Raw genomic sequence first — 69,369 nt, forward strand, 5'->3', positions numbered from 1 at the left:
GCCATTTTTGTGCCTGGCGCGGTTCCCAGTGGGAAAGGGTGGTTTTGAGGCTGAAGGCAGCAGGAAAGCCCGCAGCCCCCAGGTCTGTGGGGCTACGCAAGCGGTTCCCAAAGAGCTTTAGAACAAGGCATATTTTTCCCTGATGGCTCCTTGGGCAGGTAACCCATCTCCAGCCGTATGGCCATTTTTGTGCCTGGCGCGGCACCAAGTGGGAAAGGGTGGTGTCGAGGCTGAAGGCAGCAGGAAGGCCCGCAGCCCCCAGGTCTGTGGGGCTACGCAAGTAGTTACCAAAGAGCTTTAGAACAAGGCATAATTTTCCCTGATGGCTGTTTTGGCAGGGGACCCATCTCCAGCCGTATGGCCATTATTGTGCCTGGCGCGGCGCCAAGTGGGAAAGGGTGTTGTCGAGGCTGAACGCAGCAGGAAAGCCCGCAGCCCCCTGGTCTGAGGGGCTACGCAAGCGATTCCCAAAGAGCTTTAGAACAAGGCATAGTTTTCCCTGCTGGCTCCTTGTGCAGGGGCCCATCTCCAGCCGTATGGCCATTTTTGTGCCTGGCGCAGCGCCAAGTGGGAAAGGTTGGTTTTGAGGCCGAAGGCAGCAGGAAAGCCCGCAGCCCCCAGGTCTGTGGGGCTACGCAAGCGGTTCCCAAAGAGCTTTAGAACAAGGCATAATTTTCCCTGCTGGCGCTTTGGGCGGGAGTACCATCTCCAGCCGTATGGCCATTTTTGTGCCTGGCGCGGCGCCAAATGGGAAAGGGTGTTGTCGAGGCTGAAGGCAGCAGGAAAGCCTGCAGCCCCCAGGTCTGTGCGGCTACGCAAGCGGTTCCCAAAGAGCTTTAGAACAAGGCATGGTTTTCCCTGCTGGCTCTTTGGGCGGGGGACCCATCTCCAGCCATAGGCCATTTTTGTGCCTGGCGCAGCGCCAAGTGGGAAAGGGTGGCTTTGAGGCTGAAGGCAGCAGGAAAGCCCGCAGCCCTCAGGTCTGTGGGGCTACGCAAGCGGTTCCCAAAGAGCTTTAGAACAAGGCATACTTTTCCCTGCTGGCTCCTTGGGTAGGGGACCCATCTCCAGCTGTATGGCCATTTTTGTGCCTAGCGCGGCGCCAAGTGGGAAAGGGTGGTTTTGATGCTGAAGGCAGCAGCAAAGCGCACAGCCCCCAGGTCTGTGGAGCTATGCAAGCGGTTCCCAAAGAGCTTTAGAACAAGGCATAGTTTTCCCTGCTGGCTCTTTGGGCGGGGGACCCATCTCCAGCCGTATGGCCATTTTTGAGCCTGGCCCGGTGCCCAGAGGGAAATGGTGGTTTTCGAGGCTGAAGGCAGCAGGAAAGCCCGCAGCCCCCAGGTCTGTGGGGCTACGCAAGCGGTTCCCAAAGAGCTTTAGAACAAGGCATAATTTTCCCTGCTGGCTCTTTGGGCGGGGGACTCATCTCCAGCCGTATGGCCATTTTTGTGCCTGGCGCGGCGCCAAGTGGGAAAGGGTGGTGTCGAGGCTGAAGGCAGCAGCAAAGCCCGCAGCCCCCAGGTCTGTGGGGCCAAGCAAGCGGTTCCCAAAGAGCTTTAGAACAAGGCATAGTTTTCCCTGATGGCTCTTTGGGCATGGGACCCATCTCCAGCCATAGGCCATTTTTGTGCCTGGCGCGGCGCCAAGTGGGAAAGGGTGGTTTTGAGGCTGAAGGCAGCAGGAAAGGCTGCAGCCCCCAGGTCTGTGGGGCTACGCAAGCGGTTCCCAAAGAGCTTTAGAACAAGGCATAGTTTTCCTTGCTGGCTCTTTGGGCATGGGACCCATCTCCAGCCGTATGGCCATTTTTGTGCCTAGCGCGGCGCCAAGTGGGAAAGGGTGGTTTTGAGGCTGAAGGCAGCAGCAAACCCTGCAGCCCCCAGGTCTGTGGGGCCAAGCAAGCGGTTCCCAAAGAGCTTTAGAACAAGGCATAGTTTTCCCTGCTGGCTCTTTGGGCGGGGGACCCAGGTCCAGCCATATGGCCTTTTTTGTGCCTGGCGCGGCGCCCAGAGGGAAAGGGTGGTGTCGAGGCTGAAGGCAGCAGGAATGCCCGCAGCCCCCCAGGTCTGTGCGGCTACGCAAGCGGTTCCCAAAGAGCTTTAGAACAAGGCATAGTTTTCCCTGCTGGCTCTTTGGGCGGGGGACCCATCTCCAGCCGAATGGCCATTTTTGAGCCTGGCCCGGTGCCCAGAGGGAAATGGTGGTTTTCGAGGCTGAATGCAGCAGGAAAGCCCGCAGCCCCCAGGTCTGTGGGTCTACGCAAGCGGTTCCCAAAGAGCTTTAGAACAAGGCATAGTTTTCCCTGCTGGCTCTTTGGGCGGGTGACCCATCTCCAGCCATAGGCCATTTTTGTGCCTGGCCCGGCGCCAAGTGGGAAAGGGTGGTGTCGAGGCTGAAGGCAGCAGGAAAGCCCGCAGCCCCCAGGTCTGTGGGGCTCCGAAGTGGTTCCCAAAGAGCTTTAGAACAAGGCATAGTTTTCCCTGATGGCTCTTTGGGCGGGGGACCGATCTCTAGCCATAGGCCATTTTTGTGCCTGGTGCGGCGCCAAGTGGGAAAGGGTGGTGTCGAGGCTGAAGGCAGCAGGAAAGCCCGCAGCCCCCAGGTCTGTGGGGCTACGCAAGCGGTTCCCAAAGAGCTTTAGAACAAGGCATAATTTTCCCTGCTGGCTCGTTCGGCGGGGGACCCATCTCCAGCAATATGGACATTTTTGTGTCTGGCGCGGCGCCAAGTGGGAAAGGGTGGTTTTTGAGGCTGAAGGCAGCAGCAAAGCCCGCAGCTCCCAGGTCTGTGGGGCTACGCAAATGGTTCCTAAAGAGCTTTAGTACAAGGCATAGTTTTCCCTGCTGGCTCGTTCGGCGGGGGACCCATCTCCAGCCGTATGGCCATTTTTGTGCCTGGCGCGGCGCCAAATGGGAAAGGGTGGTTTTGAGGCTGAAGGCAGCAGGAAAGCCCGCAACCCGCAGGTCTGTGGGGCTACGCAAGCGGTTCCCAAAGAGCTTTAGAAGAAGGCATAGTTTTCCCTGCAGGCTCTTTGGGCGGGAGACTTATCTCCAGCCATAGGCCATTTTTGTGCCTGGCGCGACGCCAAGTCGGAAAGGGTGGCTTTGAGGCTGAAGGCAGCAGGAAAGCCTGCAGCCCCCAGGTCTGTGGGGCTACGCGAGCGGTTCCCAAAGAGCTTTAGAACAAGGCATAGCTTTCCCTGCTGGCTCTTTGGGTGGGGAACCCATCTCCAGCCGTATGGCCATTTTTGAGCCTGGCCCGGTGCCCAGAGGGAAATGGTGGTTTTCGAGGCTGAAGGCAGCAGGAAAGCCTGCAGCCCCCAGGTCTGTGGGGCTACGCAAGCGGTTCCCAAAGAGCTTTAGAACAAGGCATAGTTTTCCCTGCTGGCTCTTTGGGCGGGGGACTCATCTCCAGCCGTATGGCCATTTTTGTGCCTGGCGCGGTGCCAAGTGGGAAAGGGTACTGTCGAGGCTGAAGGCAGGAGGAAAGCCTGCAGCCCCCAGGTCTGTGCGGCTATGCAAGCGGTTCCCAAAGAGCTTTAGAACAAGGCATAGTTTTCCCTGCTGTCTCTTTGGGCATGGGACCGATCTCCAGATGTATGGCCATTTTTGAGCCTGGCCCGGTGCCCAGAGGGAAATGGTGGTTTTCGAGGCTGAAGGCAGCAGGAAAGCCCGCAGCCCCCAGGTCTGTGGGGCTACGCAAGCGGTTCCCAAAGAGCTTTAGAACAAGGCATAATTTTCCCTGCTGGCTCTTTGGGCGGGGGACTCATCTCCAGCCGTATGGCCATTTTTGTGCCTGGCGCGGCGCCAAGTGGGAAAGGGTGGTGTCGAGGCTGAAGGCAGCAGCAAAGCCCGCAGCCCCCAGGTCTGTGGGGCCAAGCAAGCGGTTCCCAAAGAGCTTTAGAACAAGGCATAGTTTTCCCTGATGGCTCTTTGGGCATGGGACCCATCTCCAGCCATAGGCCATTTTTGTGCCTGGCGCGGCGCCAAGTGGGAAAGGGTGGTTTTGAGGCTGAAGGCAGCAGGAAAGGCTGCAGCCCCCAGGTCTGTGGGGCTACGCAAGCGGTTCCCAAAGAGCTTTAGAACAAGGCATAGTTTTCCTTGCTGGCTCTTTGGGCATGGGACCCATCTCCAGCCGTATGGCCATTTTTGTGCCTAGCGCGGCGCCAAGTGGGAAAGGGTGGTTTTGAGGCTGAAGGCAGCAGCAAACCCTGCAGCCCCCAGGTCTGTGGGGCCAAGCAAGCGGTTCCCAAAGAGCTTTAGAACAAGGCATAGTTTTCCCTGCTGGCTCTTTGGGCGGGGGACCCATCTCCAGCCATAGGCCATTTTTGTGCCTGGCGCGACGCCAAGTGGGAAAGGGTGGTGTCGAGGCTGAAGGCAGCAGGAAAGCCTGCAGCCCCCACGTCTGTGGGGCTACGCAAGCGGTTCCCAAAGAGCTTTAGAACAAGGCATAGTTTTCCCTGCTGGCTCTTTGGGCGGGGGACCCATCTCCAGCCGTATGGCCATTTTTGAGCCTGGCCCGGTGCCCAGAGGGAAATGGTGTTTTTCGAGGCTGAAGGCAGCAGGAAAGCCTGCAGCCCCCAGGTCTGTGTGGCTACGCAAGCGGTTCCCAAAGAGCTTTAGAACAAGGCATAGTTTTCCCTGCTGGCTCTTTGGGCGGGGGACCCAGGTTCAGCCATATGGCCTTTTTTGTGCCTGGCGCGGCGCCCAGAGGGAAAGGGTGGTGTCGAGGCTGAAGGCAGCAGGAATGCCCGCAGCCCCCCAGGTCTGTGCGGCTACGCAAGCGGTTCCCAAAGGGCTTTAGAACAAGGCATAGTTTTCCCTGCTGGCTCTTTGGGCGGGTGACCCATCTCCAGCCGAATGGCCATTTTTGAGCCTGGCCCGGTGCCCAGAGGGAAATGGTGGTTTTCGAGGCTGAAGGCAGCAGGAAAGCCCGCAGCCCCCAGGTCTGTGGGGCTACGCAAGCGGTTCCCAAAGAGCTTTAGAACAAGGCATAGTTTTCTCTGCTGGCTCTTTGGGCGGGTGACCCATCTCCAGCCATAGGCCATTTTTGTGCCTGGCCCGGTGCCAAGTGGGAAAGGGTGGTGTCGAGGCTGAAGGCAGCAGGAAAGCCCGCAGCCCCCAGGTCTGTGGGGCTCCGAAGTGGTTCCCAAAGAGCTTTAGAACAAGGCATAGTTTTCCCTGCTGGCTCTTTGGGCGGGGGACCGATCTCTAGCCATAGGCCATTTTTGTGCCTGGTGCGGCGCCAAGTGGGAAAGGGTGGTGTCGAGGCTGAAGGCAGCAGGAAAGCCCGCAGCCCCCAGGTCTGTGGGGCTACGCAAGCGGTTCCCAAAGAGCTTTAGAACAAGGCATAGTTTTCCCTGCTGGCTCGTTCGGCGGGGGACCCATCTCCAGCAATATGGACATTTTTGTGTCTGGCGCGGCGCCAAGTGGGAAAGGGTGGTTTTTGAGGCTGAAGGCAGCAGCAAAGCCCGCAGCTCCCAGGTCTGTGGGGCTACGCAAATGGTTCCTAAAGAGCTTTAGTACAAGGCATAGTTTTCCCTGCTGGCTCGTTCGGCGGGGGACCCATCTCCAGCCGTATGGCCATTTTTGTGCCTGGCACGGCGCCAAATGGGAAAGGGTGGTTTTGAGGCTGAAGGCAGCAGGAAAGCCCGCAGCCCGCAGGTCTGTGGGGCTACGCAAGCGGTTCCCAAAGAGCTTTAGAAGAAGGCATAGTTTTCCCTGCAGGCTCTTTGGGCGGGAGACTTATCTCCAGCCATAGGCCATTTTTGTGCCTGGCGCGACGCCAAGTCGGAAAGGGTGGCTTTGAGGCTGAAGGCAGCAGGAAAGCCTGCAGCCCCCAGGTCTGTGGGGCTACGCGAGCGGTTCCCAAAGAGCTTTAGAACAAGGCATAGTTTTCCCTGCTGGCTCTTTGGGCGGGGGACCCATCTCCAGACATATGGCCATTTTTGTGCCTGGCGCGGCGCCAAGTGGGAAAGGGTGGTGTCGAGGCTGAAGGCAGCGGGAAAGCCTGCAGCCCCCAGGTCTGTGGGGCTACGCAAGCGGTTCCCAAAGAGCTTTAGAACAAGGCATAGCTTTCCCTGCTGGCTCTTTGGGTGGGGAACCCATCTCCAGCCGTATGGCCATTTTTGAGCCTGGCCCGGTGCCCAGAGGGAAATGGTGGTTTTCGAGGCTGAAGGCAGCAGGAAAGCCTGCAGCCCGCAGGTCTGTGGGGCTACGCAAGCGGTTCCCAAAGAGCTTTAGAACAAGGCATAGTTTTCCCTGCTGGCTCTTTGGGCGGGGGACTCATCTCCAGCCGTATGGCCATTTTTGTGCCTGGCGCGGTGCCAAGTGGGAAAGGGTACTGTCGAGGCTGAAGGCAGGAGGAAAGCCTGCAGCCCCCAGGTCTGTGCGGCTATGCAAGCGGTTCCCAAAGAGCTTTAGAACAAGGCATAGTTTTCCCTGCTGGCTCTTTGGGCGGGGCACCCATCTCCAGATATATGGCCATTTTTGTGCCTGGCGCGGCACCAAGTGAGAAAGGGTGGCTTTGAGGCTGAAGGCAGCAGGAAAGCCCGCAGCCCCCAGGTCTGTGGGGCTACGCAAGCGGTTCCCAAAGAGCTTTAGAACAAGGCATAGTTTTCCTTGCTGGCTCTTTGGGCATGGGACCCATCTCCAGCCATAGGCCATTTTTGTGCCTGATGTGGCGCCAAGTGGTAAAGGGTGGTGTCGAGGCTGAAGGCAGCAGGAAAGCCTGCAGCCCCCAGGTCTGTGGGGCTACGCAAGCGGTTCCCAAAGAGCTTTAGAACAAGGTATAGTTTTCCCTGCTGGCTCTTTGGGCATGGGACCCATCTCCAGCCATAGGCCATTTTTGTGCCTGATGCGGCGCCAAGTGGGAAAGGGTGGTGTCGAGGCTGAAGGCAGCAGGAAAGCCTGCAGCCCCCAGGTCTGTGGGGCTACGCAAGCGGTTCCCAAAGAGCTTTAGAACAAGGCATAGTTTTCCTTGCTGGCTCTTTGGGCAGGGGACCCATCTCCAGCCATAGGCCATTTTTGTGCCTGATGCGGCGCCAAGTGGGAAAGGGTGGCTTTGAGGCTGAAGGCAGCAGGAAAGCCCTCAGCTCCCATGTCTGTGGGGCTACGCAAGCGGTTCCCAAAGAGCTTTAGAACAAGGCATAGTTTTTCCTACTGGCGCCTTGGGCAGGGGACCCATCTCCAGCAGTATGGCCATTTTTGTGCCTAGCGCGGCGCCAAGTGAGAAAGGGTGGTGTCGAGGCTGAAGGCAGCCGCAAAGCCCGCAGCCCCCAGGTCTGTGGGGCTACGCAAGCGGTTCCCAAAGAGCTTTAGAACAAGGCATAGTTTTCCCTGCTGGCTCCTACGGCAGGGGACCCATCTCCAGCTGTATGGCCATTTTTGTGCCTGGCGCGGTTCCAAGTGGGAAAGGGTGGTGTCGAGTCTGAAGGCAGCAGGAAAGCCCGCAGCCCCCAGGTCTGTGGGGCTACGCAAGCGGTTCCCAAAGAGCTTTAAAACAAGGCATAGTTTTCCCTGCTGGCTCTTTGGGCGCGGGACCCATCTCCAGCCGTATGGCCATTTTTGTGCCTGGCGCGGCGCCAAGTGGGAAAGGGTGGTGTTGAGGCTGAAGGCGCCACGAAAGCCTGCCGCCCGGGGTTTTCTTAATGGCTTTTCTTAATGATGTCTCCACAGTGTGAAGTTTTGCAGGATTTGAAAAAGTAATAGACACAGTGAAATTGAGTCTGTTGGAAACTTCCATACCTTTCCCTCCATCTAAATCTCTGCTGTCCTGTAGTATCCACTGCCTGCAGCTGCTGTTGCAGGAGCAGACAGAGTGGTATCAGATTTAGAAAAAAGGGACATCATTAAGAGGACTCACTCGCCTTATTTTTCACCGGTGTGGCCAGTAAAGAAATCAACAAGGCAATGGCGTTTCACAGTAGATTACGGAAAATTAAACGCCAACACTGCACCCCTGACCGCTGCGGTTCCGACTATCGCGGAAATTGTGACAATGATACAAGGAGCTGCCCATGCTTGGAGGGTTGCCTTAGATGTTAAAGACATATTTTTTTATGATTCCCCTCCTTGAGCGGGACAAAGCGCAGTTTGCATTCACATGGAAAGGAGTCCAATATACCTTTAACCGCTTTCCGCAAGGATACAAACATTCCCCCACTATTGCCCATAATGCTTTAGCTAAAGTGCTATCAGAGATTCCTGTTTCACAGGGATGTACAGTATACCAATATATTATTGATGACATCTTAATAGGGGAGAGAACCAAGAAAGTGTAAAAGACATGATGGAAAACATCCGAAAAACATTATCAGATTTGGGATTGGAAATTCCCGACTCAAAGTGTCAGGGACCCGCACAGGAAGTTAAATTCCTGGGGGTCTGGTGGATTAAGGGAGCTGCTTCTGTCCCTCAGGATACCCTGGAAAAAATAGAGCATGGCCAGAATCCATCCAGCGTGAAGGAGTTACAGCAAGTCCTGGGAATTTAAGTTATTGGCGTAAACACGTCCCTGGCTTTTCCATCATTGCTCGCCCCCTTCATAGCTTGCCAAAAAAGGGTAAATCCTGGGTGTGGACTGAACAACACACTAATGCTCTGCAATTACTAATAAAGGAGCTAAGGTTATTCCAACAGCTTGGCCCCATACATCCAACTGACCCTGTCCATGTAGAATGGGGGTTCAGTGAACATGGTTCCCGTTGTAATTTATGGCAGAAGGGACCAGCAGGACCGGAGAGACCATTAGAATTTTGCTCCCACTCCTTCAATGATACTGAGAGCAGATATTCAGACCTGGAGAAGGGTTTACTGTCCCTGGTGCGAGCATTGCAACGAGCAGAGCAGATAAGGAGAGAACAGAGCGTGATTGTTCGGGGCCCTTTTCGACTCCTAGATGTGGTCCGTAAAGGGACAGCACCGCCAGCCGGCATTGCCCAGAAACCCACAGTTCGAAAGTGGTATGCTTATTTAGAAGGCATTAATGATATCATGCCAGTCTCTGAAGGTAGTATCAAAGTATCCATGCTCCAGAAGGATATAGATGGTGCCCTATTGTTCCAATCCCCACCAAAAAGACCATCTCCAATCCAAGAAGCATCTCCTCTGAAAGAAGGCAGTGATCTTACAGGAGTGTGGTTTACTGGTGCGTCATCTCACCGTGAGAACAGCAAGTGGAAATACAAGGCCGTAGCACTGGAAGTAGCAACGGGGGAAAGAGCAATTGAAACAGGAGAAGGTAGGGCACAAGTAGGGGAACTCAGAGCCGTCCTACTAGCTGCACAACATGGAGCTACTTACATTTACACTGACTCATATGCTGTTTTTAAAGGAGCCACTGAATGGATAGGACACTGGGCAGCCTACGATTGGCAGGTGAACAGAGTCCCAATCTGGGAGACAGACAGTTGGAAGCAACTGTTGGAAATAGGAGGACAGAGACCATTGCACATTGCTTGGGTAAAAGGCCACGATCGTTCAAACTCGATCACTGCTCAGTTCAACCAACAGGTAGATAGCCTCACGCGGCTACAACAAATTGACATTGTAGATGAAGGTCGGGAATGGGAACGCTTACTCGAATGGTTACATATTAAGCCTGGCCATACAGGCCGTGCTGATCTGTATCAGGAAGGTCTAGCCCGGGGGTGGCCTGTGTCGGTTAAGCTGTGCGAACAAGTAGTAACTGCCTGGTCACAATGTCGCCTACGACTCAGCAAAGATCATCCGAGTAAGGCGCCTCCCTTACACATGCGGGACAAGAAAGCGTTGTGGCATTCATGGCAGATTGATTATATTGAGCCCTTGAGATCATCAGGTGGGAAAAGATATGTCCTGGTAGGAGTGGAGATTATCTCCAGCCTCAGTATGGCCAGCAGTTTCAAACCAGCTACCAGGGACAACACAGTGAAAGGCCTAAAAGAGTGGCTCAGCACACTTCCCCTTCCCGAGGAAATCCAGAGTGATAACGTTTCACACTTTACGGCTTCGGTGGTACAAGATTGGGCCAAAGAAGAAGGGATTCGATGGGTATTTCATACTCCCTATTATCCCCAGGCTAATGGCATTGTTGAACGCACCAATAGATTGGTTAAGCGTTTTGCAAAAAGTCATGAACCAGGTTGGCATTTGCGATTGGATGATGCCATCTATCAACTAAATAACAGATGGAGTGGAGACGGCTGTCCTAAAATGAAAGCTTTCTGTGTACCTGCCAATATTATCTCTCCAAAGGCTGCCAATGAACCGGGAAAATACCCCGGAAGATTTCACCCTGGACTACCTGTGCTAGTGAAAATGCCTCAAAATGGGACGGTGCCAATGGCGCTAGCTACTCCCAAAAATCCCTATGCATGGGAAGCCAAGGATTGTTCAGGGAAGATACACCGGATCAGCACCCGGTGGATCGCACCTTCTTTTTAACCCCGTCGGTCGAATAAGACCGAGCAGATTTTCTTTTCCTTTATGTCTTACAGGAACCTTGGATGAGCTGTACAGACGGATTGGCCTACGCTACCTTTGAATGTCTCCAGGGAATCCTGACATTGATCCTGGCAATAATACTACTTTTATGATGTATGGCTACCTGGAGGCCCAAATTCTAAAATGACGAATTGGCAGATGGAATTGATGCTATTCAGTTTTACCTTTTTATTCCCTGTTGTTTGTAGTCAAAGAGACCCAGAGTGGCCATGGTCTCAAGCCTTTGTCGTCTGTAATACAAGACTACAGGGAGACCTCATGCTAACGCACCCTTTCCCAATCTAGACAAGCACAGTCTCTGGGGTTTCATCGGGATGTGTCTCAAAGTGACAAACATTCTGGTTGGTGTCAAGACAAAGGTCTTGTGCTTTGAGAGTATTACTCTCACAAATGAATCCTTGTTGGTCTCGTGAAACGCATGCGTCAACATCAGCAGTTTGCCATTTAGTCTCATTTTGTCGTGCCCAACCTCTGTGCTGTGTTGGATAGAGTAGAGCTCCTTGGTGATTCAACGCCAGTGCGATGATTGGGTATATGGTGTACACTGAGGCATTGCGTATCGTTAAGACAAAAGCTGTGGCTTTGCTCTCAGTGGGATCGTAGGTGAAATTAACCAGATACCACCTGGACTGAAATCTTTTCTCAAATTCAATTGCATTATCCCATATTACTTTTCGAATTTCGGTGGGCAAGGTGCCTTCTTCACCTTCCCTTATGATTTATCAGTTTTTGCAAAACGCTTAACCAATCCGTTGGTGCATTCAACAATGCCATTAGCCTGAGGATAATAGGGAGTATGAAATACCCATCGAATCCCTTCTTCTTTGGCCCAATCTTGTACCACTGTAGCGGTAAAGTGTGAACCGTTATCACTTTGGATTTCCTCGGGGAGGGGAAGTGTGCTGAACCACCCTTTTAGGCCTTTCACTGTGTTGTCCCCAGCAGCTGATTTGAAGCCGGTGGCCATACTGAGGCTGGAGATAATCTCCACTCCGACTAGGACATATCTTTTCTCACCTGATGATCTCAAGGGCCCAATATAATCAAGCTGCTATGAATGCCACAACGCTTTCTTGTCCCGCATGTGTAAGGGAGGCGCCTTACTCAGATGATCTTTGCTGAGTCGTAGGCGACATTGTGACCAGGCAGTTACTATTTGTTCGCACAGCTTAACCGACACAGGCCACCCCCGGGCTAGACCTTCCTGATACAGATCAGCACGGCCTGTATGGCCAGGCTTAATATGTAACCATTCGAGTAAGCGTTCCCATTCCCGACCATCATCTACAATGTCAATTTGTTGTAGCCGCGTGAGGCTATCTACCTGTTGGTTGAACTGAGCAGTGATCGAGTTTGAACGATCGTGGCCTTTTACCCAAGCAATGTGCAATGGTCTCTGTCCTCCTATTTCCAACAGTTGCTTCCACTGTCTGTCTCCCAGATTGGGACTCTATTCACCTGCCAATCGTAGGCTGCCCAGTGTCCTATCCATTCAGTGGCTCCTTTAAAAACAGCATATGAGTCAGTGTAAATGTAAGTAGCCCCATGTTGTGCAGCTAGTAGGACGGCTCTGAGTTCCCCTACTTGTGCCCTACCTTATCCTGTTTCAATTGCTCTTTCCCCCGTTGCTACTTCCAGTGCTACGGCCTTGTATTTCCACTTGCTGTTCTCACGGTGAGATGACGCACCAGTAAACCACACTCCTGTAAGATCACTGCCTTCTTTCAGAGGAGATGCTTCTTGGATTGGAGATGGTCTTTTTGGTGGGGATTGGAACAATAGGGCACCATCTATATCCTTCTGGAGCATGGATACTTTGATACTACCTTCAGAGACTGGCATGATATCATTAATGCCTTCTAAATAAGCATACCACTTTCGAACTGTGGGTTTCTGGGCAATGCCGGCTGGCGGTGCTGTCCCTTTACGGACCACATCTAGGAGTCGAAAAGGGCCCCGAACAATCACGCTCTGTTCTCTCCTTATCTGCTCTGCTCGTTGCAATGCTCGCACCAGGGACAGTAAACCCTTCTCCAGGTCTGAATATCTGCTCTCAGTATCATTAAAGGCGTGAGAGCTAAATTCTAATGGTCTCTCCGGTCCTGCTGGTCCCTTCTGCCATAAATTACAACGGGAACCATGTTCACTGAACCCCCATTCTACATGGACAGGGTCAGTTGGATGTATGGGGCCAAGCTGTTGGAATAACCTTAGCTCCTTTATTAGTAATTGCAGAGCATTAGTGTGTTGTTCAGTCCACACCCAGGATTTACCCTTTTTTGGCAAGCTATGAAGGGGGCGAGCAATGATGGAAAAGCCAGGGACGTGTTTACGCCAATAACTTAAATTCCCAGGACTTGCTGTAACTCCTTCACGCTGGATGGATTCTGGCCATGCTCTATTTTTTCCAGGGTATCCTGAGGGACAGAAGCAGCTCCCTTAATCCACCAGACCCCAGGAATTTAACTTCCTGTGCGGGTCCCTGACACTTTGAGTCGGGAATTTCCAATCCCAAATCTGATAATGTTTTTCGGATGTTTTCCATCATGTCTTGTACACTTTCTTGGCTCTCTCCCTCTATTAAGATGTCGTCAATATATTGGTATACCGTACATCCCTGTGAAACAGGAATCTCTGATAGCACTTTAGCTAAAGCATTATGGGCAATAGTGGGGGAATGTTTGTATCCTTGCGGAAAGCGATTAAAGGTATATTGGACTCCTTTCCATGTGAATGCAAAATACGCCTTGTCCTGCTCAAGGAGGAGAATCATAAAAAAAAAATATGTCTTTAACATCTAAGGCAGCCACCCAAGCATGGGCAGCTCCTTTTATCATTGCTACAATTTCCGCGATAGTCGGAACCGCAGCGGTCAGGGGTGCAGTGTTGGCGTTTAATTTTCCGTAATCTACTGTGAAACGCCATTGCCTTGTTGGTTTCTTTACTGGCCACACCGGTGAATTATAAGGCGCGTGAGTCCTCTTAATGATGTTTCTTTTTTCTAAATCTGATACCACCCCGTCTGCTCCTGCAAGTGCAGCTGCAGGCAGTGGGTACTCTCGGACGTTGGTAATTTTAGAAGGAGGCAAAAGTATAGATGTTTCTAATAGCCCCAATTTAACTGTGTCTAATCCTTTTTTGCGTCCTGCAAAACTCCACACAGTTCCATCTCCATCTGGGAGTTTCCACATTCGCCCACGCAGTACGTCAAATCCTAGGAGGTTAGTACGTGAGGCACCCACTAACACTTCTGCCCTAGTCATTCGCTGCTCTCCCGGCAACCAGAAGTTAATTTTTGCAGTGGGGCATGTTTTTACCACACCATCAATTCCTGTGAAGTTGACTCTGCGTCGGGTGGGATTTATACCTAGAAGTTGTGCTGTTTCGTTAGTGATTGCAGACATTTGGGCTCCGGTATCAATAATAAAATTTACCAATATCTTCCGGGGGTCCAACAGGAATGACAATAACGGGTTCGGAGTCTTTATGAGAGCGCCATTGGATTGCTAGTACCTGCCGGACAGGGTGGCTCACTGCCCTCCCCGGGGATAGGAGTGTTTTGGCTGGGACTCTGTCAAATCAATCAAGTTACGTTCCGGTGCAGAAGGCACAATTTTCTCACGGCTTGGGGATTCTCTGGTTAGACTTTTCTCCCCAGCCGCATTATTCTTTCTAGGTAGAGATTGGACTAGCGTACGGAGATCTCCCGTAGGGTCACCGCGCAAGAATTGTCGGGGCACCCCTAATTGTAGGGCTTTACGCCACAACTCATTTCGGTCCTTATCAGGCTTAAACCTTCCCTCTGATTTAGGGTTTTGAGTGTGAGTTTGGACTTGGCGAACCTTTCGCGGGTGTTCGGAGGATTTCTCACTAGTTTGGCTGGCCCAGCCCATTCGGCGCCCATATTGATCTATTTCCTGTACATTCCAGGTGGGCATGTAGTGACGACGGCCCCGCCCATGAGCACCCCGAGCATCCCGTATACGATCTTGAGTGCGAACAAGGAACGGTTTCAGGCAATCGGGAAGACCACGGATGAGAGGGGCTAATCGATCCGGGTCGATAGGGGCTGACATTGGGGATTTCCGAAATTCCTCTCTGTCATACATGGCTTGCAGACAAGCTGCTTTCCGTACAGCCGCAAACAGATCAGAGTAGCCTGTAGCTCTAATCTCGAAGGGCTCCCCCCTCTCTCGCGGATCCATACCCCTTGCCCAATAGGCTGCTCGAGCGGTTAGGGAATAATTATGATCCCCAGGCATAGTGGTTAAAAACACTCCTGGTCCCCAAGAGTCTCCTGCTTCTTCCTCACTCAGCATAATTCTGTGCCCCCCTTCAGAAGAAACTCGCCACACGTACTCAACAGCCGACTCTTCTGGTCGCCTCGAATATTTCTCCCTTATTTTTGTTAACTCGGTTGTTGTCCATGGAACGGTACGCACAGTGGTGTGAATTTCATCACCATCATCAACTGCAGTTTCAGTTTTAACCAGAGGACGTAAAGGAAAAACTTGGGATTTCAAAGTAAAAGTCCTTTCCTCCTCATCTTCTTCGTCATCCTCACTATTAGACAAAAAAATCTCCGGTCTGGGTTCCGGAATTTGGATAACACAGTAACTTACGAATCTGTTGGACCTGGGTCGAGGGCTGCATTTTATCTAAGAGCCCGGTCACCCTTTCAATAACATTTTAAGTTGGCGATTTTTCACTCCCAAGTTGAGCATTCCGGTTTCCTAAACATTCATTCTCACTCACAAGCTTATCGACTTGAGTTCTTAATTTTTCTCCTGTCTCCTTTTGCAAGGCTAATGATGACTTCAGCACCTCATTCTCCGATTTCAGGGTTGCATATTCTACAGCTGAAATCAGATTAGGAGCGGGGGTTTCTCTAGCTTCTTGTTGTGCACAAGATAAACAGGCGCCTAACACAGCACAAATCACACCCTTGCCTTTCCCCGCTCTGAGCTTCTGTGAAACCCGACGCTCTTCAATACGTTCCACCACTTTCTCTTCATCCTTCCAAAATTTTTGGGCCCACTCCTTCCCAGCCTGGGAAGGGGCACAATCATATTTTTGCAGCAGTTTATCCATGGCAATCCTGCCGACTACGCCAAATTCTGTTGCGTGAAACGGGGCCAAGCGGTTTTAGCAGAAGATAAACCCCCTTGCGTTCTAACACTCCTCACCGAGGTGGGAGGCCAGGTGCGGCTGGGTTTCAATTCTGAGTGATGCCCAATTCAGCACTATCAGGCCAATCGCGTTTAATATGTGTTAAACTATTACGATTTGGAGACACTAATAGCGGGCTGCACCTTCAGTCTAGTCGTGCTCCTGAACCAGCACGGCCTCTCTCAAGTTTTGGTCGCGTTCAGTGAGAAAGCGAAACGACTAGCTACTGAAACAGTGCAGTTTATTTAAACAACAGATATACAGGTTCTTTAGGATTGCCGGTGATAAATACACTGTCTGCAAAGCACGTGCAAATAAAGACATTGTTAAATATACAAACGCGCGACAAAATTATAAACGATACAGCCTGGCTCTAAATGTAGGGTAGAGATTCTCTAGAGAAATTTCTAGAGTCCCCGAGAAAGCACTCGGTGTAATCAAAGTCTTACCCAAAGGCGTCCCTATGGGGGGGAAGAAAGGCTCAGCCCGTCGACTGATCCCAGAAAACAGCCGTGGGATTCTTCGCGATGGTGTCTTCCCAGACATCCCCCCTCTCTTGGGCTATTTTTATATTATTTTTTTAACTTCAAAGTGGAGTTTGAGTGACTTTAGTCATATGTACTTTTATTATGATTAATGTACTCAAGGAGGAGTGTTCACACCTCGGGGGCGGATAGCCTCCGGGATGGAGGTGTGTTTTGGTACATTGTGGTGAGCAAAGTTCGCACAAAAGGACAGCATTTCATCAACATTTGACGAAATGTTGGCTCGGGTAGCGTGTAGGCCGCTTATCAGTTCCGTAGTACCATCTCGTCCCCATATCTGCTATTCGTCACAACAAACAAGCGCGTTCCGTTCCATCCCTCGTGTAGTTTCGCAAACAACCTTGTACAGGGAATCACAGCTGTTGCATTCTTCGTGTGCTAGCTGCGGCTGTATTCTACCTCAGAAGCCTCTTGATTTTATGACTTTCCTTAATGTGTGAACAATGCTGTATTTTTGTATTCTTGGCCAATTTAGTAATTATTCCACAAGAACACACATTGGTTGCCGATTTATCAACGGGTCTAATCACCACAGGCCAACTGGAATTAAAACCACCTATGTAGACTCTACCAAAGCGGACAAATACAACACTGATTGTTACAAAATTATGGCGCCAAATTCAGATTGCTGGCACAATTTCACTTTCATCAAACCTACAGTAGTGTACTGTATTTGGGGCTACAAGGGCACAGAATTGTTATTTGAATTTATGATTGACTCAAATACACCTGAACTTGCTGAAATGAATCCAGAATCTACACCCCACAAACTCTCAAAGGCTCTCTCTTCTAAGAGAAAAAAAACCACCTCTCTCTTTTCTAAGCTCTCCATTAGACTAACTCCTTACATTTTCAACCTTGGCCCTTACGTTATTAAACACACACAGGTCAACAACAGGTACTGTTTAATCCCACATATTCCCTCAAACGAGCAGAATTGTCAATGCAGATTAAAATCTCTGCGATCAAACCCACCTGCTTACCATTCCTGAGTACATCTTATGCAGAATGGTCAGCATGGTTACGCAAACGAACTCTTGCCACTTCACACGGACGGAAGAGGGATGCGACTGGTATCTTAGGAACAGGCCTGGGAGTCTTGAATAGTATAGATGCTGAGATACTTGCCAACAAACTAGTCACAACCACTACTGATCTGGACAAATTAAGACATCCCCTACGGTCCTCTCTATTAGCATTGGGAAACCACCAACGGCTTTTATCGAATATATTGCCTCAATGGGAAGAAACGGGTGAAAAAGACCATCAGCTGATCACAGATGCACTTGGTACAACCCAAACCAATGTTTCCTTGGCTCTTAGTTGTATCCAAGCCCAATTGTGGATGCAATCTATGACAGCCGCAATCATAAGGGAAGGTGAAGAAGGCACCTTGCCCACCGAAATTCGAAAAGTAATATGGGATAACGCAATTGAATTTGAGAAAAGATTTCAGTCCAGGTGGTATCTGGTTAATTTCACCTACGATCCCACTGAGAGCAAAGCCACAGCTTTTGTCTTAACGATACGCAATGCCTCAGTATACACCATATACCCAATCATCGCACTGGGGTTGAATCACCAAGGAGCTCTACTCTATCCAACACAGCACAGAGGTTGGGCACGACAAAATGAGACTAAATGGCAAACTGCTGATGTTGACGCATGCGTTTCACGAGACCAACAAGGATTCATTTGTGAGAGTAATACTCTCAAAGCACAAGACCTTTGTCTTGACACCAACCAGAATGTTTGTCACTTTGAGACACATCCCGATGAAACCCCAGAGACTGTGCTTGTCTAGATTGGGAAAGGGTGCGTTAGCATGAGGTCTCCCTGTAGTCTTGTATTCAGAGATGACATAGTAATCACTCAAATCTTTGTGTTTGAACTTTACTAACACAAAGTTACGGGATGCGACTTCAATTATTAAGCTCCTGTTATGTCTTTTCAATTGCTACAACCTAATTATACGTTGATTCGAGATTGTTGCCTACCCCTATCGGAATGAATCTCTCCCTGGTGAAGAAGCTGCCCAAACACAATGAATTGAAGCGACTCTTGAAAGAAGCCCAAGAAAACAGACAGACAACTTTGATTACCGTCCATCATCAGGTTGAAGAAATACACCAAGCGTTGGAAAGAGTGAAGAGAGGCGGAGGACATAGATGGGGAGATACTCTTTTTGGATGGTCACCGACAGTTACAGGACTTTATAACAAGATGCTTCACTCTGTTGTTGTTTTACTAATACTCACTGTACTGTGCTTTGCTTAGACAATTGTTTTGCATGTTAGACTTTGGATTATGATGAAAAGTTTAAATCCCTTGATCACTCCGCGAGAAGGATTTCCACTTGATATCCCTCACCACAAGAACACCAGTGATCTTTCTTATCAGTGTTGAGTACGTCGACCTTGACTGACTGTAGACAAAGTTTTCCCTGCTGGCTCTTTGGGCGGGGGACCCATCTCCAGCCGTATGACCATTTTTGTGCCTGGCGCGGCGCCAAGTGGGAAAGGGTGGTTTTGAGGCAGAAGGCAGCAGGAAAGCCCGCAGCTCCCAGGTCTGTGGGGCTACGCAAGAGGTTCCCAAAGAGCTTTAGAACAAGGCATATTTTTCCCTGATGGCTCTTTTGGCAGGGGACCCATCTCCAGCCGTATGGCCATTATTGTGCCTGGCGCAGCGCCAAGTGGGAAAGGGTGTTGTCGAGGCTGAAGGCAGCAGGAAAGCCCGCAGCCGCTAGGTCTGTGGGGCTACGCAAGTGCTTCCAAAAGACCTTTAGAACAAGGCATAGTTTTCCCTGCTGGCTCTTTGGGCGGGGGACCCATCTCCAGCCATACGCCATTTTTGTGACTGGCGCGGCGCCCAGATGGAAAGGGTGGTGTCGAGGCTGAAGGCAGCAGGAAAGCCCGCAGCCCCCAGGTCTGTGGGGCTACGCAAGCGATTTCCAAAGAGCTTTAGAACAAGGCATAGTTTTCCCTGCTGGCTCCTTGGGCAGGGGACCCATCTCCAGCCGTATGGCCATTTTGGGGCCTGGCGCGGCGCCCAGAGGGAAAGGTTGGTTTTGAGGCTGAAGGCAGCAGGAAAGCCCGCAGCCCCCAGGTCTGTGGGGCTACGCAAGCGGTTCCCAAAGAGCTTTAGAACAAGGCATAGTTTTCCCTGCTGGCTCCTTGGGCAGGGGACCCATCTCCAGCCGTATGGCCATTTTTGTGCCTGGCGCGGCACCAAGTGGGAAAGGGTGGTGTCGAGGCTGAAGGCAGCAGGAAGGCCCGCAGCCCCCAGGTCTGTGGGGCTACGCAAGTAGTTACCAAAGAGCTTTAGAACAAGGCATAGTTTTCCCTGCTGGCTCCTTGGGCAGGGGACCCATCTCCAACCATATGGCCATTTTTGTGCCTGGCGCGGCGCCAAGTGGGAAAGGGTGGTTTTGAGTGAGAAGTTAGCAGGAAAGCCCTTATCTCCCAGGTCTGTGGGGTTACGCAAGTGGTTCCCAAAGAGCTTTAGAACAAGGCATAATTTTCCCTGATGGCTGTTTTGGCAGGGGACCCATCTCCAGCCGTATGGCCATTATTGTGCCTGGCGCGGCGCCAAGTGGGAAAGGGTGTTGTCGAGGCTGAACGCAGCAGGAAAGCCCGCAGCCCCCAGGTCTGAGGGGCTACGCAAGCGATTCCCAAAGAGCTTTAGAACAAGGCAGAGTTTTCCCTGCTGGCTCCTTGGGCAGGGGACCCATCTTCAGCCGTATGGCCTTTTTTGTGCCTGGCGCGGCGCCCAGAGGGAAAGGGTGGTTTTGAGTGAGAAGGCAGCAGGAAAGCCCTTAGCTCCCAGGTCTTTGGGACAACGCAAGCGGTTCCCAAAGAGCTTTAGAACAAGGCATAGTTTTCCCTGCTGGCTCTTTGGGCGGGGGACCCATCTCCAGCCATATGGCCATTTTTGGGCCTGGCACGGCGCCAAGTGGGAAAGGGTGGTGTCGAGGCTGAAGGCAGCAGGAAAGCCTGCAGCCCCCATGTCTCTGGGGCTACGCAAGCGGTTCCCAAAGAGCTTTAGAACAAGGCATAGTTTTCCCTGCTGGCTCCTTGTGCAGGGGCCCATCTGCAGCCGTATGGCCATTTTTGTGCCTGGCGCAGCGCCAAGTGGGAAAGGGTGGTGTCGAGGCTGAAGGCAGCAGGAAAGCCCGCAGCCGCTAGGTCTGTGGGGCTACGCAAGTGCTTCCAAAAGACCTTTAGAACAAGGCATAGTTTTCCCTGCTGGCTCTTTGGGCGGGGGACCCATCTCCAGCCATACGCCATTTTTGTGACTGGCGCGGCGCCCAGATGGAAAGGGTGGTGTCGAGGCTGAAGGCAGCAGGAAAGCCCGCAGCCCCCAGGTCTGTGGGGCTACGCAAGCGATTTCCAAAGAGCTTTAGAACAAGGCATAGTTTTCCCTGCTGGCTCCTTGGGCAGGGGACCCATCTCCAGCCGTATGGCCATTTTGGGGCCTGGCGCGGCGCCCAGAGGGAAAGGTTGGTTTTGAGGCTGAAGGCAGCAGGAAAGCCCGCAGCCCCCAGGTCTGTGGGGCTACGCAAGCGGTTCCCAAAGAGCTTTAGAACAAGGCATAGTTTTCCCTGCTGGCTCCTTGGGCAGGGGACCCATCTCCAGCCGTATGGCCATTTTTGTGCCTGGCGCGGCACCAAGTGGGAAAGGGTGGTGTCGAGGCTGAAGGCAGCAGGAAGGCCCGCAGCCCCCAGGTCTGTGGGGCTACGCAAGTAGTTACCAAAGAGCTTTAGAACAAGGCATAGTTTTCCCTGCTGGCTCCTTGGGCAGGGGACCCATCTCCAACCATATGGCCATTTTTGTGCCTGGCGCGGCGCCAAGTGGGAAAGGGTGGTTTTGAGTGAGAAGTTAGCAGGAAAGCCCTTATCTCCCAGGTCTGTGGGGTTACGCAAGTGGTTCCCAAAGAGCTTTAGAACAAGGCATAATTTTCCCTGATGGCTGTTTTGGCAGGGGACCCATCTCCAGCCGTATGGCCATTATTGTGCCTGGCGCGGCGCCAAGTGGGAAAGGGTGTTGTCGAGGCTGAACGCAGCAGGAAAGCCCGCAGCCCCCAGGTCTGAGGGGCTACGCAAGCGATTCCCAAAGAGCTTTAGAACAAGGCAGAGTTTTCCCTGCTGGCTCCTTGGGCAGGGGACCCATCTTCAGCCGTATGGCCTTTTTTGTGCCTGGCGCGGCGCCCAGAGGGAAAGGGTGGTTTTGAGTGAGAAGGCAGCAGGAAAGCCCTTAGCTCCCAGGTCTTTGGGACAACGCAAGCGGTTCCCAAAGAGCTTTAGAACAAGGCATAGTTTTCCCTGCTGGCTCTTTGGGCGGGGGACCCATCTCCAGCCATATGGCCATTTTTGGGCCTGGCACGGCGCCAAGTGGGAAAGGGTGGTGTCGAGGCTGAAGGCAGCAGGAAAGCCTGCAGCCCCCATGTCTCTGGGGCTACGCAAGCGGTTCCCAAAGAGCTTTAGAACAAGGCATAGTTTTCCCTGCTGGCTCCTTGTGCAGGGGCCCATCTGCAGCCGTATGGCCATTTTTGTGCCTGGCGCAGCGCCAAGTGGGAAAGGGTGGTGTCGAGGCTGAAGGCAGCAGGAAAGCCCGCAGCCCCCAGGTCTGTGGGGCTACGCAAGCGGTTCCCAAAGAGCTTTAGAACAAGGCATGGTTTTCCCTGTTGGCGCTTTGGGCGGGGGGACCCATCTCAAGCCATAGGCCTTTTTTGTGCCTGGCGCGGCGCCCAGAGGGAAAGGGTAGTTTTGAGGCTGAAGGCAGCAGGAAAGCCCGCAGCCCCCAGGTCTGTGCGGCTACGCAAGCGGTTCCCAAAGAGCTTTAGAACAAGGCATAGTTTTCCCTGCTGGCTCTTTGGGCTGGGGACCCATCTCCAGCCGTATGGCCTTTTTTGTGCCTGGTGCGGCGCCCAGAGGGAAAGGGTGGTTTTGAGGCTGAAGGCAGCAGGAAAGCCCGCAGCCCCCAGGTCTGTGGGGCTACGCAAGCGGTTCCCAAAGAGCTTTAGAACAAGGCATAGTTTTCCCTGCTGGCTCTTTGGGCGGGGGACCCAGGTCCAGCCGTATGGCCATTTTTGTGCCTGGCGCGGCGCCCAGAGGGAAAGGGTGTTGTCGAGGCTGAAGGCAGCAGGAAAGCCCGCAGCCCCCAGGTCTGTGGGGCTACGCAAGCGGTTCCCAAAGAGCTTTAGAACAAGGCATAGTTTTCCCTGCTGGCTCTTTGGGCGGGGGACCCATCTCCAGCCATAGTCCTTTTTTGTGCCTGGCGCGGCGCCCGGATGGAAAGGGTGGTGTCGAGGCTGAAGGCAGCAGGAAAGCCTGCAGCCCCCAGGTCTGTGGGGCTACGCAAGCGGTTCCCAAAGAGCTTTAGAACAAGGGATAGCTTTCCCTGCTGGCTCCTTGGGCAGGGGACCCATCTCCAGCCGTATGGCCATTTTTGTGCCTGGCGCGGCACCAAGTAGGGAAAGGGTGGTTTTGGGGCTGAAGGCAGCAGGAAAGCCCTCAGCCCCCAGGTCTGTGGGACAACGCAAGCGGTTCCCAAAGAGCTTTAGAACGAGGCATAGTTTTCCCTGATGGCTCTTTGGGCGGGGGACCCATGTCCAGCCGTATGGCCATTTTTGTGCCTGGCGCGGCGCCAAGTGGGAAAGGGTGGTTTTGAGGCTGAAGGGAGCAGGAAAGCCTGCAGCCCCCACGTCTGTGGGGCTATGCAAGCGGTTCCCAAAGAGCTTTAGAACAAGGCATAGTTTTCCCTGCTGGCTCTTTGGGCGGGGGACCCATCTCCAGCCATAGGCCATTTTTGTGCCTGGCGCGGCGCCAAGTGGGAAAGGGTGGCTTTGAGGCTGAAGGCAGCAGGAAAGCCCGCAGCCCCCAGGTCTGTGGGGCTACGCAAGTGGTTCCCAAAGAGCTTTAAAACAAGGCATTGTTTTCCCTGCTGGCTCTTTGGGTGGGGGACCCATCTCCAGCCGTATGGCGATTCTTGTGCCTGGCGCGGCGCCAAGTGGGAAAGGGTTGTGTCGAGGCTGAAGGCAGCAGGAAAGCCCGCAGCCCCCAGGTCTGTGGGGCTACGCAAGCGGTTCCCAAAGAGCTTTAGAACAAGGCATTGTTTTCCCTGATGGCTCTTTGGGCGGGGGACCCATCTCCAGCCGTATGGCTATTTTTATGCCTGGCGCGGTGCGTACTGGGAAAGGGTTGTTTTGAGGCTGAAGGCAGCAGGAAAGCCCGCAGCCCCCAGGTCTGCGGAGCTACGCAAGCGGTTCCCAAAGAGCTTTAAAACAAGGCATAGTATTCCCTGCTGGCTCTTTGGGCGGGGGACCCATCTCCAGCCATAGGCCATTTTTGTGCCTAGCGCAGTGCCAAGTGGGAAAGGGTGGTGTCGAGGCTGAAGGCAGCAGGAAAGCCTGCAGCCCCCACGTCTGTGTGGGTACGCAAGCGGTTCCCAAAGAGCTTTAAAACAAGGCATAGTTTTCCCTGATGGCTCCTTGGGCAGGGGACCCATCTCCAGCCATAGGCCATTTTTGTGCCTGATGCGGCGCCAAGTGGGAAAGGGTGGCTTTGAGGCTGAAGGCAGCAGGAAAGCCCGCAGCCCCCAGGTCTGTGGGGCTACGCAAGCGGTTCCCAAAGAGCTTTAGAACAAGGCATAGTTTTCCCTGCTGGCTCCTTGGGTAGGGGACCCATCTCCAGCTGTATGGCCATTTTTGTGCCTAGCGCGGCGCCAAGTGGGAAAGGGTGGTGTCGAGGCTGAAGGCAGCAGGAAAGCCCGCAGCCCCCAGGTCTGTGGGGCTAAGCAAGCGGTTCCCAAAGAGCTTTAGAACAAGGCATAGTTTTCCTTGCTGGCTCTTTGGGCGTGGGACCCATCTCCAGCCGTATGGCCATTTTTGTGCCTGGCGCGACGCCAAGTGGGAAAGGGTGGCTTTGAGGCTGAAGGCAGCAGGAAAGCCTGCAGCCCCCAGGTCTGTGGGGCCAAGCAAGCGGTTCCCAAAGAGCTTTAGAACAAGGCATAGTTTTCCCTGCTGGCTCCTTGGGCGGGGGACCCATCTCCAGCCGTATGGCCATTTTTGAGCCTGGCCCGGTGCCCAGAGGGAAATGGTGGTTTTCGAGGCTGAAGGCAGCAGGAAAGCCTGCAGCCCCAAGGTCTGTGGGGCTACGCAAGCGTTTCCCAAAGAGCTTTAGAACAAGGCATAATTTTCCCTGCTGGCTCTTTGGGCGGGGGACTCATCTCCAGCCGTATGGCCATTTTTGTGCCTGGCGCGGCGCCCAGAGGGAAAGGTTGGTTTTGAGGCCGAAGGCAGCAGGAAAGCCCGCAGCCCCCAGGTCTGTGGGGCTACGCAAGCGGTTCCCAAAGAGCTTTAGAACAAGGCATAGTTTTCCCTGCTGGCTCTTTGGGCGGGGGACCCATCTCCAGCCATAGGCCATTTTTGTGCCTGGCGGGGCGCCAAGTGGGAAAGGGTGGCTTTGAGGCTGAAGGCAGCAGGAAAGCCCGCAGCCCCCAGGTCTGTGGGGCTACGCAAGCGGTTCCCAAAGAGCTTTAGAACAAGGCATAGTTTTCCCTGCTGGCTCCTTGGGCGGGGGACTCATCTCCAGCCGAATGGCCATTTTTGAGCCTGGCGCGGCGCCAAGTGGGAAAGGGTGGTGTCGAGGCTGAAGGCAGCAGGAAAGCCCGCAGCCCCCAGGTCTGTGGGGCCAAGCAAGCGGTTCCCAAAGAGCTTTAGAACAAGGCATACTTTTCCCTGATGGCTCTTTGGGCGGGGGACCCATCTCCAGCCGTATGGCCATTTTTGAGCCTGGCCCGGTGCCCAGAGGGAAATGGTGGTTTTCGAGGCTGAAGGCAGCAGGAAAGCCTGCAGCCCCCAGGTCTGTGGGGCTACGCAAGCGGTTCCCAAAGAGCTTTAGAACAAGGCATAATTTTCCCTGCTGGCTCTTTGGGCGGGGGACTCATCTCCAGCCGTATGGCCATTTTTGTGCCTGGCGCGGCGCCAAGTGGGAAAGGGTGGTGTTGAGGCTGAAGGCAGCAGCAAAGCCCGCAGCTCCCAGGTCTGTGGGGCTACGCAAGCGGTTCCCAAAGAGCTTTAGAACAAGGCATAATTTTCCCTGCTGGCTCTTTGGGCGGGGGACCCATCTCCAGCCGTATGGCCATTTTTGTGCCTGGCGGGGCGCCAAGTAGGAAAGGGTGGCTTTGAGGCTGAAGGCAGCAGGAAAGCCCGCAGCCCCCAGGTCTGTGGGGCTACGCAAGCGGTTCCCAAAGAGCTTTAGAACAAGGCATAGTTTTCCTAAATGGCTCTTTGGGCGGGGGACCCATCTCCAGATGTATGGCCATTTTTGTGCCTGGCGCGGCGCCAAGTGAGAAAGGGTGGCTTTGAGGCTGAAGGCAGCAGGAAAGCCTGCAGCCCCCAGGTCTGTGGGGCCAAGCAAGCGGTTCCCAAAGAGCTTTAGAACAAGGCATAGTTTTCCCTGATGGCTCTTTGGGCATGGGACCCATCTCCAGCCATAGGCCATTTTTGTGCCTGGCGCGGCGCCAAGTGGGAAAGGGTGGCTTTGAGGCTGAAGGCAGCAGGAAAGCCTGCAGCCCCGAGGTCTGTGGGGCTACGCAAGCGGTTCCCAAAGAGCTTTAGAACAAGGCATAGTTTTCCCTGCTGGCTCCTTGTGCAGGGGCCCATCTGCAGCCGTATGGCCATTTTTGTGCCTGGCGCAGCGCCAAGTGGGAAAGGGTGGTGTCGAGGCTGAAGGCAGCAGGAAAGCCCGCAGCCCCCAGGTCTGTGGGGCTACGCAAGCGGTTCCCAAAGAGCTTTAGAACAAGGCATAATTTTCCCTGTTGGCGCTTTGGGCGGGGGGACCCATCTCAAGCCATAGGCCTTTTTTGTGCCTGGCGCGGCGCCCAGAGGGAAAGGGTAGTTTTGAGGCTGAAGGCAGCAGGAAAGCCCGCAGCCCCCAGGTCTGTGCGGCTACGCAAGCGGTTCCCAAAGAGCTTTAGAACAAGGCATAGTTTTCCCTGCTGGCTCTTTGGGCCGGGGACCCATCTCCAGCCGTATGGCCTTTTTTGTGCCTGGTGCTGCGCCCAGAGGGAAAGGGTGGTTTTGAGGCTGAAGGCAGCAGGAAAGCCCACAGCCCCCAGGTCTGTGGGGCTATGCAAACGGTTCCCAAAGAGCTTTAGAACAAGGCATAGTTTTCCCTGCTGGCTCTTTGGGCGGGGGACCCAGGTCCAGCCGTATGGCCATTTTTGTGCCTGGCGCGGCGCCCAGAGGGAAAGGGTGTTGTCGAGGCTGAAGGCAGCAGGAAAGCCCGCAGCCCCCAGGTCTGTGGGGCTACGCAAGTGGTTCCCAAAGAGCTTTAGAACAAGGCATAGTTTTCCCTGCTGGCTCTTTGGGCGGGGGACCCATCTCCAGCCATAGGCCTTTTTTGTGCCTGGCGCGGCGCCCGGATGGAAAGGGTGGTGTCGAGGCTGAAGGCAGCAGGAAAGCCTGCAGCCCCGAGGTCTGTGGGGCTACGCAAGCGGTTCCCAAAGAGCTTTAGAACAAGGCATAGTTTTCCCTGCTGGCTCTTTGGGCGGGGGACCCATCTCCAGCCATACGCCATTTTTGTGCCTGGCGCGGCGCCCAGATGGAAAGGGTGGTGTCGAGGCTGAAGGCAGCAGGAAAGCCCGCAGCCCCCAGGTCTGTGGGGCTACGCAAGCGATTTCCAAAGAGCTTTAGAACAAGGCATAGTTTTCCCTGCTGGCTCCTTGGGCAGGGGACCCATCTCCAGCCGTATGGCCATTTTGGGGCCTGGCGCGGCGCCCAGAGGGAAAGGTTGGTTTTGAGGCTGAAGGCAGCAGGAAAGCCCGCAGCCCCCAGGTCTGTGGGGCTACGCAAGCGGTTCCCAAAGAGCTTTAGAACAAGGCATAGTTTTCCCTGCTGGCTCCTTGGGCAGGGGACCCATCTCCAGCCGTATGGCCATTTTTGTGCCTGGCGCGGCACCAAGTGGGAAAGGGTGGTGTCGAGGCTGAAGGCAGCAGGAAGGCCCGCAGCCCCCAGGTCTGTGGGGCTACGCAAGTAGTTACCAAAGAGCTTTAGAACAAGGCATAGTTTTCCCTGCTGGCTCCTTGGGCAGGGGACCCATCTCCAGCCATATGGCCATTTTTGTGCCTGGCGCGGCGCCAAGTGGGAAAGGGTGGTTTTGAGTGAGAAGTTAGCAGGAAAGCCCTTATCTCCCAGGTCTGTGGGGTTACGCAAGTGGTTCCCAAAGAGCTTTAGAACAAGGCATAATTTTCCCTGATGGCTGTTTTGGCAGGGGACCCATCTCCAGCCGTATGGCCATTATTGTGCCTGGCGCGGCGCCAAGTGGGAAAGGGTGTTGTCGAGGCTGAACGCAGCAGGAAAGCCCGCAGCCCCCAGGTCTGAGGGGCTACGCAAGCGATTCCCAAAGAGCTTTAGAACAAGGCATAGTTTTCCCTGCTGGCTCCTTGGGCAGGGGACCCATCTTCAGCCGTATGGCCTTTTTTGTGCCTGGCGCGGCGCCCAGAGGGAAAGGGTGGTTTTGAGTGAGAAGGCAGCAGGAAAGCCCTTAGCTCCCAGGTCTTTGGGACAACGCAAGCGGTTCCCAAAGAGCTTTAGAACAAGGCATAGTTTTCCCTGCTGGCTCTTTGGGCGGGGGACCCATCTCCAGCCATATGGCCATTTTTGGGCCTGGCACGGCGCCAAGTGGGAAAGGGTGGTGTCGAGGCTGAAGGCAGCAGGAAAGCCTGCAGCCCCCATGTCTCTGGGGCTACGCAAGCGGTTCCCAAAGAGCTTTAGAACAAGGCATAGTTTTCCCTGCTGGCTCCTTGTGCAGGGGCCCATCTGCAGCCGTATGGCCATTTTTGTGCCTGGCGCAGCGCCAAGTGGGAAAGGGTGGTGTCGAGGCTGAAGGCAGCAGGAAAGCCCGCAGCCCCCAGGTTGTGGGGCTACGCAAGCGGTTCCCAAAGAGCTTTAGAACAAGGCATGGTTTTCCCTGTTGGCGCTTTGGGCGGGGGGACCCATCTCAAGCCATAGGCCTTTTTTGTGCCTGGCGCGGCGCCCAGAGGGAAAGGGTAGTTTTGAGGCTGAAGGCAGCAGGAAAGCCCGCAGCCCCCAGGTCTGTGCGGCTACGCAAGCGGTTCCCAAAGAGCTTTAGAACAAGGCATAGTTTTCCCTGCTGGCTCTTTGGGCTGGGGACCCATCTCCAGCCGTATGGCCTTTTTTGTGCCTGGTGCGGCGCCCAGAGGGAAAGGGTGGTTTTGAGGCTGAAGGCAGCAGGAAAGCCCGCAGCCCCCAGGTCTGTGGGGCTACGCAAGCGGTTCCCAAAGAGCTTTAGAACAAGGCATAGTTTTCCCTGCTGGCTCTTTGGGCGGGGGACCCAGGTCCAGCCGTATGGCCATTTTTGTGCCTGGCGCGGCGCCCAGAGGGAAAGGGTGTTGTCGAGGCTGAAGGCAGCAGGAAAGCCGGCAGCCCCCAGGTCTGTGGGGCTACGCAAGCGGTTCCCAAAGAGCTTTAGAACAAGGCATAGTTTTCCCTGCTGGCTCTTTGGGCGGGGGACCCATCTCCAGCCATAGGCCTTTTTTGTGCCTGGCGCGGCGCCCGGATGGAAAGGGTGGTGTCGAGGCTGAAGGCAGCAGGAAAGCCTGCAGCCCCCAGGTCTGTGGGGCTACGCAAGCGGTTCCCAAAGAGCTTTAGAACAAGGGATAGCTTTCCCTGCTGGCTCCTTGGGCAGGGGACCCATCTCCAGCCGTATGGCCATTTTTGTGCCTGGCGCGGCACCAAGTAGGGAAAGGGTGGTTTTGGGGCTGAAGGCAGCAGGAAAGCCCTCAGCCCCCAGGTCTGTGGGACAACGCAAGCGGTTCCCAAAGAGCTTTAGAACGAGGCATAGTTTTCCCTGATGGCTCTTTGGGCGGGGGACCCATGTCCAGCCATATGGCCATTTTTGTGCCTGGCGCGGCGCCAAGTGGGAAAGGGTGGTTTTGAGGCTGAAGGGAGCAGGAAAGCCTGCAGCCCCCACGTCTGTGGGGCTATGCAAGCGGTTCCCAAAGAGCTTTAGAACAAGGCATAGTTTTCCCTGCTGGCTCTTTGGGCGGGGGACCCATCTCCAGCCATAGGCCATTTTTGTGCCTGGCGCGGCGCCAAGTGGGAAAGGGTGGCTTTGAGGCTGAAGGCAGCAGGAAAGCCCGCAGCCCCCAGGTCTGTGGGGCTACGCAAGCGGTTCCCAAAGAGCTTTAGAACAAGGCATAGTTTTCCCTGCTGGCTCTTTGGGTGGGGGACCCATCTCCAGCCGTATGGCGATTCTTGTGCCTGGCGCGGCGCCAAGTGGGAAAGGGTTGTGTCGAGGCTGAAGGCAGCAGGAAAGCCCGCAGCCCCCAGGTCTGTGGGGCTACGCAAGCGGTTCCCAAAGAGCTTTAGAACAAGGCATTGTTTTCCCTGATGGCTCTTTGGGCGGGGGACCCATCTCCAGCCGTATGGCTATTTTTATGCCTGGCGCGGTGCGTACTGGGAAAGGGTTGTTTTGAGGCTGAAGGCAGCAGGAAAGCCCGCAGCCCCCAGGTCTGCGGAGCTACGCAAGCGGTTCCCAAAGAGCTTTAAAACAAGGCATAGTATTCCCTGCTGGCTCTTTGGGCGGGGGACCCATCTCCAGCCATAGGCCATTTTTGTGCCTAGCGCAGTGCCAAGTGGGAAAGGGTGGTGTCGAGGCTGAAGGCAGCAGGAAAGCCTGCAGCCCCCACGTCTGTGGGGCTACGCAAGCGGTTCCCAAAGAGCTTTAGAACAAGGCATAGTTTTCCCTGATGGCTCCTTGGGCAGGGGACCCATCTCCAGCCATAGGCCATTTTTGTGCCTGATGCGGCGCCAAGTGGGAAAGGGTGGCTTTGAGGCTGAAGGCAGCAGGAAAGCCCGCAGCCCCCAGGTCTGTGGGGCTACGCAAGCGGTTCCCAAAGAGCTTTAGAACAAGGCATAGTTTTCCCTGCTGGCTCCTTGGGTAGGGGACCCATCTCCAGCTGTATGGCCATTTTTGTGCCTAGCGCGGCGCCAAGTGGGAAAGGGTGGTGTCGAGGCTGAAGGCAGCAGGAAAGCCCGCAGCCCCCAGGTCTGTGGGGCCAAGCAAGCGGTTCCCAAAGAGCTTTAGAACAAGGCATAGTTTTCCCTGCTGGCTCTTTGGGCGTGGGACCCATCTCAAGCCATAAGCCATTTTTGTGCCTGGCGCGACGCCAAGTGGGAAAGGGTGGCTTTGAGGCTGAAGGCAGCAGGAAAGCCTGCAGCCCCCACGTCTGTGGGGCTACGCAAGCGGTTCCCAAAGAGCTTTAGAACAAGGCATAGTTTTCCCTGCTGGCTCCTTGGGCGGGGGACCCATCTCCAGCCGTATGGCCATTTTGGAGCCTGGCCCGGTGCCCAGAGGGAAATGGTGGTTTTCGAGGCTGAAGGCAGCAGGAAAGCCCGCAGCCCCCAGGTCTGTGGGGCTACGCAAGCGGTTCCCAAAGAGCTTTAGAACAAGGCATAATTTTCCCTGCTGGCTCTTTGGGCGGGGGACTCATCTCCAGCCGTATGGCCATTTTTGTGCCTGGCGCGGCGCCCAGAGGGAAAGGTTGGTTTTGAGGCCGAAGGCAGCAGGAAAGCCCGCAGCCCCCAGGTCTGTGGGGCTACGCAAGCGGTTCCCAAAGAGCTTTAGAACAAGGCATAGTTTTCCCTGCTGGCTCTTTGGGCGGGGGACCCATCTCCAGCCATAGGCCATTTTTGTGCCTGGCGCGGCGCCAAATGGGAAAGGGTGTTGTCGAGGCTGAAGGCAGCAGGAAAGCCTGCAGCCCCCAGGTCTGTGGGGCTACGCAAGCGGTTCCCAAAGAGCTTTAGAACAAGGCATAGTTTTCCCTGCTGGCTCCTTGGGCGGGGGACTCATCTCCAGCCGAATGGCCATTTTTGAGCCTGGCGCGGCGCCAAGTGGGAAAGGGTGGTGTCGAGGCTGAAGGCAGCAGGAAAGCCCGCAGCCCCCAGGTCTGTGGGGCCAAGCAAGCGGTTCCCAAAGAGCTTTAGAACAAGGCATACTTTTCCCTGATGGCTCTTTGGGCGGGGGACCCATCTCCAGCCGTATGGCCATTTTTGAGCCTGGCCCGGTGCCCAGAGGGAAATGGTGGTTTTCGAGGCTGAAGGCAGCAGGAAAGCCTGCAGCCCCCAGGTCTGTGGGGCTACGCAAGCGGTTCCCAAAGAGCTTTAGAACAAGGCATAATTTTCCCTGCTGGCTCTTTGGGCGGGGGACTCATCTCCAGCCGTATGGCCATTTTTGTGCCTGGCGCGGCGCCAAGTGGGAAAGGGTGGTGTTGAGGCTGAAGGCAGCAGCAAAGCCCGCAGCTCCCAGGTCTGTGGGGCTACGCAAGCGGTTCCCAAAGAGCTTTAGAACAAGGCATAATTTTCCCTGCTGGCTCTTTGGGCGGGGGACCCATCTCCAGCCGTATGGCCATTTTTGTGCCTGGCGGGGCGCCAAGTAGGAAAGGGTGGCTTTGAGGCTGAAGGCAGCAGGAAAGCCCGCAGCCCCCAGGTCTGTGGGGCTACGCAAGCGGTTCCCAAAGAGCTTTAGAACAAGGCATAGTTTTCCTAAATGGCTCTTTGGGCGGGGGACCCATCTCCAGATGTATGGCCATTTTTGTGCCTGGCGCGGCGCCAAGTGAGAAAGGGTGGCTTTGAGGCTGAAGGCAGCAGGAAAGCCTGCAGCCCCCAGGTCTGTGGGGCCAAGCAAGCGGTTCCCAAAGAGCTTTAGAACAAGGCATAGTTTTCCCTGATGGCTCTTTGGGCATGGGACCCATCTCCAGCCATAGGCCATTTTTGTGCCTGGCGCGGCGCCAAGTGGGAAAGGGTGGCTTTGAGGCTGAAGGCAGCAGGAAAGCCTGCAGCCCCGAGGTCTGTGGGGCTACGCAAGCGGTTCCCAAAGAGCTTTAGAACAAGGCATAGTTTTCCCTGCTGGCTCTTTGGGCGGGGGACCCAGGTCCAGCCGTATGGCCATTTTTGTGCCTGGCGCGGCGCCCAGAGGGAAAGGGTGTTGTCGAGGCTGAAGGCAGCAGGAAAGCCCGCAGCCCCCAGGTCTGTGGGGCTGCGCAAGTGGTTCCCAAAGAGCTTTAGAACAAGGCATAGTTTTCCCTGCTGGCTCTTTGGGCGGGGGACCCATCTCCAGCCATAGGCCTTTTTTGTGCCTGGCGCGGCGCCCGGATGGAAAGGGTGGTGTCGAGGCTGAAGGCAGCAGGAAAGCCTGCAGCCCCGAGGTCTGTGGGGCTACGCAAGCAGTTCCCAAAGAGCTTTAGAACAAGGCATAGTTTTCCCTGCTGGCTCTTTGGGCGGGGGACCCATCTCCAGCCATACGCCATTTTTGTGCCTGGCGCGGCGCCCAGATGGAAAGGGTGGTGTCGAGGCTGAAGGCAGCAGGAAAGCCTGCAGCCCCCACGTCTGTGGGGCTACGCAAGCGATTTCCAAAGAGCTTTAGAACAAGGCATAGTTTTCCCTGCTGGCTCCTTGGGCAGGGGACCCATCTCCAGCCGTATGGCCATTTTGGGGCCTGGCGCGGCGCCCAGAGGGAAAGGTTGGTTTTGAGGCTGAAGGCAGCAGGAAAGCCCGCAGCCCCCAGGTCTGTGGGGCTACGCAAGCGGTTCCCAAAGAGCTTTAGAACAAGGCATAGTTTTCCCTGCTGGCTCCTTGGGCAGGGGACCCATCTCCAGCCGAATGGCCATTTTTGAGCCTGGCGCGGAGCCAAGTGGGAAAGGGTGGTGTCGAGGCTGAAGGCAGCAGGAAAGCCCGCAGCCCCCAGGTCTGTGGGGCCAAGCAAGCGGTTCCCAAAGAGCTTTAGAACAAGGCATACTTTTCCCTGATGGCTCTTTGGGCGGGGGACCCATCTCCAGCCGTATGGCCATTTTTGAGCCTGGCCCGGTGCCCAGAGGGAAATGGTGGTTTTCGAGGCTGAAGGCAGCAGGAAAGCCTGCAGCCCCCAGGTCTGTGGGGCTACGCAAGCGGTTCCCAAAGAGCTTTAGAACAAGGCATAATTTTCCCTGCTGGCTCTTTGGGCGGGGGACTCATCTCCAGCCGTATGGCCATTTTTGTGCCTGGCGCGGCGCCAAGTGGGAAAGGGTGGTGTTGAGGCTGAAGGCAGCAGCAAAGCCCGCAGCTCCCAGGTCTGTGGGGCTACGCAAGCGGTTCCCAAAGAGCTTTAGAACAAGGCATAGTTTTCCCTGCTGGCTCTTTGGGCGGGGGACCCATCTCCAGCCGTATGGCCATTTTTGTGCCTGGCGGGGCGCCAAGTGGGAAAGGGTGGCTTTGAGGCTGAAGGCAGCAGGAAAGCCCGCAGCCCCCAGGTCTGTGGGGCTACACAAGCGGTTCCCAAAGAGCTTTAGAACAAGGCATAGTTTTCCCTGCTGGCTCTTTGTGCGGGAGACCCATCTCCAGCCGTATGGCCATTTCTGTGCCTGGCGCGGCACCAAGTGGTAAAGGGTGGTGTCGAGGCTGAAGGCAGCAGGAAGGCCCGCAGCTCCAAGGTCTGTGGGGCTACGCAAGCGGTTCCCAAATAGCCTTAGAACAAGGCATAGTTTTCCTTGCTGGCTCTTTGGGCGGGGGACCCATCTCCAGCCGTATGGCCATTTTTGGGCCTGGCGTGGCACCAAGTGGTAAAGGGTGCTGTCGAGGCTGAAGGCAACAGGAAGGCCCGTAGCTCCCAGGTCTGTGGGGCTACGCAAGCGGTTCCCAAAGAGCTTTAGAACAAGGTATAGTTTTCCCTGCTGGCTCTTTGGGCGGGGGACCCATCTCCAGCCATACGGCCATTTTTGTGCCTGGCGCGGCGCCCAGAGGGAAAGGGGGGTGTCGAGGCTGAAGGCAGCAGGAAGGTCAGCAGCTCCCAGGTCTGTGGGTCTACGCAAGCGGTTCCCAAAGAGCTTTAGAACAAGGCACAGTTTTCCCTGTGGCTCTTTGGGCGCGGGACCCATCTCCAGCCGTATGGCCATTATTGTGCCTGGCGCGGCGCCAAGTGGGAAAGGGTGGTGTCGAGGCTGAAGGAAGCAGGAAGGCCCGCAGCTCCCAGGTCTGTGGGGCTACGCAAGCGGTTCCCAAAGAGCTTTAGAACAAGGTATAGTTCTCCCTGCTGGCTCTTTGGGCGGGGGACTCATCTCCAGCCATATGGCCATTTTTGTGCCTGGCGCGGCGCCACGTTGTAAAGGGTGGCTTTGAGGCTGAAGGCAGCAGGAAAGCCCGCAGCCCCCAGGTCTGTGGGGCTACGCAAGCGGTTCCCAAAGAGCTTTAGAACAAGGCATAATTTTCCCTGCTGGCTCTTTGGGCGGGGGACCCATCTCCAGCCATATGGCCATTTTTGTGCCTGGCGTGGTGCCCAAAAGGAAAAGGTGGTTTTGAGGCTGAAGGCAGCAGGAAAGCCCGCAGCCCCCAGGTCTGTGGGGCTACGCAAGCGGTTCCCAAAGAGCTTTGGAACAAGGCATAGTTTTCCCTGCTGGCTCCTACGGCAGGGGACCCATCTCCAGCTGTATGGCCATTTTTGTGCCTGGCGCGGCGCCAAGTGGGAAAGGGTGGTGTCGAGTCTGAAGGCAGCAGGAAAGCCCGCAGCCCCCAGGTCTGTGGGACAACGCAAGCGGTTCCCAAAGAGCTTTAGAACAAGGCATAGTTTTCCCTGCTGGCTCTTTGGGCGTGGGACCCATCTCCAGCCGTATGGCCATTTTTGTGCCTGGCGCGGCGCCAAGTGGGAAAGGGTGGTGTTGAGGCTGAAGGCGCCACGAAAGCCTGCCGCCCGGGGTTTTCTTAATGGCTTTTCTTAATGATGTCTCCACAGTGTGAAGTTTTGCAGGATTTGAAAAAGTAATAGACACAGTGAAATTGAGTCTGTTGGAAACTTCCATACCTTTCCCTCCCTCTAAATCTCTGCTGTCCTGTAGTATCCACTGCCTGCAGCTCCTGTTGCAGGAGCAGACAGAGTGGTATCAGATTTAGAAAAAAGGGACATCATTAAGAGGACTCACTCGCCTTATTTTTCACCGGTGTGGCCAGTAAAGAAACCAACAAGGCAATGGCGTTTCACAGTAGATTACGGAAAATTAAACGCCAACACTGCACCCCTGACCGCTGCGGTTCCGACTATCGCGGAAATTGTGACAATGATACAAGGAGCTGCCCATGCTTGGAGGGTTGCCTTAGATGTTAAAGACATATTTTTTTATGATTCCCCTCCTTGAACAGGACAAAGCGCAGTTTGCATTCACATGGAAAGGAGTCCAATATACCTTTAACCGCTTTCCGCAAGGATACAAACATTCCCCCACTATTGCCCATAATGCTTTAGCTAAAGTGCTATCAGAGATTCCTGTTTCACAGGGATGTACAGTATACCAATATATTATTGATGACATCTTAATAGGGGAGAGAACCAAGAAAGTGTACAAGACATGATGCAAAACATCCGAAAAACATTATCAGATTTGGGATTGGAAATTCCCGACTCAAAGTGTCAGGGACCCGCACAGGAAGTTAAATTCCTGGGGGTCTGGTGGATTAAGGGAGCTGCTTCTGTCCCTCAGGATACCCTGGAAAAAATAGAGCATGGCCAGAATCCATCCAGCGTGAAGGAGTTACAGCAAGTCCTGGGAATTTAAGTTATTGGCGTAAACACGTCTCTGGCTTTTCCATCATTGCTCGCCCCCTTCATAGCTTGCCAAAAAAGGGTTAATCCTGGGTGTGGACTGAACAACACACTAATGCTCTGCAATTACTAATAAAGGAGCTAAGGTTATTCCAACAGCTTGGCCCCATACATCCAACTGACCCTGTCCATGTAGAATGGGGGTTCAGTGAACATGGTTCCCGTTGTAATTTATGGCAGAAGGGACCAGCAGGACCGGAGAGACCATTAGAATTTTGCTCCCACTCCTTCAATGATACTGAGAGCAGATATTCAGACCTGGAGAAGGGTTTACTGTCCCTGGTGCGAGCGTTGCAACGAGCAGAGCAGATAAGGAGAGAACAGAGCGTGATCTTTCCTGGGACCTTTTCGCCTCCCAGATGTGGTCCTTAAAGGGACACCACCACCAGCTGGCATTGCACAGAGACCTACAGTTCGAAAGTGGTATGCTTATTTAGAAGGCATTAATGAAATCAAGCCAGTCTCTGAAGGCAGTGTTAAAGTATCCAAGGCTACTTCACAAGGATACCAAAGGATATAGATGGTGCCCTATAGTTCCAATCCCCACCAAACAGACCATCTCCGATCCAAGAAGCACCTCCTTTGAGGGACAGCAGTGATCTTACAGGAGTGTGGTTTACTGGTGCGTCATCTCACCGTGAGAACAGCAAGTGGAAATACAAGGCCGTAGCACTGGAAGGAGCAACGGGGGAAAGAGCAATTGAAACAGGGGAGGGTAGGGGAACTCAGAGCCGTCCTACTAGCTGCACAACATGGGGCTACTTACATTTACACTGACTCATATGCTGTTTTTAAAGGAGCCACTGAATGGATAGGACACTGGGCAGCCAATGATTGGCAGGTGAACAGAGTCCCAGTTTGGGAGACAGATAATTGGAAGCAACTGTTGGAAATAGGAGGACAGAGAACATTGCACATTGCTTGGGTAAAAGGCCACGATCGTTCAAACTCGATCACTGCTCAGTTCAACCAACAGGTAGATGGCCTCACGCGGCTACAACAAATTGACATTGTAGATGATGGTCGGGAATGGGACCGCTTACTTGAATCGTTACATGTTAAACGTGGCCGCACAGGCCCTCCTGACCTGTGTCGGGAAGGTGGTGGCTTGTGTCGGTTAAGCTGTGCGAACAAATAGTAACTGCCTGTTCACAATGTCGCCTACGACTCAGCAAAGATCATCCGAGTAAGGCGCCTCCCTTACACATGCGGGACAAGAAAGCGTTGTGGCATTCATGGCAGCTTGATTATATTGGGCGCTTGAGATCATCAGGTGGGAAAAGATATGTCCTGGTAGGAGTGGAGATTATCTCCAGCCTCAGTATGGCCAGCAGTTTCAAACCAGCTACCAGGGACAACACAGTGAAAGGCCTAAAAGAGTGGCTCAGCACACTTCCCCTTCCCGAGGAAATCCAGAGTGATAACGTTTCACACTTTACGGCTTCGGTGGTACAAGATTGGGCCAAAGAAGAAGGGATTCGATGGGTATTTCATACTCCCTATTATCCCCAGGCTAATGGCATTGTTGAACGCACCAATAGATTGGTTAAGCGTTTTGCAAAAAGTCATGAACCAGGTTGGCATTTGCGATTGGATGATGCCATCTATCAACTAAATAACAGATGGAGTGGAGACGGCTGTCCTAAAATGAAAGCTTTCTGTGTACCTGCCAATATTATCTCTCCAAAGGCTGCCAATGAACCGGGAAAATACCCCGGAAGATTTCACCCTGGACTACCTGTGCTAGTGAAAATGCCTCAAAATGGGACGGTGCCAATGGTGCTAGCTACTCCCAAAAATCCCTATGCATGGGAAGCCAAGGATTGTTCAGGGAAGATACACCGGATCAGCACCCGGTGGACCGCACCTTCTTTTTAACCCCGTCGGTCGAATAAGACCGAGCAGATTTTCTTTTCCTTTATGTCTTACAGGAACCTTGGATGAGCTGTACAGACGGATTGGCCTACGCTACCTTTGAATGTCTCCAGGGAATCCTGACATTGATCCTGGCAATAATACTACTTTTATGATGTATGGCTACCTGGAGGCCCAAATTCTAAAATGACGAATTGGCAGATGGAATTGATGCTATTCAGTTTTACCTTTTTATTCCCTGTTGTTTGTAGTCAAAGAGACCCAGAGTGGCCATGGTCTCAAGCCTTTGTCGTCTGTAATACAAGACTACAGGGAGACCTCATGCTAACGCACCCTTTCCCAATCTAGACAAGCACAGTCTCTGGGGTTTCATCGGGATGTGTCTCAAAGTGACAAACATTCTGGTTGGTGTCAAGACAAAGGTCTTGTGCTTTGAGAGTATTACTCTCACAAATGAATCCTTGTTGGTCTCGTGAAACGCATGCGTCAACATCAGCAGTTTGCCATTTAGTCTCATTTTGTCGTGCCCAACCTCTGTGCTGTGTTGGATAGAGTAGAGCTCCTTGGTGATTCAACCCCAGTGCGATGATTGGGTATATGGTGTATACTGAGGCATTGCGTATCGTTAAGGCAAAAGCTGTGGCTTTGCTCTCAGTGGGATCGTAGGTGAAATTAACCAGATACCACCAGGATTGAAATCTTTTCTCAAATTCAATTGCATTATCCCATATTACTTTTCGAATTTCAGTGGGCAAGGTGCCTTCTTCACCTTCCCTTATGATTTATCAGTTTTTGCAAAACGCTTAACCAATCCGTTGGTGCATTCAACAATGCCATTAGCCTGAGGATAATAGGGAGTATGAAATACCCATCGAATCCCTTCTTCTTTGGCCCAATCTTGTACCACTGTAGCGGTAAAGTGTGAACCGTTATCACTTTGGATTTCCTCGGGGAGGGGAAGTGTGCTGAACCACCCTTTTAGGCCTTTCACTGTGTTGTCCCTGGTAGCTGGTTTGAAACTGCTGGCCATACTGAGGCTGGAGATAATCTCCACTCCGACTACGACATATCTTTTCCCACCTGATGATCTCAAGCGCCCAATATAATCAAGCTGCTATGAATGCCACAACGCTTTCTTGTCCCGAATGTGTAAGGGAGGCGCCTTACTCGGATGATCTTTGCTGAGTCGTAGGCGACATTGTGACCAGGCAGTTACTATTTGTTCGCACAGCTTAACCGACACAGGCCACCCCCGGGCTAGACCTTCCTGATACAGATCAGCACGGCCTGTATGGCCAGGCTTAATATGTAACCATTCGAGTAAGCGTTCCCATTCCCGACCTTCATCTACAATGTCAATTTGTTGTAGCCGCGTGAGGCTATCTACCTGTTGGTTGAACTGAGCAGTGATCGAGTTTGAACGATCGTGGCCTTTTACCCAAGCAATGTGCAATGTTCTCTGTCCTCCTATTTCCAACAGTTGCTTCCAACTGTCTGTCTCCCAGATTGGGACTCTGTTCACCTGCCAATCGTAGGCTGCCCAGTGTCCTATCCATTCAGTGGCTCCTTTAAAAACAGCATATGAGTCAGTGTAAATGTAAGTAGCTCCATGTTGTGCAGCTAGTAGGACGGCTCTGAGTTCCCCTACTTGTGCCCTACCTTCTCCTGTTTCAATTGCTCTTTCCCCCGTTGCTACTTCCAGTGCTACGGCCTTGTATTTCCACTTGCTGTTCTCACGGTGAGATGACGCACCAGTAAACCACACTCCTGTAAGATCACTGCCTTCTTTCAGAGGAGATGCTTCTTGGATCGGAGATGGTCTTTTTGGTGGGGATTGGAACAATAGGGCACCATCTATATCCTTCTGGAGCATGGATACTTTGATACTACCTTCAGAGACTGGCATGATATCATTAATGCCTTCTAAATAAGCATACCACTTTCGAACTGTGGGTTTCTGGGCAATGCCGGCTGGCGGTGCTGTCCCTTTACGGACCACATCTAGGAGTCGGAAAGGGCCCCGAACAATCACGCTCTGTTCTCTCCTTATCTGCTCTGCTCGTTGCAATGCTCGCACCAGGGACAGTAAACCCTTCTCCAGGTCTGAATATCTGCTCTCAGTATCATTAAAGGCGTGAGAGCTAAATTCTAATGGTCTCTCCGGTCCTGCTGGTCCCTTCTGCCATAAATTACAACGGGAACCATGTTCACTGAGCCCCCATTCTACATGGACAGGGTCAGTTGGATGTATGGGGCCAAGTTGTTGGAATAACCTTAGCTCCTTTATTAGTAATTGCAGAGCATTAGTGTGTTGTTCAGTCCACACCCAGGATTTACCCTTTTTTGGCAAGCTATGAAGGGGGCGAGCAATGATGGAAAAGCCAGGGATGTGTTTATGCCAATAACTTAAAGTTCCTAGGACTTGCTGTAACTCCTTCGTGCTGGAAGGATTCTGTCCATGTTCTATTTTTTCAGGGTATCCTGAGGGACAGAAGCAGCTCCCTTAATCCACCAGACCCCCAGGAATTTAACTTCCTGTGCGGGTCCCTGACACTTTGAGTCGGGAATTTCCAATCCCAAATCTGATAATGTTTTTCGGATGTTTTCCATCATGTCTTGTACACTTTCTTGGCTCTCTCCCCCTATTAAGATGTCGTCAATATATTGGTATACCGTACATCCCTGTGAAACAGGAATCTCTGACAGCACTTTAGCTAAAGCATTATGGGCAATAGTGGGGGAATGTTTGTATCCTTGCGGAAAGCGATTAAAGGTATATTGGACTCCTTTCCATGTGAATGCAAAATACGCCTTGTCCTGCTCAAGGAGGAGAATCATAAAAAAAAAAATATGTCTTTAACATCTAAGGCAGCCACCCAAGCATGGGCAGCTCCTTTTATCATTGCCACAATTTCCGCGATAGTCGGAACCGCAGCGGTCAGGGGTGCAGTGTTGGCGTTTAATTTTCCGTAATCTACTGTGAAACGCCATTGCCTTGTTGGTTTCTTTACTGGCCACACCGGTGAATTATAAGGCGCGTGAGTCCTCTTAATGATATTTCTTTTTTCTAAATCTGATACCACCCCGTCTGCTCCTGCAAGTGCAGCTGCAGGCAGTGGGTCCTCTCAGACGTTGGTAATTTTAGAAGGAGGCAAAAGTATAGATGTTTCTAATAGCCCCAATTTAACTGTGTCTAATCCTTTTTTGCGTCCTGCAAAACTCCACACAGTTCCATCTCCATCTGGGAGTTTCCACATTCGCCCACGCAGTACGTCAAATCCTAGGAGGTTAGTACGTGAGGCACCCACTAACGCTTCTGCCCTAGTCATTCGCTGCTCTCCCGGCAACCAGAAGTTAATTTTTGCAGTGGGGCATGTTTTTACCACACCATCAATTCCTGTGAAGTTGACTCTGCGTCGGGTGGGATTTATACCTAGAAGTTGTGCTGTTTCGTTAGTGATTGCAGACATTTGGGCTCCGGTATCAATAATAAAATTTACCAATATCTTCCGGGGGTCCAACAGGAATGACAATAACGGATTCGGAGTCTTTATGAGAGCGCCATTGGATTGCTAGTACCTGCCGGACAGGGTGGCTCACTGCCCTCCCCGGGGATAGGAGTGTTTTGGCTGGGACTCTGTCAAATCAATCAAGTTACGTTCCGGTGCAGAAGGCACAATTTTCTCACGGCTTGGGGATTCTCTGGTTAGGCTTTTCTCCCCAGCCGCATTATTCTTTCTAGGTAGAGATTGGACTAGCGTACGGAGATCTCCCGTAGGGTCACCGCGCAAGAATTGTCGGGGCACCCCTAATTGTAGGGCTTTACGCCACAACTCATTTCGGTCCTTATCAGGCTTAAACCTTCCCTCTGATTTAGGGTTTTGAGTGTGAGTTTGGACTTGGCGAACCTTTCGCGGGTGTTCGGAGGATTTCTCACTAGTTTGGCTGGCCCAGCCCATTCGGCGCCCATATTGATCTATTTCCTGTACATTCCAGGTGGGCATGTAGTGACGACGGCCCCGCCCATGAGCACCCCGAGCATCCCGTATACGATCTTGAGTGCGAACAAGGAACGGTTTCAGGCAATCGGGAAGACCACGGATGAGAGGGGCTAATCGATCCGGGTCGATAGCGGCTGACATTGGGGATTTCCGAAATTCCTCTCTGTCATACATGGCTTGCAGACAAGCTGCTTTCCTTACAGCCGCAAACAGATCAGAGTAGCCTGTAGCTCTAATCTCTAAGGGCTCCCCCCTCTCTCGCGGATCCATACCCCTTGCCCAATAGGCTGCTCGAGCGGTTAGGGAATAATTATGATCCCCAGGCATAGTGGTTAAAAACACTCCTGGTCCCCAAGAGTCTCCTGCTTCTTCCTCACTCAGCATAATTCTGTGCCCCCCTTCAGAAGAAACTCGCCACACGTACTCAACAGCCGACTCTTCTGGTCGCCTCGAATATTTCTCCCTTATTTTTGTTAACTCGGTTGGTGTCCATGGAACGGTACGCGCAGTGGTGTGAATTTCATCACCATCATCAACTGCAGTTTCAGTTTTAACCAGAGGACGTAAAGGAAAAACTTGGGATTTCAAAGTAAAAGTCCTTTCCTCCTCATCTTCTTCGTCATCCTCACTATTAGACAAAAAAATCTCCGGTCTGGGTTTCGGAATTTGGATAACACAGTAACTTACGAATCTGTTGGACCTGGGTCGAGGGCTGCATTTTATCTAAGAGCCCGGTCACCCTTTCAATAACATTTTAAGTTGGCGATTTTTCACTCCCAAGTTGAGCATTCCGGTTTCCTAAACATTCATTCTCACTCACAAGCTTATCGACTTGAGTTCTTAATTTTTCTCCTGTCTCCTTTTGCAAGGCTAATGATGACTTCAGCACCTCATTCTCCGATTTCAGGGTTGCATATTCTACAGCTGAAATCAGATTAGGAGCGGGGGTTTCTCTAGCTTCTTGTTGTGCACAAGATAAACAGGCGCCTAACACAGCACAAATCACACCCTTGCCTTTCCCCGCTCTGAGCTTCTGTGAAACCCGACGCTCTTCAATACGTTCCACCACTTTCTCTTCATCCTTCCAAAATTTTTGGGCCCACTCCTTCCCAGCCTGGGAAGGGGCACAATCATATTTTTGCAGCAGTTTATCCATGGCAATCCTGCCGACTACGCCAAATTCTGTTGCGTGAAACGGGGCCAAGCGGTTTTAGCAGAAGATAAACCCCCTTGCGTTCTAACACTCCTCACCGAGGTGGGAGGCCAGGTGCGGCTGGGTTTCAATTCTGAGTGATGCCCAATTCAGCACTATCAGGCCAATCGCGTTTAATATGTGTTAAACTATTACGATTTGGAGACACTAATAGCGGGCTGCACCTTCAGTCTAGTCGTGCTCCTGAACCAGCACGGCCTCTCTCAAGTTTTGGTCGCGTTCAGTGAGAAAGCGAAACGACTAGCTACTGAAACAGTGCAGTTTATTTAAACAACAGATATACAGGTTCTTTAGGATTGCCGTGATAAATACACTGTCTGCAAAGCACGTGCAAATAAAGACATTGTTAAATATACAAACGCGCGACAAAATTATAAACGATACAGCCTGGCTATAAATGTAGGGTAGAGATTCTCTAGAGAAATTTCTAGAGTCCCCGAGAAAGCACTCGGTGTAATCAAAGTCTTACCCAAAGGCGTCCCTATGGGGGGGAAGAAAGGCTCAGCCCGTCGACTGATCCCAGAAAACAGCGGTGGGATTCTTCGCGATGGTGTCTTCCCAGACATCCCCCCCTCTCTTGGGCTATTTTTATATTATTTTTTTAACTTCAAAGTGGAGTTTGAGTGACTTTAGTCATATGTACTTTTATTATGATTAATGTACTCAAGGAGGAGTGTTCACACCTCGGGGGCGGATAGCCTCCGGGATGGAGGTGTGTTTTGGTACATTGTGGTGAGCAAAGTTCACACAAAAGGACAGCATTTCATCAACATTTGACGAAATGTTGGCTCGGGTAGCGTGTAGGCCGCTTATCAGTTCCGTAGTACCATCTCGTCCCCATATCTGCTATTCGTCACGAGGGAAGGCCACGGAACAAGCGCGTTCCGTTCCATCCCTCGTGTAGTTTCGCAAACAACCTTGTACAGGGAATCACAGCTGTTGCATTCTTCGTGTGCTAGCTGCGGCTGTATTCTACCTCAGAAGCCTCTTGATTTTATGACTTTCCTTAATGTGTGAACAATGCTGTATTTTTGTATTCTTGGCCAATTTAGTAATTATTCCACAAGAACACACATTGGTTGCCCATTTATCAACGGGTCTAATCACCACAGGCCAACTGGAATTAAAACCACCTATGTAGACTCTACCAAAGCGGACAAATACAACACTGATTGTTACAAAATTATGGAGCCAAATTCAGATTGCTGGCACAATTTCACTTTCATCAAACCTACAGTAGTGTCCTGTATTTGGGGCTACAAGGGCACAGAATTGTTATTTGAATTTATGATTGACTCAAATACACCTGAACTTGCTGAAATGAATCCAGAACCTACACCCCACAAACTCTCAAAGGCTCTCTCTTCTAAGAGAAAAAAAACCACCTCTCTCTTTTCTAAGCCCTCCATTAGACTAACTCCTTACATTTTCAACCTTGGCCCTTACGTTATTAAACACACACAGGTCAACAACAGATACTGTTTAATCCCACATATTCCCTCAAACGAGCAGAATTGTCAATGCAGATTAAAATCTCTGCGATCAAACCCACCTGCTTACCATTCCTGAGTACATCTTATGCAGAATGGTCAGCATGGTTACGCAAACGAACTCTTGCCACTTCACACGGACGGAAGAGGGATGCGACTGGTATCTTAGGAACAGGCCTGGGAGTCTTGAATAGTATAGACGCTGAGATACTTGCCAACAAACTAGTCACAACCACTACTGATCTGGACAAATTAAGACATCCCCTACGGTCCTCTCTATTAGCATTGGGAAACCACCAACGGCTTTTATCGAATATATTGCCTCAATGGGAAGAAACGGGTGAAAAAGACCATCAGCTGATCACAGATGCACTTGGTACAACCCAAACCAATGTTTCCTTGGCTCTTAGTTGTATCCAAGCCCAATTGTGGATGCAATCTATGACAGCCGCAATCATAAGGGAAGGTGAAGAAGGCACCTTGCCCACCGAAATTCGAAAAGTAATATGGGATAACGCAATTGAATTTGAGAAAAAATTTCAGTCCAGGTGGTATCTGGTTAATTTCACCTACGATCCCACTGAGAGCAAAGCCACAGCTTTTGTCTTAACGATACGCAATGCCTCAGTATCCAACATATACCCAATCATCGCACTGGGGTTGAATCACCAAGGAGCTCTACTCTATCCAACACAGCACAGAGGTTGGGCACGACAAAATGAGACTAAATGGCAAACTGCTGATGTTGACACATGCGTTTCACGAGACCAACAAGGATTCATTTGTGAGAGTAATACTCTCAAAGCACAAGACCTTTGTCTTGACACCAACCAGAATGTTTGTCACTTTGAGACACATCCCGATGAAACCCCAGAGACTGTGCTTGACTAGATTGGGAAAGGGTGCGTTAGCATGAGGTCTCCCTGTAGTCTTGTATTCAGAGATGACATAGTAATCACTCAAATCTTTGTGTTTGAACTTTACTAACACAAAGTTACGGGATGCGACTTCAAGTATTAAGCTCCTGTTACGTCTTTTCAATTGCTACAACCTAATTATACGTTGATTCGAGATTGTTGCCTACCCCTATCGGAATGAATCTCTCCCTGGTGAAGAAGCTGCTAAAACAGAATGAATTGAAACGACTCTTGAAAGAGGCCCAAGAAAACAGACAGACAACTTTGATTACCGTCCATCATCAGGTTGAAGAAATACACCAAGCGTTGGAAAGAGTGAAGAGAGGCGGAGGACATAGATGGGGAGATACTCTTTTTGGATGGTCACCGACAGTTACAGGACTTTATAACAAGATGCTTCACTCTGTTGTTGTTTTACTAATACTCACTGTATTGTGCTTTGCTTAGACAATTGTTTTGCATGTTAGACTTTGGATTATGATGAAAAGTTTAAATCGCTTGATCACTCCGCGAGAAGGATTTCCACTTGATATCCCTCACCACAAGAACACCAGTGATCTTTCTTATCAGTGTTGAGTACGTCGACCTTGACTGACTGTAGACAAAGTTTTCCCTGCTGGCTCTTTGGGCGGGGGACCCATCTCCAGCCGTATGGCCATTTTTGTGCCTGGCGCGGCGCCAAGTGGGAAAGGGAGGTTTTGAGGCTGAAGGGAGCAGGAAAGCCCGCAGCCCCCAGGTCTGTGGGGCTACGCAAGCGGTTCCCAAAGAGCTTTAGAACAAGGCATAGTTTTCCCTGCTGGCTCTTTGGGCGGGGGACCCATCTCCAGATGTATGGCCATTTTTGTGCCTGGCGCGGCGCCCAGAGGGAAAGGGTGTTGTCGAGTCTGAAGGCAGCAGGAAAGCTCGCAGCCCCCAGGTCTGTGGGGCTACGCAAGCGGTTCCCAAAGAGCTTTAGAACAAGGCATAGTTTTCCCTGCTGGCTCTTTGGGCGGGGGACCCATCTCCAGCCGTATGGCCATTTTTGGGCCTGGCACGGCGCCAAGTGGGAAAGGGTGTTGTCGAGGCTGAAGGCAGCAGGAAAGCCTGCAGCCCCCAGGTCTGTGGGGCTATGCAAGCGGTTCCCAAAGAGCTTTAGAACAAGGCAGAGTTTTCCCAGCTGGCTCATTGGGCGGGGGGACCCATCTCCAGCCATAGGCCATTTTTGTGCCTGGCGCGGCGCCCAGAGGGACAGGGTAGTTTTGAGGCTGAAGGCAGCAGGAAAGCCCGCAGCCCCCAGGTCTGAGGGGCTACGCAAGCGATTCCCAAAGAGTTTTAGAACAAGGCATAGTTTTCCCTGCTGGCTCTTTGGGCGGGGGACCCAGGTCCAGCCATATGGCCTTTTTTGTGCCTGGCGCGGCGCCAAGTGGGAAAGGGTGTTGTCGAGGCCGAAGGCAGCAGGAAAGCCCGCAGCCCCCAGGTCTTTGGGACAACGCAAGCGGTTCCCAAAGAGCTTTAGAACAAGGCATAGTTTTCCCTGCTGGCTCTTTGGGCGGGGGACCCATCTCCAGACATATGGCCATTTTTGGGCCTGGCACGGCGCCAAGTGGGAAAGGGTGGTTTTGAGGCTGAAGGCAGCAGGAAAGCCCGCAGCCCTCAGGTCTGTGGGGCTACGCAAGCGGTTCCCAAAGAGCTTTAGAACAAGGCATAGTTTTCCCTGCTGGCTCTTTGGGCGGGGGACCCATTTCCAGCCATACGGCATTTTTGTGCCTGGCGCGGCGCCCAGATGGAAAGGGTGGTGTCGAGGCTGAAGGCAGCAGGAAAGCCTGCAGCCCCCATGTCTCTGGGGCTACGCAAGCGGTTCCCAAAGAGCTTTAGAACAAGGCATAGTTTTCCCTGCTGGCTCCTTGTGCAGGGGCCCATCTGCAGCCGTATGGCCAATTTTGTGCCTGGCGCAGCGCCAAGTGGGAAAGGGTGGTGTCGAGGCTGAAGGCAGCAGGAAAGCCCGCAGCCCCCAGGTCTGTGGGGCTACGCAAGCGGTTCCCAAAGAGCTTTAGAACAAGGCATAGTTTTCCCTGCTGGCTCTTAGGGCGGGGGACCCATCTCCAGCCGTATGGCCATTTTTGTGCCTGGCGCAGCGCCAAGTGGGAAAGGGTGGTGTCGAGGCTGAAGGCAGCAGGAAAGCCTGTAGCCCCCAGGTCTGTGGGGCTACGCAAGTGGTTCCCAAAGAGCTTTAGAACAAGGCATAGTTTTCCCTGCTGGCGCTTTGGGCGGGGGGACCCATCTCCAGCCGTATGGCCTTTTTTGTGCCTGGCGCGGCGCCCAGAGGGAAAGGGTGGTTTTGAGGCTGAAGGCAGCAGGAAAGCCCGCAGCCCCCAGGTCTGTGGGGCTACGCAAACGGTTCCCAAAGAGCTTTAGAACAAGGCATAGTTTTCCCTGATGGCTCTTTGGGCGGGGGACCCAGGTCCAGCCGTATGGCCATTTTTGTGCCTGGCGCGGCGCCCAGAGGGAAAGGGTGTTGTCGAGGCTGAAGGCAGCAGGAAAGCCCGCAGCCCCCAGGTCTGTGGGGCTACGCAAGCGGTTCCCAAAGAGCTTTAGAACAAGGCATAGTTTTCCCTGCTGGCTCTTTGGGCGGGGGACCCATCTCCAGCCGTATGGCCATTTTTGTGCCTGGCGCGGCGCCAAGTGGGAAAGGGTGGTGTCGAGGCTGAAGGCAGCAGGAAAGCCTGCAGCCCCCAGGTCTGTGGGGCTACGCAAGCGGTTCCCAAAGAGCTTTAGAACAAGGGATAGCTTTCCCTGCTGGCTCCTTGGGCAGGGGACCCATCTCCAGCCGTATGGCCATTTTTGTGCCTGGCGCGGCACCAAGTAGGGAAAGGGTTGTTTTGAGGCTGAAGGCAGCAGGAAAGCCCTTATCTCCCAGGTCTGTGGGGCTACGCAAGAGGTTCCCAAAGAGCTTTAGAGCAAGGTATAATTTTCCCTAACGGCTCCTTGGGCGGGGGACCCATCTCCAGCCATAGGCCCGTTTTGTGCCTGGCCCAGCGCCCAGAGGGAAAGGGTGGTTTTGAGGCTAAAGGCAGCAGGAAAGCCCTCAGCCCCCAGGTCTTTGGGACAACGCAAGCGATTCCCAAAGAGCTTTAGAACAAGGCATAGTTTTCCCTGCTGGCTCCTTGGGCAGGGGACCCATCTTCAGCCGTATGGCCTTTTTTGTGCCTGGCGCGGCGCCCAGAGGGAAAGGGTGGTTTTGAGTGAGAAGGCAGCAGGAAAGCCCTTAGCTCCCAGGTCTGTGGGGCTACGCAAGCAGTACCCAAAGAGCTTTAGAACAAGGCATAGTTTTCCCTGATGGCTCTTTTGGCAGGGGACCCATCTCCAGCCGTATGGCCATTATTGTGCCTGGCGCAGCGCCAAGTGGGAAAGGGTGTTGTCAAGGCTGAAGGCAGCAGGAAAGCCCGCAGCCGCTAGGTCTGTGGGGCTACGCAAGTGCTTCCAAAAGACCTTTAGAACAAGGCATAGTTTTGCCTGGTGGCTCCTTGGGCGGGGGACCCATCTCCAGCCATATGGCCGTTTTTGCTCCTGGCGCGGCGCCAAGTGGGAAAGGGTGGTTTTGAGGCTGAAGGCAGCAGGAAAGCCCGCAGCCCCCAGGTCTGTGGGACAACGCAAGCGGTTCCCAAAGAGCTTTAGAACAAGGCATAGTTTTCCCTGCTGGCTCTTTGGGCGGGGGACCCATCTCCAGACATATGGCCATTTTTGGGCCTGGCACGGCGCCAAGTGGGAAAGGGTGGTGTCGATGCTGAAGGCAGCAGGAAAGCCTGCAGCCCTCAGGTCTGTGGGGCTACGCAAGTGGTTCCCAAAGAGCTTTAGAACAAGGCATAGTTTTCCCTGCTGGCTCCTTGTGCAGGGGAGCCATCTCCAGCCGTGTGGCCATTTTTGTGCATGGCGTAGTGGCAAGTGGGAAAGTGTGGTTTTGAGGCTGAAGGCAGCAGGAAAGCCCGCAGCCCTCAGGTCTGTGGGGCTACGCAAGCGGTTCCCAAAGAGCTTTAGAACAAGGCATAGTTTTCCCTGCTGGCTCTTTGGGCGGGGGACCCATCTCCAGCCATACGCCATTTTTGTGACTGGCGCGGCGCCAAGTGGGAAAGGGTGGTGTCGAGGCTGAAGGCAGCAGGAAAGCCCGCAGCCCCCAGGTCTGTGTGGCTACGCAAGCGATTTCCAAAGAGCTTTAGAACAAGGCATAGTTTTCCCTGCTGGCTCCTTGGGCAGGGGACCCATCTCCAGCCGTATGGCCATTTTGGGGCCTGGCGCGGCGCCCAGAGGGAAAGGTTGGTTTTGAGGCCGAAGGCAGCAGGAAAGCCCGCAGCCCCCAGGTCTGTGGGGCTACGCAACGGTTCCCAAAGGGCTTTAGAACAAGGCATAGTTTTCCCTGCTGGCTCTTTGGGCGTGAGACCCATCTCCAGCCGTATGGCCATTTTTGTGCCTGGCGCGGTTCCCAGTGGGAAAGGGTGGTTTTGAGGCTGAAGGCAGCAGGAAAGCCCGCAGCCCCCAGGTCTTTGGGACAACGCAAGCGGTTCCCAAAGAGCTTTAGAACAAGGCATAGTTTTCCCTGCTGGCTCTTTGGGCGGGGGACCCATCTCCAGCCATATGGCCATTTTTGGGCCTGGCACGGCGCCAAGTGGGAAAGGGTGGTGTCGAGGCTGAAGGCAGCAGGAAAACCTGCAGCCCCCATGTCTCTGGGGCTACGCAAGCGGTTCCCAAAGAGCTTTAGAACAAGGCATAGTTTTCCCTGCTGGCTCTTAGGGCGGGGGACCCATCTCCAGCCGTATGGCCATTTTTGTGCCTGGCGCAGCGCCAAGTGGGAAAGGGTAGTTTTGAGGCTGAAGGCAGCAGGAAAGCCTGCAGCCCCCAGGTCTGTGGGGCTACGCAAGCGGTTCCCAAAGAGCTTTAGAACAAGGCATAGTTTTCCCTGCTGGCTCTTTGGGCGGGGGACCCATCTCCAGCCGTATGGCCTTTTTTGTGCCTGGCGCGGCGCCCAGAGGGAAAGGGTGGTTTTGAGGCTGAAGGCAGCAGGAAAGCCCGCAGCCCCCAGGTCTGTGGGGCTACGCAAGAGGTTCCCAAAGAGCTTTAGAACAAGGCATAGTTTTCCCTGCTGGCTCTTTGGGCGTGGGACCCAGGTCCAGCCGTATGGCCATTTTTGTGCCTGGCGCGGCGCCCAGAGGGAAAGGGTGTTGTCGAGGCTGAAGGCAGCAGGAAAGCCCGCAGCCCCCAGGTCTGTGGGGCTACGCAAGCGGTTCCCAAAGAGCTTTAGAACAAGGCATAGTTTTCCCTGCTGGCTCCTTGCGTAGGGGACCCATCTCCAGCCATAGGCCTTTTTTGTGCCTGGCGCGGCGCCCGGATGGAAAGGGTGGTGTCGAGGCTGAAGGCAGCAGGAAAGCCCGCAGCCCCCAGGTCTGTGCGGCTACGCAAGAGGTTCCCAAAGAGCTTTAGAGCAAGGTATAATTTTCCCTAACGGCTCCTTGGGCGGGGGACCCATCTCCAGCCATAGGCCTTTTTTGTGCCTGGCCCAGCGCCCAGAGGGAAAGGGTGGTTTTGAGGCTAAAGGCAGCAGGAAAGCCCTCAGCCCCCAGGTCTGTGGGACAACGCAAGCGATTTCCAAAGAGCTTTAGAACAAGGCATAGTTTTCCCTACTGGCTCTTTGGGCGGGGGACCCATCTCCAGCCATATGGCCATTCTTGTGCCTGGTGCGGCGCCCAGAGGGAAAGGGTGTTGTCGAGTCTGAAGGCAGCAGGAAAGCCCGCAGCCCCCAGGTCTGTGGGGCTACGCAGCGGTTCCCAAAGAGCTTTAGAACAAGGCATAGTTTTCCCTGCTGGCTCTTTGGGCGGGGGACCCATCTCCAGCCGTATGGCCATTTTTGTGCCTGGCACAGCACCAAGTGGGAAAGGGTGGTTTTGAGGCTGAAGGCAGCAGGAAAGCCCGCAGCCCCCAGGTCTGTGTGGCTACGCAAGTGGTTCCCAAAGAGCTTTAGAACAAGGCATAATTTTTCCTGCTGGCTCTTTGGGCGGGGGGACCCATCTCCAGCCATAGGCCATTTTTGTGCCTGGCGCGGCGCCCAGAGGGAAAGGGTAGTTTTGAGGCTGAAGGCAGCAGGAAAGCCCGCAGCCCCCAGGTCTGTGGGGCTACGCAAGCGATTCCCAAAGAGCTTTAGAACAAGGCATAGTTTTCCCTGCTGGCTCTTTGGGCGGGGGACCCGTCTCCAGCCATATGGCCTTTTTTGTGCCTGGCGCGGCGCCCAGAGGGAAAGGGTGGTTTTGAGGCTGAACGCAGCAGGAAAGCCCGCAGCCCCCAGGTCTGTGGGGCTACGCAAGCGGTTCCCAAAGGGCTTTAGAACAAGGCATAGTTTTCCCTGCTGGCTCTTTGGGCGGGGGACCCATCTCCAGCCGTATGGCCATTTTTGTGCCTGGCGCAGCGCCAAGTGGGAAAGGGTGGTGTCGAGGCTGAAGGCAGCAGGAAAGCCCGCAGCCCTCAGGTCTGTGGGGCTACGCAAGCGGTTCCCAAAGAGCTTTAGAACAAGGCATAGTTTTCCCTGCTGGCTCTTTGAGCGGGGGACCCATCTCCAGCCATACGCCATTTTTGTGCCTGGCGCGGCTCCCAGATTTTAAGGGTGGTGTCGAGGCTGAAGGCAGCAGGAAAGCCTGCAGCCCCGAGGTCTGTGGGGCTACGCAAGCGATTTCCAAAGAGCTTTAGAACAAGGCATAGTTTTCCCTGCTGGCTCCTTGGGCGGGGGACCCATCTCCAATCATATGGCCATTTTTTTGCCTGGCGCGGCGCCAAGTAGGAAAGGGTGGTTTTGAGTGAGAAGGCAGCAGGAAAGCCCTTAGCTCCCAGGTCTGTGGGGCTATGCAAGCGGTTCCCAAAGAGCTTTAGAACAAGGCATAGTTTTCCCTGCTGGCTCTTTGGGCGGGGGACCCATCTCCAGCTGCATGGCCATTTTTGTGCCTGGCACGGCGCCAAGTGGGAAAGGGTGGTTTTGAGTCTGAAGGGAGCAGGAAAGCCCGCAGCCCCCAGGTCTGTGTGGCTACGCAAGCGATTTCCAAAGAGCTTTAGAACAAGGCATAGTTTTCCCTGCTGGCTCCTTGGGCAGGGGACCCATCTCCAGCTGTATGGCCATTTTTGTGCCTGGCGCGGCGCCCAGAGGGAAAGGGTGGTTTTGAGGCTGAAGGCAGTAGGAAAGCCTGCAGCCCCCAGGTCTGTGGGGCTACGCAAGCGGTTCCCAAAGGGCTTTAGAACAAGGCATAGTTTTCCCTGCTGGCTCTTTGGGCGGGAGACCCATCTCCAGCCGTATGGCCATTTTTGTGCCTCGCGCGGTTCCCAGTGGGAAAGGGTGGTTTTGAGGCTGAAGGCAGCAGGAAAGCCCGCAGCCCCCAGGTCTTTGGGACAACGCAAGCGGTTCCCAAAGAGCTTTAGAACAAGGCATAGTTTTCCCTGCTGGGTCTTTGGGCGGGGGACCCATCTCCAGCCATATGGCCATTTTTGGGCCTAGCACGGCGCCAAGTGGGAAAGGGTGGTGTCGATGCTGAAGGCAGCAGGAAAGCCTGCAGCCCTCAGGTCTGTGGGGCTACGCAAGCGGTTCCCAAAGAGCTTTAGAACAAGGCATAGTTTTCCCTGCTGGCTCCTTCTGCCGGGGACCCATCTCCAGCTGTATGGCCATTTTTGTGCCTGGCGCAGCGACAAGTGGGAAAGGGTGGTTTTGAGGCTGAAGGCAGCAGGAAAGCCCGCAGCCCCCAGGTCTGAGGGGCTACGCAAGCGGTTCCCAAAGAGCTTTAGAACAAGGCATAGTTTTCCCTGCTGGCTCTTTGGGCGGGGGACCCAGGTCCAGCCGTATGGCCATTTTTGTGCCTGGCGCGGCGCCCAGAGGGAAAGGGTGTTGTCGAGGCTGAAGGCAGCAGGAAAGCCCGCAGCCCCCAGGTCTGTGGGGCTACGCAAGCGGTTCCCAAAGAGCTTTAGAACAAGGCATAGTTTTCCCTGCTGGCTCTTTGGGCGGGGGACCCATCTCCAGCTGTATGGCCTTTTTTGTGCCTGGCGCGGCGCCCAGATGGAAAGGGTGGTGTCGAGGCTGAAGGCAGCAGCAAAGCCCACAGCCCCCAGGTCTGTGGGGCTACGCAAGCGGTTCCCAAAGAGCTTTAGAACAAGGGATAGTTTTCCCTGCTGGCTCCTTGGGCAGGGGACCCATCTCCGGCCGTATGGCCATTTTTGTGCCTGGCGCGGCACCAAGTAGGGAAAGGGTGGCTTTGAGGCTGAAGGCAGCAGGAAAGCCTGCAGCACCCAGGTCTGTGGGGCTACGCAAGCGGTTCCCAAAGAGCTTTAGAGCAAGGCATAGTTTTCCCTGCTGGCTCTTTGGGCGGGGGACCCATCTCCAGCCATAGGCCATTTTTGTGCCTGGCGCGGCACCAAGTGGGAAAGGGTGATGTCGAGGCTGAAGGCAGCAGGAAGGCCTGCAGCCCCCAGGTCTGTGGGGCTACGCAAGCGGTTCCCAAAGAGCTTTAGAACAAGGCATAGTTTTTCCGGCTGGTTCTTTGGGCGGGGGACCCACGTCCAGCCGTATGGCCATTTTTGTGCCTGGCGCAGCGCCCAGAGGGAAAGGGTGGTTTTGAGTCTGAAGGGAGCAGGAAAGCCCGCAGCCCCCAGGTCTGTGGGGCTACGCAAGCGATTTCCAAAGAGCTTTAGAACAAGGCATAGTTTTCCCTGCTGGCTCCTTGGGCGGGGGACCCATCTCCAGCCATAGGCCATTTTTGTGACTGGCGCGGCGCCCAGATGGAAAGGGTGGTTTTGAGGCTGAAGGCAGCAGGAAAGCCCACAGCCCCCAGATCTGTGGGGCTACGCAAGCGGTTCCCAAAGAGCTTTAGAGCAAGGCATAATTTTCCCTAACGGCTCCTTGGGCGGGGGACCCATCGCCAGCCATAGGCCATTTTGGTGCCTGGCGCGGCACCAAGTGGGAAAGGGTGGTGTCGAGGCTGAAGGCAGCAGGAAGGCCTGCAGCCCCCAGGTCTGTGGGGCTACGCAAGCGGTTCCCAAAGAGCTTTAGAATAAGGGATAGTTTTCCCTGCTGGCTCCTTGGGCAGGGGACCCATCTCCGGCCGTATGGCCATTTTTGTGCCTGGCGCTGCACCAAGTAGGGAAAGGGTGGTTTTGAGGCTGAAGGCAGCAGGAAAGCCTGCAGCACCCAGGTCTGTGGGGCTACGCAAGCGGTTCCCAAAGAGCTTTAGAGCAAGGCATAATTTTCCCTAACGGCTCCTTGGGCGGGGGAACCATCTCCAGCCATAGGCCATTTTTGTGCCTGGCGCGGCAGCAAGTGGGAAAGGGTGATGTCGAGGCTGAAGGCAGCAGGAAGGCCTGCAGCCCCCAGGTCTGTGGGGCTACGCAAGCGGTTCCCAAAGAGCTTTAGAACAAGGCATAGTTTTCCCTGCTGGTTCTTTGGGCGGGGGACCCACGTCCAGCCGTATGGCCATTTTTGTGCCTGGCGCGGCGCCAAGTAGGGAAAGGGTGGTTTTGAGTCTGAAGGGAGCAGGAAAGCCCGCAGCCCCCAGATCTGTGTGGCTACGCAAGCGATTTCCAAAGAGCTTTAGAACAAGGCATAGTTTTCCCTGCTGGCTCCTTGGGCGGGGGACCCATCTCCAGCCGTATGGCAATTTCTGGGCCTGGCGCGGCGCCCAGAGGGAAAGGGTGGTTTTGAGGCTGAAGGCAGCAGGAAAGCCCGCAGCCCCCAGGTCTGTGGGGCTACGCAAGCGGTTCCCAAAGGGCTTTAGAACAAGGCATAGTTTTCCCTGCTGGCTCTTTGGGCTGGAGACGCATCTCCAGCCATATGGCCTTTTTTGTGCCTGGCGCGGCGGCAAGTGGGAAAGGGTGGTTTTGAGGCTGAAGGCAGCAGGAAAGCCCGCAGCCCCCAGGTGTGTGGGGCTATGCAAGCGGTTCCCAAAGAGCTTTAGAACAAGGCATAGTTTTCCCTGCTGGCTCTTTGGGCGGGGGACCCAGGTCCAGCCGTATGGCCATTTTTGTGCCTGGCGCGGCGCCCAGAGGGAAAGGGTGTTGTCGAGTCTGAAGGCAGCAGGAAAGCCCGCAGCCCCCAGGTCTGTGGGGCTACGCAAGCGGTTCCCAAAGAGCTTTAGAACAAGGCATAGTTTTCCCTGCTGGCTCTTTGGGCGGGGGACCCATCTCCAGCCATAGGCCATTTTTGTGCCTGGCGCGGCGCCCAGATGGAAAGGGTGGTGTCGAGGCTGAAGGCAGCAGCAAAGCCCACAGCCCCCAGGTCTGTGGGGCTACGCAAGCGGTTCCCAAAGAGCTTTAGAACAAGGGATAGTTTTCCCTGCTGGCTCCTTGGGCAGGGGACCAATCTCCGGCCGTATGGCCATTTTTGTGCCTGGCGCGGCACCAAGTAGGGAAAGGGTGGCTTTGAGGCTGAAGGCAGCAGGAAAGCCTGCAGCACCCAGGTCTGTGGGGCTACGCAAGTGGTTCCCAAAGAGCTTTAGAGCAAGGCATAGTTTTCCCTGCTGGCTCTTTGGGCGGGGGACCCATCTCCAGCCATAGGCCATTTTTGTGCCTGGCGCGGCACCAAGTGGGAAAGGGTGATGTCGAGGCTGAAGGCAGCAGGAAGGCCTGCAGCCCCCAGGTCTGTGGGGCTACGCAAGCGGTTCCCAAAGAGCTTTAGAACAAGGCATAGTTTTTCCGGCTGGTTCTTTGGGCGGGGGACCCACGTCCAGCCGTATGGCCATTTTTGTGCCTGGCGCGGCGCCAAGTGGGAAAGGGTGGTTTTGAGTCTGAAGGGAGCAGGAAAGCCCGCAGCCCCCAGGTCTGTGTGGCTACGCAAGCGATTTCCAAAGAGCTTTAGAACAAGGCATAGTTTTCCCTGCTGGCTCCTTGGGCGGGGGACCCATCTCCAGCCATATGCCATTTTTGTGCCTGGCGCGGCGCCCAGATGGAAAGGGTGGTGTCGAGGCTGAAGGCAGCAGGAAAGCCCACAGCCCCCAGGTCTGTGGGGCTACGCAAGCGGTTCCCAAAGACCTTTAGAACAAGGCATAGTTTTCCCTGCTGGCTCCTTGGGCGGGGGACCCATCTCCAGCCGTATGGCCATTTTTGTGCCTGGCGCGGCACCAAGTAGGGAAAGGGTGGTTTTGAGGCTGAAGGCAGCAGGAAAGCCTGCAGCACCCAGGTCTGTGGGGCTACGCAAGCGGTTCCCAAAGAGCTTTAGAGCAAGGCATAATTTTCCCTAACGGCTCCTTGGGCGGGGGACCCATCTCCAGCCATAGGCCATTTTGGTGCCTGGCGCGGCACCAAGTGGGAAAGGGTGGTGTCGAGGCTGAAGGCAGCAGGAAGGCCTGCAGACCACAGGTCTGTGGGGCTACGCAAGCGGTTCCCAAAGAGCTTTAGAACAAGGGATAGTTTTCCCTGCTGGCTCCTTGGGCAGGGGACCCATCTCCGGCCGTATGGCCATTTTTGTGCCTGGCGCTGCACCAAGTAGGGAAAGGGTGTTTTTGAGGCTGAAGGCAGCAGGAAAGCCTGCAGCCCCCAGGTCTGTGGGGCTACGCAAGCGGTTCCCAAAGAGCTTTAGAACAAGGCATAGTTTTCCCTGCTGGTTCTTTGGGCGGGGGACCCACGTCCAGCCGTATGGCCATTTTTGTGCCTGGCGCGGCGCCAAGTGGGAAAGGGTGGTTTTGAGTCTGAAGGGAGCAGGAAAGCCCGCAGCCCCCAGATCTGTGTGGCTACGCAAGCGATTTCCAAAGAGCTTTAGAACAAGGCATAGTTTTCCCTGCTGGCTCCTTGGGCGGGGGACCCATCTCCAGCCGTATGGCAATTTCTGGGCCTGGCGCGGCGCCCAGAGGGAAAGGGTGGTTTTGAGGCTGAAGGCAGCAGGAAAGCCCGCAGCCCCCAGGTCTGTGGGGCTACGCAAGCGGTTCCCAAAGGGCTTTAGAACAAGGCATAGTTTTCCCTGCTGGCTCCTTGTGCAGGGGAGCCATCTCCAGCCGTGTGGCCATTTTTGTGCATGGCGTAGTGGCAAGTGGGAAAGTGTGGTTTTGAGGCTGAAGGCAGCAGGAAAGCCCGCAGCCCTCAGGTCTGTGGGGCTATGCAAGCGGTTCCCAAAGAGCTTTAGAACAAGGCATAGTTTTCCCTGCTGGCTCTTTGGGCGGGGGACCCAGGTCCAGCCGTATGGCCATTTTTGTGCCTGGCGCGGCGCCCAGAGGGAAAGGGTGTTGTCGAGTCTGAAGGCAGCAGGAAAGCCCGCAGCCCCCAGGTCTGTGGGGCTACGCAAGCGGTTCCCAAAGAGCTTTAGAACAAGGCATAGTTTTCCCTGCTGGCTCTTTGGGCGGGGGACCCATCTCCAGCCATAGGCCATTTTTGTGCCTGGCGCGGCGCCCAGATGGAAAGGGTGGTGTCGAGGCTGAAGGCAGCAGCAAAGCCCACAGCCCCCAGGTCTGTGGGGCTACGCAAGCGGTTCCCAAAGAGCTTTAGAACAAGGGATAGTTTTCCCTGCTGGCTCCTTGGGCAGGGGACCAATCTCCGGCCGTATGGCCATTTTTGTGCCTGGCGCGGCACCAAGTAGGGAAAGGGTGGCTTTGAGGCTGAAGGCAGCAGGAAAGCCTGCAGCACCCAGGTCTGTGGGGCTACGCAAGTGGTTCCCAAAGAGCTTTAGAGCAAGGCATAGTTTTCCCTGCTGGCTCTTTGGGCGGGGGACCCATCTCCAGCCATAGGCCATTTTTGTGCCTGGCGCGGCACCAAGTGGGAAAGGGTGATGTCGAGGCTGAAGGCAGCAGGAAGGCCTGCAGCCCCCAGGTCTGTGGGGCTACGCAAGCGGTTCCCAAAGAGCTTTAGAACAAGGCATAGTTTTTCCGGCTGGTTCTTTGGGCGGGGGACCCACGTCCAGCCGTATGGCCATTTTTGTGCCTGGCGCGGCGCCAAGTGGGAAAGGGTTGTTTTGAGTCTGAAGGGAGCAGGAAAGCCCGCAGCCCCCAGGTCTGTGTGGCTACGCAAGCGATTTCCAAAGAGCTTTAGAACAAGGCATAGTTTTCCCTGCTGGCTCCTTGGGCGGGGGACCCATCTCCAGCCATATGCCATTTTTGTGCCTGGCGCGGCGCCCAGATGGAAAGGGTGGTGTCGAGGCTGAAGGCAGCAGGAAAGCCCACAGCCCCCAGGTCTGTGGGGCTACGCAAGCGGTTCCCAAAGACCTTTAGAACAAGGCATAGTTTTCCCTGCTGGCTCCTTGGGCGGGGGACCCATCTCCAGCCGTATGGCCATTTTTGTGCCTGGCGCGGCACCAAGTAGGGAAAGGGTGGTTTTGAGGCTGAAGGCAGCAGGAAAGCCTGCAGCACCCAGGTCTGTGGGGCTACGCAAGCGGTTCCCAAAGAGCTTTAGAGCAAGGCATAATTTTCCCTAACGGCTCCTTGGGCGGGGGACCCATCTCCAGCCATAGGCCATTTTGGTGCCTGGCGCGGCACCAAGTGGGAAAGGGTGGTGTCGAGGCTGAAGGCAGCAGGAAGGCCTGCAGACCACAGGTCTGTGGGGCTACGCAAGCGGTTCCCAAAGAGCTTTAGAACAAGGGATAGTTTTCCCTGCTGGCTCCTTGGGCAGGGGACCCATCTCCGGCCGTATGGCCATTTTTGTGCCTGGCGCTGCACCAAGTAGGGAAAGGGTGTTTTTGAGGCTGAAGGCAGCAGGAAAGCCTGCAGCACCCAGGTCTGTGGGGCTACGCAAGCGGTTCCCAAAGAGCTTTAGAGCAAGGCATAATTTTCCCTAACGGCTCCTTGGGCGGGGGAACCATCTCCAGCCATAGGCCATTTTTGTGCCTGGCGCGGCAGCAAGTGGAAAAGGGTGATGTCGAGGCTGAAGGCAGCAGGAAGGCCTGCAGCCCCCAGGTCTGTGGGGCTACGCAAGCGGTTCCCAAAGAGCTTTAGAACAAGGCATAGTTTTCCCTGCTGGTTCTTTGGGCGGGGGACCCACGTCCAGCCGTATGGCCATTTTTGTGCCTGGCGCGGCGCCAAGTGGGAAAGGGTGGTTTTGAGTCTGAAGGGAGCAGGAAAGCCCGCAGCCCCCAGATCTGTGTGGCTACGCAAGCGATTTCCAAAGAGCTTTAGAACAAGGCATAGTTTTCCCTGCTGGCTCCTTGGGCGGGGGACCCATCTCCAGCCGTATGGCAATTTCTGGGCCTGGCGCGGCGCCCAGAGGGAAAGGGTGGTTTTGAGGCTGAAGGCAGCAGGAAAGCCCGCAGCCCCCAGGTCTGTGGGGCTACGCAAGCGGTTCCCAAAGGGCTTTAGAACAAGGCATAGTTTTCCCTGCTGGCTCTTTGGGCTGGAGACCCATGTCCAGCCATATGGCCATTTTTGTGCCTGGCGCGGCGGCAAGTGGGAAAGGGTGGTTTAGAGGCTGAAGGCAGCAGGAAAGCCCGCAGCCCCCAGGTGTGTGGGGCTATGCAAGCGGTTCCCAAAGAGCTTTAGAACAAGGCATAGTTTTCCCTGCTGGCTCTTTGGGCGGGGGACCCATCTCCAGGCATAGTCCATTTTTGTGCCTGGCGCGGCGCCAAGTGGGAAAGGGTGGTTTTGGGTGAGAAAGCAGCAGGAAAGCCTGCAGCCCCCAGGTCTGTGGAGCTACGCAAGCGGTTCCCAAAGAGCTTTAGAACAAGGCATAGTTTTCCCTGCTGGCTCCTTGTGCAGGGGACCCATCACCAGCCGTATGGCCATTTTTGTGCCTGGCGCAGCGCCAAGTGGGAAAGGGTGGTGTCGAGGCTGAAGGCAGCAGGAAAGCCTGCAGCCCCCAGGTCTGTGGGGCTACGCAAACGGTTCCCAAAGAGCTTTAGAACAAGGCATAGTTTTCCCTGCTGGCTCCTTGGGCAGGGGACCCATCTCCAGCCGTATGGCCATTTTTGTGCCTGGCGCGGCGCCAAGTGGGAAAGGGTGGTGTCGAGGCTGAAGGCAGCAGGAAAGCCCGCAGCCCCCAGGTCTGTGGGGCTACGCAAGCGATTCCCAAAGAGCTTTAGAACAAGGCATAGTTTTCCCTGCAGGCTCTTTGGGCGGGGGACCCATCTCCAGCCATATGGCCTTTTTTGTGCCTGGCGCGGCGCCCGGAGGTAAAGGGTGGTTTTGAGGCTGAAGGCAGCAGGAAAGCCCTCATCCCCCAGGTCTGTGGGGCTACGCAAACGGTTCCCAAAGAGCTTTAGAACAAGGCATAGTTTTCCCTGCTGGCTCTTTGGGTGGGGAACCCATCTCCAGCCATAGGCCATTTTTGTGCCTGGCACGGCGCCAAGTGGGAAAGGGTGGTTTTGAGTGAGAAGGCAGCAGGAAAGCCCTTAGCTCCCAGGTCTGTGGGGCTACGCAAGCGGTTCCCAAAAGCTTTAGAACAAGGCATAGTTTTCCCTGCTGGCTCCTTGGGCAGGGGACCCATCTCCAGCCATATGCCCATTTTTGTGCCTGGCGCGGCGCCCAGATGGAAAGGGTGGTGTCGAGGCTGAAGGCAGCAGGAAAGCCCGCAGCCCCCAGGTCTGTGGGGCTACGCAAGCGGTTCCCAAAGAGCTTTAGAACAAGGCATAGTTTTCCCTGCTGGCTCCTTGGGCAGGGGACCCATCTCCAGCCATATGCCCATTTTTGTGCCTGGCGCGGCGCCCAGAGGGAAAGGGTGGGTTTGAGGCTGAAGGCAGCAGGAAAGCCCGCAGCCCCCAGGTCTGTGGGGCTACGCAAGTGGTTCCCAAAGAGCTTTAGAACAAGGCATAATTTTCCCTGATGGCTGTTTTGGCAGGGGACCCATCTCCAGCCGTATGGCCATTATTGTGCCTGGCGCGGCGCCAAGTGGGAAAGGGTGTTGTCGAGGCTGAAGGCAGCAGTAAAGCCCGCAGCCGCTAGGTCTGTGGGGCTACGCAAGTGCTTCCAAAAGACCTTTAGAACAAGGCACAGTTTTGCCTGGTGGCTCCTTGGGCGGGGGACCCATCTCCAGCCATATGGCGATTTTTGCTCCTGGCGCGGCGCCAAGTGGGAAAGGGTGGTGTCGAGGCTGAAGGCAGTAGGAAAGCCTGCAGCCCCCAGGTGTGTGGGGCTACGCAAGCGGTTCCCAAAGAGCTTTAGAACGAGGCATAGTTTTCCCTGCTGGCTCTTTGGGCGTGGGACCCATGTCCAGCCGTATGGCCATTTTTGTGCCTAGCGCGGCTCCAAGTGGGAAAGGGTGGTTTTGAGGCTGAAGGGAGCATGAAAGCCCGCAGCCCCCAGGTCTGTGTGGCTACGCAAGCGGTTCCCAAAGAGCTTTAGAACAAGGCATAGTTTTCCCTGCTGGCTCCTTGGGCAGGGGACCCATCTCCAGCCTTATGGCCATTTTTGTGCCTGGCGCGGCGCCCAGAGGGAAAGGGTGGTTTTGAGGCTGAAGGCAGCAGGAAAGCCCACAGCCCCCAGGTCTTTGGGACAACGCAAGCGGTTCCCAAAGAGCTTTAGAACAAGGCATAGTTTTCCCTGATGGCTCTTTGGGCGGGGCACCCATCTCCAGTCATATGGTCATTTTTGGGCCTGGCACAGCGCCCAGATGGAAAGGGTGGTGTCGAGGCTGAAGGCAGCAGGAAAGCCGGCAGCCCCCAGGTCTGTGGGGCTACGCAAGCGGTTCCCAAAGAGCTTTAGAACAAGGCATAGTTTTCCCTGCTGGCTCTTTGGGCGGGGGACCCATCTCCAGCCATAGGCCATTTTTGTGCCTGGCGCGGCGCCCAGAGGGAAAGGGTAGTTTTGAGGCTGAAGGCAGCAGGAAAGCCCGCAGCCCCCAGGTCTGTGGGGCTACGCAAGCGATTCCCAAAGAGCTTTAGAACAAGGCATAGTTTTCCCTGCTGGCTCTTTGGGCGGGGGACCCATCTCCAGCCGTATGGCCTTTTTTGTGCCTGGCGCGGCGCCCAGAGGGAAAGGGGGGTGTCGAGGCTGAAGGCAGCAGGAAAGCCCGCAGCCCCCAGGTCTGTGGGGCTACGCAAGCGGTTCCCAAAGAGCTTTAGAACAAGGCATAGTTTTCCCTGCTGGCTCTTTGGGTGGCGGACCCATCTCCAGCCATAGGCCATTTTTGTGCCTGGCGCGGCGCCAAGTGGGAAAGGGTGGTTTTGAGTGAGAAGGCAGCAGGAAAGCCCTTATCTCCCAGGTCTGTGGGGCTACGCAAGCGGTTCCCATAAGCTTTAGAACAAGGCATAGTTTTCCCTGCTGGCTCCTTGGGTAGGGGACCCATCTCCAGCCATATGCCCATTTTTGTGCCTGGCGCGGCGCCCAGAGGGAAAGGGTGGTTTTGAGGCTGAAGGCAGCAGGAAAGCCCGCAGCCCCCAGGTCTGTGGGGCTACGCAAGTGGTTCCCAAAGAGCTTTAGAACAAGGCATAATTTTCCCTGATGGCTGTTTTGGCAGGGGACCCATCTCCAGCCGTATGGCCATTATTGTGCCTGGCGCGGCGCCAAGTGGGAAAGGGTGTTGTCGAGGCTGAAGGCAGCAGTAAAGCCCGCAGCCGCTAGGTCTGTGGGGCTACGCAAGTGCTTCCAAAAGACCTTTAGAACAAGGCACAGTTTTGCCTGGTGGCTCCTTGGGCGGGGGACCCATCTCCAGCCATATGGCGATGTTTGCTCCTGGCGCGGCGCCAAGTGGGAAAGGGTGGTGTCGAGGCTGAAGGCAGTAGGAAAGCCTGCAGCCCCCAGGTGTGTGGGGCTACGCAAGCGGTTCCCAAAGAGCTTTAGAACGAGGCATAGTTTTCCCTGCTGGCTCTTTGGGCGTGGGACCCATGTCCAGCCGTATCGCCATTTTTGTGCCTAGCGCGGCTCCAAGTGGGAAAGGGTGGTTTTGAGGCTGAAGGGAGCATGAAAGCCCGCAGCCCCCAGGTCTGTGTGGCTACGCAAGCGGTTCCCAAAGAGCTTTAGAACAAGGCATAGTTTTCCCTGCTGGCTCCTTGGGCAGGGGACCCATCTCCAGCCGTATGGCCATTTTTGTGCCTGGCGCGGCGCCCAGAGGGAAAGGGTGGTTTTGAGGCTGAAGGCAGCAGGAAAGCCCACAGCCCCCAGGTCTTTGGGACAACGCAAGCGGTTCCCAAAGAGCTTTAGAACAAGGCATAGTTTTCCCTGATGGCTCTTTGGGCGGGGCACCCATCTCCAGTCATATGGTCATTTTTGGGCCTGGCACAGCGCCCAGATGGAAAGGGTGGTGTCGAGGCTGAAGGCAGCAGGAAACCCGGCAGCCCCCAGGTCTGTGCGGCTACGCAAGCGGTTCCCAAAGAGCTTTAGAACAAGGCATAGTTTTCCCTGCTGGCTCTTTGGGCGGGGGACCCATCTCCAGCCATAGGCCATTTTTGTGCCTGGCGCGGCGCCCAGAGGGAAAGGGTAGTTTTGAGGCTGAAGGCAGCAGGAAAGCCCGCAGCCCCCAGGTCTGTGGGGCTACGCAAGCGATTCCCAAAGAGCTTTAGAACAAGGCATAGTTTTCCCTGCTGGCTCTTTGGGCGGGGGACCCATCTCCAGCCGTATGGCCTTTTTTGTGCCTGGCGCGGCGCCCAGAGGGAAAGGGGGGTGTCGAGGCTGAAGGCAGCAGGAAAGCCCGCAGCCCCCAGGTCTGTGGGGCTACGCAAGCGGTTCCCAAAGAGCTTTAGAACAAGGCATAGTTTTCCCTGCTGGCTCTTTGGGTGGGGGACCCATCTCCAGCCATAGGCCATTTTTGTGCCTGGCGCGGCGCCAAGTGGGAAAGGGTGGTTTTGAGTGAGAAGGCAGCAGGAAAGCCCTTATCTCCCAGGTCTGTGGGGCTACGCAAGCGGTTCCCATAAGCTTTAGAACAAGGCATAGTTTTCCCTGCTGGCTCCTTGGGCAGGGGACCCATCTCCAGCCATATGCCCATTTTTGTGCCTGGCGCGGCGCCCAGAGGGAAAGGGTGGTTTTGAGGCTGAAGGCAGCAGGAAAGCCCGCAGCCCCCAGGTCTGTGGGGCTACGCAAGCGGTTCCCAAAGAGCTTTAGAACAAGGCATAGTTTTCCCTGCTGGCTCTTTGGGCGGGGGACCCATCTCCAGCCGTATGGCCATTTTTGTGCCTGGCGCGGTGCCCAGATGGAAAGGGTGGTGTCGAGGCTGAAGGCAGCAGGAAAGCCCGCAGCCCCCAGGTCTGTGGGGCTACGCAAGCGGTTCCCAAAGAGCTTTAGAACAAGGCATAGTTTTCCCTGCTGGCTCCTTGGGCAGGTAACCCATCTCCAGCCGTATGGCCATTTTTGTGCCTGGCGCGGCACCAAGTGGGAAAGGGTGGTGTCGAGGCTGAAGGCAGCAGGAAGGCCCGCAGCCCTCAGGTCTGTGGGGCTACGCAAGTAGTTACCAAAGAGCTTTAGAACAAGGCATAGTTTTCCCTGCTGGCTCCTTGGGCAGGGGACCCATCTCCAACCATATGGCCATTTTTGTGCCTGGCGCGGCGCCAAGTGGGAAAGGGTGGTTTTGAGTGAGAAGTTAGCAGGAAAGCCATTATCTCCCAGGTCTGTGGGGTTACGCAAGCGGTTCCCAAAGAGCTTTAGAACAAGGCATAGTTTTCCCTGATGGCTCTTTGGGCGGGGGACCCATCTCCAGCCATATGGCCGTTTTTGCTCCTGGCGCGGCGCCAAGGGGGAAAGGGTGGTTTTGAGGCTGAAGGCAGCAGGAAAGCCTGCAGCCCCCAGGTCTGTGCGGCTACGCAAGCGATTTCCAAAGAGCTTTAGAACAAGGCATAGTTTTCCCTGATGGCTCTTTGGGCGGGGGACCCATCTCCAGCCATATGGCCGTTTTTGCTCCTGGCGCGGCGCCAAGTGGGAAAGGGTGGTTTTGAGGCTGAAGGCAGCAGGAAAGCCTGCAGCCCCCAGGTCTGTGGGGCTACGCAAGCGGTTCCCAAAGAGCTTTAGAACAAGGCATAGTTTTCCCTGCTGGCTCCTTGTGCAGGGGACCCATCTCCAGCCGTGTGGCCATTTTTGTGCATGGCGTAGTGGCAAGTGGGAAAGTGTGGTTTTGAGGCTGAAGGCAGCAGGAAAGCCCGCAGCCCTCAGGTCTGTGGGGCTACGCAAGCGGTTCCCAAAGAGCTTTAGAACAAGGCATAGTTTTCCCTGCTGGCGCTTTGGGCGGGGGGACCCATCTCCAGCCATAGGCCTTTTTTGTGCCTAAAGCGGCGCCCAGAGGGAAAGGGTAGTTTTGAGGCTGAAGGCAGCAGGAAAGCCCGCAGCCCCCAGGTCTGTGGGGCTACGCAAGCGGTTCCCAAAGAGCTTTAGAACAAGGCATAGTTTTCCCTGCTGGCTCTTTGGGCGGGGGACCCATCTCCAGCCGTATGGCCTTTATTGTGCCTGGCGCGGCGCCCAGAGGGAAAGGGTGGTTTTGAGGCTGAAGGCAGCAGGAAAGCCCGCAGCCCCCAGGTCTGTGGGGCTACGCAAACGGTTCCCAAAGAGCTTTAGAACAAGGCATAGTTTTCCCTGCTGGCTCTTTGGGTGGCGGACCCATCTCCAGCCATAGGCCATTTTTGTGCCTGGCGCGGCGCCAAGTGGGAAAGGGTGGTTTTGAGTGAGAAGGCAGCAGGAAAGCCCTTATCTCCCAGGTCTGTGGGGCTACGCAAGCGGTTCCCATAAGCTTTAGAACAAGGCATAGTTTTCCCTGCTGGCTCCTTGGGCAGGGGACCCATCTCCAGCCATATGCCCATTTTTGTGCCTGGCGCGGCGCCCAGAGGGAAAGGGTGGTTTTGAGGCTGAAGGCAGCAGGAAAGCCCGCAGCCCCCAGGTCTGTGGGGCTACGCAAGCGGTTCCCAAAGAGCTTTAGAACAAGGCATAGTTTTCCCTGCTGGCTCTTTGGGCGGGGGACCCATCTCCAGCCGTATGGCCATTTTTGTGCCTGGCGCGGTGCCCAGATGGAAAGGGTGGTGTCGAGGCTGAAGGCAGCAGGAAAGCCCGCAGCCCCCAGGTCTGTGGGGCTACGCAAGCGGTTCCCAAAGAGCTTTAGAACAAGGCATAGTTTTCCCTGCTGGCTCCTTGGGCAGGTAACCCATCTCCAGCCGTATGGCCATTTTTGTGCCTGGCGCGGCACCAAGTGGGAAAGGGTGGTGTCGAGGCTGAAGGCAGCAGGAAGGCCCGCAGCCCTCAGGTCTGTGGGGCTACGCAAGTAGTTACCAAAGAGCTTTAGAACAAGGCATAGTTTTCCCTGCTGGCTCCTTGGGCAGGGGACCCATCTCCAACCATATGGCCATTTTTGTGCCTGGCGCGGCGCCAAGTGGGAAAGGGTGGTTTTGAGTGAGAAGTTAGCAGGAAAGCCATTATCTCCCAGGTCTGTGGGGTTACGCAAGCGGTTCCCAAAGAGCTTTAGAACAAGGCATAGTTTTCCCTGATGGCTCTTTGGGCGGGGGACCCATCTCCAGCCATATGGCCGTTTTTGCTCCTGGCGCGGCGCCAAGTGGGAAAGGGTGGTTTTGAGGCTGAAGGCAGCAGGAAAGCCTGCAGCCCCCAGGTCTGTGGGGCTACGCAAGCGGTTCCCAAAGAGCTTTAGAACAAGGCATAGTTTTCCCTGATGGCTCTTTGGGCGGGGGACCCATCTCCAGCCATATGGCCGTTTTTGCTCCTGGCGCGGCGCCAAGTGGGAAAGGGTGGTTTTGAGGCTGAAGGCAGCAGGAAAGCCTGCAGCCCCCAGGTCTGTGGGGCTACGCAAGCGGTTCCCAAAGAGCTTTAGAACAAGGCATAGTTTTCCCTGCTGGCTCTTTGGGCGGGGGACCCATCTCCAGACATATGGCCATTTTTGGGCCTGGCACGGCGCCAAGTGGGAAAGGGTGGTGTCGATGCTGAAGGCAGCAGGAAAGCCTGCAGCCCTCAGGTGTGTGGGGCTACGCAAGGGGTTCCCAAAGAGCTTTAGAACAAGGCATAGTTTTCCCTGCTGGCTCCTTGTGCAGGGGACCCATCTCCAGCCGTGTGGCCATTTTTGTGCATGGCGTAGTGGCAAGTGGGAAAGTGTGGTTTTGAGGCTGAAGGCAGCAGGAAAGCCCGCAGCCCTCAGGTCTGTGGGGCTACGCAAGCGGTTCCCAAAGAGCTTTAGAACAAGGCATAGTTTTCCCTGCTGGCGCTTTGGGCGGGGGGACCCATCTCCAGCCATAGGCCATTTTTGTGCCTGGCGCGGCGCCCAGAGGGAAAGGGTAGTTTTGAGGCTGAAGGCAGCAGGAAAGCCCGCAGCCCCCAGGTCTGTGGGGCTACGCAAGCGGTTCCCAAAGAGCTTTAGAACAAGGCATAGTTTTCCCTGCTGGCTCTTTGGGCGGGGGACCCATCTCCAGCCGTATGGCCTTTTTTGTGCCTGGCGCGGCGCCCAGAGGGAAAGGGTGGTTTTGAGGCTGAAGGCAGCAGGAAAGCCCGCAGCCCCCAGGTCTTTGGGACAACGCAAGCGGTTCCCAAAGAGCTTTAGAACAAGGCATAGTTTTCCCTGCTGGCTCTTTGGGCGGGGGACCCAGGTCCAGCCGTATGGCCATTTTTGTGCCTGGCGCAGCGCCCAGAGGGAAAGGGTGTTGTCGAGGCTGAAGGCAGCAGGAAAGCCCGCAGCCCCCAGGTCTGTGGGGCTACGCAAGCGGTTCCCAAAGAGCTTTAGAACAAGGCATAGTTTTCCCTGCTGGCTCTTTGGGCGGGGGACCCATCTCCAGCCATAGGCCTTTTTTGTGCCTGGCGCGGCGCCCGGATGGAAAGGGTGGTGTCGAGGCTGAAGGCAGCAGGAAAGCCTGCAGCCCCCAGGTGTGTGGGGCTACGCAAGCGGTTCCCAAAGAGCTTTAGAACAAGGGATAGCTTTCCCTGCTGGCTCCTTGGGCAGGGGACCCATCTCCAGCCGTATGGCCATTTTTGTGCCTGGCGCGGCACGAAGTAGGGAAAGGGTGGTTTTGAGGCTGAAGGCAGCAGGAAAGCCTGCAGCACCCAGGTCTGTGGGGCTACGCAAGAGGTTCCCAAAGAGCTTTAGAGCAAGGTATAATTTTCCCTAACGGCTCTTTGGGCGGGGGACCCATCTCCAGCCATAGGCATTTTTTGTGCCTGGCCCAGCGCCCAGAGGGAAAGGGTGGTTTTGAGGCTAAAGGCAGCAGGAAAGCCCTCAGCCCCCAGGTCTGTGGGACAACGCAAGCGGTTCCCAAAGAGCTTTAGAACGAGGCATAGTTTTCCCTGATGGCTCTTTGGGCGGGGGACCCATGTCCAGCCGTATGGCCATTTTTGTGCCTGGCGCGGCGCCAAGTGGGAAAGGGTGGTTTTGAGTGAGAAGGCAGCAGGAAAGCCCTTAGCTCCCAGGTCTGTGGGGCTACGCAAGCGGTACCCAAAGAGCTTTAGAACAAGGCATAGTTTTCCCTGCTGGCTCCTTGGGCAGGGGACCCATCTCCAGCCATATGCCCATTTTTGTGCCTGGCGCGGCGCCCAGAGGGAAAGGGTGGGTTTGAGGCTGAAGGCAGCAGGAAAGCCCGCAGCCCCCAGGTCTGTGGGGCTACGCAAGTGGTTCCCAAAGAGCTTTAGAACAAGGCATAATTTTCCCTGATGGCTGTTTTGGCAGGGGACCCATCTCCAGCCGTATGGCCATTATTGTGCCTGGCGCGGCGCCAAGTGGGAAAGGGTGTTGTCGAGGCTGAAGGCAGCAGTAAAGCCCGCAGCCGCTAGGTCTGTGGGGCTACGCAAGTGCTTCCAAAAGACCTTTAGAACAAGGCACAGTTTTGCCTGGTGGCTCCTTGGGCGGGGGACCCATCTCCAGCCATATGGCGATTTTTGCTCCTGGCGCGGCGCCAAGTGGGAAAGGGTGGTGTCGAGGCTGAAGGCAGTAGGAAAGCCTGCAGCCCCCAGGTGTGTGGGGCTACGCAAGCGGTTCCCAAAGAGCTTTAGAACGAGGCATAGTTTTCCCTGCTGGCTCTTTGGGCGAGGGACCCATGTCCAGCCGTATGGCCATTTTTGTGCCTAGCGCGGCTCCAAGTGGGAAAGGGTGGTTTTGAGGCTGAAGGGAGCATGAAAGCCCGCAGCCCCCAGGTCTGTGTGGCTACGCAAGCGGTTCCCAAAGAGCTTTAGAACAAGGCATAGTTTTCCCTGCTGGCTCCTTGGTCAGGGGACCCATCTCCAGCCGTAT

This window comes from Rissa tridactyla, chromosome 11 (genome assembly GCF_028500815.1).
Source record: "Rissa tridactyla isolate bRisTri1 chromosome 11, bRisTri1.patW.cur.20221130, whole genome shotgun sequence".
Taxonomy (NCBI): domain Eukaryota; kingdom Metazoa; phylum Chordata; class Aves; order Charadriiformes; family Laridae; genus Rissa; species Rissa tridactyla.